This window comes from Uloborus diversus, chromosome 6 (genome assembly GCF_026930045.1).
Source record: "Uloborus diversus isolate 005 chromosome 6, Udiv.v.3.1, whole genome shotgun sequence".
Lineage (NCBI taxonomy): Eukaryota > Metazoa > Arthropoda > Arachnida > Araneae > Uloboridae > Uloborus > Uloborus diversus.
The window spans coordinates 148,156,272-148,228,360 of record NC_072736.1 but is presented as its reverse complement, the minus strand read 5'-3'; the positions used below and the strand labels follow the sequence as shown (position 1 = coordinate 148,228,360).

Here is a 72,089-nt window from a genome sequence, read left to right as displayed (position 1 = left end):
ATGGCTATAACGCGAATTTTTCGAATTTTTAGCTACCGTGAATTCTTTGTCCACAACACGAATTATTTTTGAAGGAAGTATCGGCTTCGTTACTGGCTACTAAATACGGATTTTTTGAATATTATTACATACGTTTTGCATCACTGACAGCGAAAGTTCCCACACCAAACTAGCCTACACATCGCGCTCTTTCATTTATCTTTTTTTTTCATTCTAAATATTAAAGTTAATGAAATATAATGGCATCTTTTAGTGCGCTGTTTCATCTAAAGTTTGTGAAATCGGAGGAAAAACAAAGTTTCTGACAAAAAAGGGTTAAGATTCTCGATATGCTCGAACAACTACCAAACGTCAACGGTAGCACGACAGAAATGTGAGTGAATCTACCATACATACAATTAAAAAGTCGAAACAAAAAGATATCCGTAAAAGTTCAGAACCTAGTTTTAATATTGAAGCTTGCAGAGTAATGTTTAAGCAAAGTAAATATTATGAAAATGGAAGCTGCTCTTGTATTGTGGTTTAAAAATATTAGGAAGATGGGCTGTTGCCATAAATAGAAACGTTTTAAAGAAAAGACAAAGAAACCGTATTTTAAAATGTATTAGATAACAATGTGATCATGGAGCATAAATCATCATTTTTTCATTAATATTATTACTAATCCACTGTACAGTACTGTTGTAGTGCAACATTTTATAATTATTGCACACTGTGCGTACCGTGTTGTTTTATTTAAGTCTTTGATTATTAATTTTGTGGACACTAAAGTATTTCACGTTGAATAAAATTGTTTTTTTTTTCTTTTTCAAATACTGTAAAAGTTTAGTTCTTTAAGTAAGGAACTGTAATTTACCGTTGAGGAATGCTTTAAAGCTGTTTGAGGGGTGAAAAAAACTGACTAAAGGAATTTGGTGTGCTTCTAAACAAAATTTATACCTACATATTTCCACAACGCGAACTTTCGACTTACGCGAGGAGTGTTGGAACGCATCTCTCGCGTAAGTCGGGACTCGACTGTACTTCTTTTTTTGTAAAAGGAAGTACAATAAAAAACATGGGGTTAGATTTGAGGATCTGGCCGACCAACACATTAAGGGTAAATCATCATCACCTGCACGGCCAATCCACTTTTTTCGGAACTTTTTTGGAACGTCAGTGGCGCAACGAAGGGAGGGGGGAGGGGTGTATAACCCCCCCCCCCCCAGAGGTCTTGGTTTTAACGTCGTTGCCAATTCTAATTCAGTAGTTCATGAACGTGTAAGGACTGTTGTGACCAAAAAACCCCTTCCGGAAGAAATTTCTGGCTGCGTTAGTGCGGAACCTGCTCGTTTAAGTAGTTAAGTACGTGCAAAAAAACTTTGACAGTTTATCTTTATTTTTACGTATTTTTTATATAGTAGTAAGTGTAATCTCTACATAGTATAAAATGAAGTCTCCAAAAAGCATCTGTGTGTTTGAACTCACAAAAAACTCGAGAACTACCCAGCCGATTTTGCTGAAACTTTCAGTTTGTTCCTTTAAGTCCTGAGAAGGTTTGCAGACCAGTTCGAAAGCAATTCGATGAATAGTTCTTTTTTTATTCCAATTTAGGCCCAATTTTCACATAAATTCCCCAATATGGGGGTGAAAAATTACTCGCAAATAGTAATATTATATATCGTTGGAAAGGGAAGAATTTTCCGCGTTCTACGTAATTTGTTCCAATTCTCTAACTTAATTGCGGCGGGAGTTTTTTACGTTTTTAGCTCGAATTTTTTTAGGCTTAGCTAACATTTAGGCACTACTTTCTACATTAAATCCATCAATAAAAAGTGAAGGAATTGTCCCACAGTTTTCTTTTTGACAGCATTGGAAAGAGCTGCTTTTTTTTACTCCAGATCTAGGGTCGAAAGTTTTACCCTCTATCTCCATTAGAAAAAAAAGTTACAAGCGCATTAAATGAAGTTCAAAAATCTGCTCTCTATTCAAGTTTTTAACCATTTTGTTTTGAGTTTCCACGGTAACGCTTTTTGAATCTATTGTTTATTTCCATCTTTCTCATTTTCAATTCTTAAACTTATTTTATTTTGTGTTTCCATGGTTACGCCTTTTAAATACATCTTTCTCATTTTATTTTAATTTCTTAAAAGTATTTTAATATCTGTCGTCATTGTTTGGAGAGGAAATTTTGCATTTTGGTTCTTTTTCTTTCATTTAATCCTGGTTATTGAAGATACTTCACTTGACGCAATGGTTTTTTTTTTTTTTCAAGGTAGACCGGGCAAAGCCGGGCAACGCAGCTAGTAGTTTATAAAATATAAATTTTTAAAATCAGGATAATCTTTTATGTTAATCCTGTATTACTGTACTGTATTAAGTTTAAATTCATTAAAAGTGGGACCAAGCTTAACTTTAACAAAGAAAAGTTTGTGTAAAATGCATCAAAACTATTGATTTTTTTTTTCATTAATTTATCATTATTACCATTTCCCCTTTGAACTTGAATTTATATAAAATTGGGTTAAAGTTCCACATCTTTATAAGAGTACCAAATCTAAGATGTGTGTAATGGAAACGCAGTTCGAATTCACAATGAAAAATTGTAACTAATTGTACAAAGTATTGACATTAAAGCATTGGATTTCAAAGGAAATGTTTGCACTATTTCAAGTGAAAGCTTTTCTATTGATCTTTGATGCGTTAATATGATTTGCTTTTCCCTTGATATTAATCAAATTTTACGTTTATAAGTGTAATGCGATTTCTGCTTGGGATGTCATGAAAATAGCATTTATGGTTGAACCCCAACTAATTCCCTTATTTTTTACTGCTTAAATAAATATCGTTCTATAACAATAGGAAAATTCTTCTATTTTACATATTCTGCAGGTGGAATTATATTAATGTGTGTTTGCTTCAATTCGTTCAGTTAGGACAAATAAATATTCTATTGCGACTTTAATAAAGGAATATTAGTTTTTTTTTTTTTTTTTTTTTTGCATGATACATGCTCTGAAAATGGGAAAGAAAATTTTCAATAACCTGTCCTCTGTTTATATTTACCTACTATTTTAGTAAAAACTTAATCTTCTAAGTGTTTAGTTTGAATTTATAAAAGTTCTTTTTTTTGCGAGGAAGCAAAACTTTCAATATTCTTTCAAATTAAATTTGAAGATATATATCGCGGTTAAAATATATTTTATAACAAGTTTCAACCCAATATTGACACACAAAAATGGGAAAGTAAAAGTAAAAAACAAAATAATATGGTTCAAGAATTGTTTACTTGGTGAAAAAACATATTTAAGGACGTCAAGTCAATACAGAATGAAGGAAATACTAAATTACCTCATCTTTGTTTTTAACAAGTTCTAACTGCTTCAAACTACAGCAGAATGAATGAAGTGCTGGAATACGAAATAGTTTGATTTTAAGGCTCTTCTATACCGTCCATCTTGGTTTTCGACGCTAATGCTTTCTCTACGGGAAAATCTGCTACCTATACAAAGCATAACACGAGAAATTACTGGAATATTTTCATGCGGTTTGTTTTAAACGATGGCTATGACTTAGAACTAGAAATGCTCTTTTTTATTTTTTCTGTAGTTATTTTGAAATTTTTTTAATAACATTTTAAAACTTTAAACGACTATTTTCACACGTTTGAAAAATGATATGGAAAAACGGAAAAAGGAGCGCAAGAGATTGAACATTTCTCTTTAAAAACATATTTTGAGTTTGTTTCTGAGACAATTTGTTCTATTGATATTCTCCACGGAGTAAAGCCTTATTTTCGAAAAATTGAGAAAAACTGCGAAAGACACGCCTTCCACCAGACCACACCCATTTTCCCCCCACACCCCACTTTGAGGGACCACTTTCTCTTCTCCCCCAGGGTCTTTGGCTGCTTCTCCGCTTTTCCCCTCTGCCTCGCCACAGGCCTCGCCAGGCAATAAACTGGATCCCTACTAATGACCATTCATTCTTTGTCGTTTTTTGTGTTGGTCTTGTATCTATGTGACTCGACGGTGACATCCGTTCTAAAAAGAAAACGCATTTTTTTTTTCTTTTTTCGAGTTCCTCGATAAGTTTTTGAAATTATTTAGGTGATATATTTTTCAATGCTGTTTTAATATAAGTACACCGTTTGAGTGTAGAAGTTATTTTGTTTAAAGAATCTGTGTAAATTACTGCATCTTATAATGGGAAAAAATGTGAGTCTTCTCGTTTGAAGATTCATATACATATTTCAAGAATTGTCATTGCTTGAACTTTTGTCTTAATCATTTGCGCATAACCAAGATCAAAGAGCTCTACTCAGGTCCGCGCCAAGCCTGATCAACGCCGTTGTGCAAATGTCTTTTGAGCGCCTTTATGCAGTGGCGTTCGGCGAAAATATAGTTAACAGCTGGATTGACGTTTTGTAGACCAATGTGACGTAGAAAAAAATACGTTTGTCATTTAATTGATTTTGAAAAAAATGTGTATTTAATTTTGGATTACAGTGCACGTGTGTGATTACAGTTTCACTTCATATCTCGAACTTATTTCGAGTTCAGTAGTTCCTCTGATATGCTAATGCGTTTAGGAAAAAGAAAATATTTTAAATATTAACAATTCTAAAATACGGAAGGCATTGAATATGATATCTAAAACAAGTACATTGTCCAAAGCTCTTTTTCTGACACACAAATAGTTAAAAAAACGAGCTGATGTGTGCATCACATGACTTCCTTTTACTCCAATTTAATGTCATTTCCCCATTATTCGCTATTTTAATGTGATTCAATATTTATTCTCTAAATATCACCAACAATGGCCAAATTGAAACCAAAAAAAAAAAAAAAAAAAAACTCCGCCAAATTTGTCGCCAAGTTGGCGACAAAACTTGGCGACCAAAAGACTGGCGATATATCGCCAAGTGTCCGACAAATTATAACGCCACTTGAGTTTACATCGAAATTAACAATGATTTCCCCCCAAAAAGGTGCAAAAGACCCCCTTAGGAACATCCGAAAGCAACCAAAAGGGGAGGTGCACAACTAGACCCCACTACGAGTCTATGTACCAAATTTCAACTTTCTAGGACATACCATTTTTGAGTTATGCGAGATACATACGCACATACGCACATACGCACATACACACATACGCACATACATACAGACGTCACGAGAAAAGTCGTTGTAATTACCTCGGTGATGGTCAAAATGGATATTTCGCGTGTCTATACATTCTTAGGCACTTTTCCGCATGTGGTCGAATCGAAAAAAAAACTCAACATTCATTTGGGGGTGAGCAAAATGGAAATTAAGGGCGATTTTTGAGTGAAAATTTTTTCGCGAATACAATACTTCCTTTTTTGTAAAAGGAAGTAAAAAGGAGGGGGAGAGGAATCGAGTAATTATGGTCAAGTCGTTACTTTTTGGAACTAAAAAGTTAGCCAAAATTGTAGTCTACAATATACAAATATTACGCACAAGTAAAATATATGCAAATACACTTACCATAATTTTTATGTATGATAAAATGAAATAGTCGAATTTCCGCGAGCAATAATTTAAAATCACAAAGAGATATATTGCACAAATTATAGTACAACATATTCTCCTCAAGATCCAAAATGAAGAATAGAAAATTTCTCGCGCCTCATATGTTCAGCTTCGTGTACAACCCTAAACAGCATTCACGCCTCCACATGAAGAAGAAAAATGCTGATGTATGCATTAACTAGCATCACGTGATTTCAGTGTAAAAGATTGCACTCTTGAAAAGCATGTTTAGACACACAACATGGCAATAATTTTTCATTTTAGATAGGCAGCGAGAGGATTGCTTGTTTCAGTGAGCAGTGTAATTTCTCCGCCACCATAGGATATATAATCAGGGCCTGATGAACTCACGGTCTGGTAGGTCCATGGACCTGGGCACCACAATTTTAGGAGCACCAAAATGGGGGTAAATTTCTTTATTTCTTCCCGTTTTTGAAAACTTCCACACAAAAAAATTGCAGATATTCCTGTGAGAGGGGGCACCAAATTTTGCCAGGGCCTGGGCATCACTTTGGGCTGAGCGGGCCCTGTTGGATACTGGATATAATGAAAAGTTCTTTTTTTTCCTTCTTTGGTTGGAGAGATTCCCCCCATTTGGAACATTTTTGATTGGTAGTGAAAGGCGCCGTTTTGACTCTGGCGCCGTAGTGCGCCTCACGACCTCGCACATAAGGACGGCGCGACCATGGATCTACTCTCTTAATTCACAATGGTTTTTTCGAACTCTTTAATGTTTCATTTTAGATAAAGGTTTTTCTTTTTATTATTTTTTTTATTTACAATATCAATTTATCAGTCATTATAATTGTGTGAAAAAAAAGGAAAGAAGGAGACATCGAACAAGAAAGTTCACTATGGTAATACTCTCATCAGCTAGTATCTATCTTTTTCCCAGATAATTGTTTTTTTAAATTTTCATATTATTTTGTGTTCCTCCTATACTCAAAATGGAAAGGGATCACATTTGATTAATCCAATATATATATATATGTATGTATGTATGTATGTATGTATGTATGTATGTATGTATGTATATATATATATATATATATATATATATATATATATATATATATATATATATATATATATATATATATATATACATACACAATTTCATGCATTTTTTCCTCCCCTGTGACTTTAGAGCCACAGGTGAAAGTATTTTTTCGAAGAATCATCAAAGTCAGCACCTCGTATCAAAATGCTTCTCCTTTAAAGATTGTACATATTTCAATAATTATCATTACTTTTATTTTCGTCTTGATCATTTGCGCAGGCTCACAATCAAAGAACTCTATTCACAATTTACAATGCATTTTCCGAACTCTTTTGATGTTACATAAAGTCGATTTTTGCAAAGCGAATTTGTCTATCTTCGCAACTGCGTGAAAAAGAAATAAGACTGCGAACAAGGAAAGTCGAGTGTGGTGATACAGCCATCAGCAAGTAATTTAGTACCTCACAACCTTTTTTCTACGATCAATGTTTTTGAAATTTTCATATTATTTTGTTTTCCTCCAATACTCAAGGTGGAACAGGATCATATTTGATTCAATCAATTTCATGTATAAAATGATGCTTTTCCGCCAGATAGCTATTTAAAACCTCAAGTGGAAGTATTTTTTCAAAGAATCAACAAAGCAATGACGCCTGCAGCACTTCATATCAAAATAATTCTCGCTAGTACAAGAAGTATCATCAGTTGAACTTTCGTCTTGATCATTTGCGCATGCTCACAATCAAAGAACTCTATTCACAATTTACAATGCATTTTCCAAACTCTTTTCAGGTTATATAAAGTTTATTTTTGCAATGCGAATTTGTCAATCATCGTGACTGCATGAAAAAGAAATGAGACTGCGAACATGAAAGCTCAGTACGGTGATACTGTCATCAGCAAGTATGATTTAGTACATCAACAGGGGCGGATCCAGAACTTTTTGTAAGGGGGGTCAAGTTTCAATGGATATCGTTATTATTCCTACGTAAAAAAGTAGCAGTTAATCAGGGTTGCCCATCATTCCATGCAGGAGAGTGTACCGCCTCATATGCTACGAAGCACTCCCCTCCCCCCCAAATCAAAACCCATTCAAATTACCTCCCCTCCCCCTAAATTTTCAATGCCACAGCCTGGGCCATGGATCATATTCCCTCAAACTTTCATCAAAAGTCACATTTTTTTCGGCAGATATGCTGGTCATGTCACCGTAAGCTTTGGTTATATGAGATAACATCTATAAATAGTAATAAAAAGCACCCATAACACGCACAACATGTGGTTTGAGGGGGAGGAGAACTGGGGAAAAAGTTAAGCTCATTAGAGAAATTTGCGCTTTTGAAAATGAACAAAGAAATCAAAATAGCAATGCCTCAGTAAACAAATCCAGTCAATTCTTTGAATTATGACGCGCTAAAAAGAACTACCTTACAGAACCGAGCAAAAAAAAAAAAAAAAAAAAAAAAAATTTGACATTGATTCCATGTACTATTTTTTCGGATGTAAAGAATTGAAGTTTAATAATAATCATAATGACATTCTTCTCACATGGGGTCGGCTGACCCTTTGACCCTCCCCTGAATCCGCCCTTGTACCTCACAACCTTTTTTCTCCGATCATTTTTTTTTTAAATTTTCATATTATTTTGTTTGCCTCCAACACTCAACATGGAACAGGATCATATTCGGTTCCTTCAATTTTATGAATAAATTGGTGCTTTTTTTCCCGCCCAAATGGCTCTTTAAAACCCCAGTTGAAAGTATATTTTTTCTAAGAATCAAGAAAGCAATACGAATTTTGCAGGGCGAATTTGTCAATCATCGTGACTGCATGAAAAAGAAATGAAACTACGAACAAGAAAGGTCAGTGTGGTGATACTATCACAGTAATTTAGGGCTACAGTACTCTTTCCTCGCTCTTTTTTTTTTTTTTTTTTTGAATTTTCATATTATTTTGTTTGCCTCCAATACTCAAGATGGAACAAGGTCATATTTGCTTCATTCAATTTCATGTATAAAGTGATGCTTTTTTCAGCCCAAATGGCTCTTTAAAACACTAATTGAAAGTATTTTTTTCAAAGAATCCAGAAAGCAATGACGCCAGCAGCACTTCATATCAAAAACATTCTCCATATTTCAAGAAGTATCATTAGTTGAACTTTCGTCTTGATCATTTGCGCATGCTCACAATCAAAGAACTCTATTCACAATTTACAATGCATTTTCCGAAATCTTTTCATGTTACATAAAGTTTATTTTTGCAATCCGAATTTGTCAATCATCGTGACTGCATGAAAAGAAATGAGGCTACGAACAAGAAAGTTTAGTATGGTGATACTGTCACAGTAATTTAGGGCCACAGTACTATTTTTCCTTGCTCATTTTTTTTTTTTTTTTTGAATTTTCATATTATTTTGTTTGCCTCCAATACTGAAGATGGAACGATATCAATTCATTTGATTTCATGTATAATTTTTTCTCACCTTTTGCACTTTGTTTCTCCACTTTGGATAAACAAGTCTTCTCTTTTGCGTACAGCGAATGAGACTGGGAACAAGAAAGTTCCTCATAGTGATAATTAATTCGGCACATAAATTGAGTGCCTCACTGTCTCTCCTTTCGAATAATGCTTATTTAATTTTGTGTCTTTTGCAATCTATTTTTTCCTATAATTCTCGATATTGAACATGATCATACATTTGATTCATTGAATCGATGCATTTTTTTTTCTTTTTGTCATATGACAGTTTTCAACTCTAAACGAAAATATTTTTCGAAAATATTAACAAAACCATGTTCCTTCCTTTTTTTAGGATTTTTTTTTCTCGTTTCATGATTGATGGCAATCTTTTTACAACAGCGTAGTTGTTGGTACACGTAAATATTTTTCGAGACGCTTTCATGATAGATAACGTTTTTCATTTGTATACTGTGCTACTCATATTGTTTAACGCCACTCTATTTTCATAAGGAATTTTATTTATTTCCTACTATGTGAACAAAATGTTTAAATAACAGAGAGTGTCAAACTTAAAGAAAAAAACATTCTTTGCCTCAAGATCAAGAAATCAAATTTTTATGATACGGAAATTCCTAAATACCACTTGCTGACTATTTTGAACCACTGTACGCTTTCTTACACTTCATTCATTCTTTCGAAGTATGTTTAAACCATTAGAGTTCAATTACTTACGTTTTATTATATGCATTGGTAAAATTTGTGAACATATAATTTTTATTCTTTTAACAATACGCTCAATGAATTGAAATTATCTTAAAATGTTGATGAATAGGCACATCGACGAAAGTTTGAATTGAAGTAGGCTTTTATCCAAGAAAAACAACAGTAAAATTCCCAATTTGCATTCAGAGCGTGATAAAGGGCTTTTGTACGCAGTAACATGGCTTTCCTCAGATTTAAATCAAGCGTTGATTCTGCATGCAACTGTCAAAAATACTAAGCTCTGCAATAATTTGCTTTTAGCATTAGTGAGAGGTGTCATTTCATTCTAATTATTTAGTACACGTGTATAAATAATGAAAACCTTAGTGGGTATTTATCAGTGGCGCACACTAGGGTCCAGGGGGTCAGGACCCCTCCCATATGTCTTGCTTTTTTCCCCGATCGATTACGATTCTATATTTTGTGCGTGAAATAATTTCAAACAAAGGTTACAATAACTTCTGTTTTAATAAGTGAAAAAATAAAACCCGCATGTTAAGAGATTTTTTAAAATATTGTGCACTTAGCCTATGAGAAGAAGAATGGGGATTATAAATGAATACACAGTAATAAGTATGTTTTTAGTTTTGTGATTACAAATTGAAATGAGATCCTTTGAACTTGAATTCATTTTTTTATTATGAGAAAAATAAAAGCGTAAATTATTTAATTTCTGGTTATTTCTTTACTTAATGCTAATTATTTATTCATTAGCTTATTTTTTACTGTTTTTTGTTCTCGGGAATCGATAAAATCAAGTCAATATGTTTGACGGCGTAATAATGGAATGAGACTTTCGACCTTGGACCCTCCCTTTAAAAAATTCATGTGCGCCACTGGTAATATGGTATCCTTCTGATCACTAACAAGACAACAGCATTTTTTTTTCTTTTCCTGTTTTCTATCGTGCCAACATGCAGATTCGTCAGTTTCTTTATTTCCTCTTTTGATGCGCAGAAAATTCATAGACAAAACAAAAGCATAATTTTCTAATTGAAAACTGCACAGAAAATCCTTATACAGGGCGCGATTGTTTTCGAAAGATTTACTATTTATGCCTTTTTATTAATTGTAACATTCATCAAACTAGCTATCAGCAAACCTAACTACACAACTACCAAATGTTTTTATTTTATGCTCACACCGACATCCGCAGAAATTCTTCGACATTTTTCTATGATTAATTTGCTTTTCTTTTCAAGAATAGTTTCAGAAATTTCTGTAAAAAGCAAAGCAATCTTTTATCGATAAAGTTATAAAGATCATCAGTGTTCCGCTCGCCCTCTCCCCCTCAATTATATATTGAAAAATACATAAATGAATGAACTGAACGAATAAATATAAAACAAATAAAAAAAACGAAGATTATGCCGCCCATGAATTGCAAAACAAATACAGAATTCGATTCGAAGAGTAAATGTGTAGAATTGTCCCGCGGTTCCAAAGTTTTCAAGTAAAAGTGAGAAGGGTGGTAGAATAGAATAGGAGAATTGGATTCTTTTTTCTTCATCCTCATACTACACCCTTCTACCCGATCTGTTGTCGTGGTGGGAAACAGGCCGGAGGGGATGGGGGACATGTTTTGGAACAGAATCCTTCTTAGCTCGCTCTCTGCCCTCGTCCGACCGTAAAGTACCGATGGGGACAGCTTAGATTTACGACTGTCCTTTCAACAACTCAATGATTGACGTTGTCCATCATGAAATCTGACCAATTAGCAGTGCAAAAAAATCGAGTTAGACCCTCCCAAATACACCCCCTGTGTTGCCACAGATTTCGTGTTTTCGTCGAATCTGATTTTACGGAGAGGTTTAGAAGAGCCTTAAGGGAACCCAATTCTCTCTCTCTTCCAGAATGAATGAAGCACTGAAGTAAGAAAATGTTTGCGTTCAATAACTTCTAAGGATGTCAAGTTATTTTGATATGAAGGAAGCATTGAAGAACCAATCAGTTAGACCCTTCTGACCTGGTGTCCGGTATACCGGACATACACTTTAAACAGCTGCTAATCATTCAATAATTGTTTTAATTAATTGATTTTTTTTTTGTAGTTGACTCTTTACATTCCACTTATTATAATCTGTGAAATAATTTTTCGTTTTGGGATTGACAACACTGACATATAAGGATTGAGAGATAGAGAGTGGCTCATTTTTCCAACCATGGATTTTCATCTGAAAAGTGAGGTTTTTTCCTGATTATTTTAAAAATATATAATTTTTAATTAATCGTTTCAAACGCTTATATTATGTTTTATAATTGTTTGTAGAACATTTTATAATGAAGTTTGTTCGGTATTTTATCATTTTTGTATATGAAATATTGATTTCAAAAATATAAGTCCGGAATATTGGACGTGTCATAACTCTTTTAATTTTTCTCCTACAAACTCAAAATTTTGTCTATAAGTTACCCTTTACCATAGTACACTGTGTACCAAATATCAACATTTTTGGTTCAATATTTCATAATTCCGACTGAAGGGGTTAACTATAAACAACTTCTAAGAACGTCAATGAACCACTGCTTTTCTAAGGAATAAAGTTTGCTTTTCTAAGGACGTCAAGTTAATGCAGAAGAAACGAAGCACTGAAGTGCCAAAGCATTTGCTTTTTCTAAACTGCGGAATAAAGGAAGCCCTGAAGTACCAAACAGCTTAGTTTTCCCAACTTTTAAGGACATCTAGTTATTCCAGAATGAAAGCACTGAAGTACCGAACCACTTGCATTTAACAACTTCTAAGTACATGATATGTTACTGCAGAACGAAGGAATGACGGAAGTGCATGCAGATAAGCTTTACACAATATCTGAGGGCATCAAGTTACTGCGGTGCAAAATAAGCGCTGAAATAACACCACAGTTTGCTTTTAACGGCTTCTTAGGAAGTCAAATTGCGGCAGAAGGAAGAAAGTTCGACAGTTTGCGTTTAACAACTTCTATGGACTTCGGAATTCAGGAAGTACTAAAGTACCAAATAGTTTACTTTTAACAACTTATGCGGACGTTCAGTTATTTTTCCAAAATGACTTTTAAGGATGTCAAATTGCTACAGAGCGATGGAAGCATTGGACTGCGAAAACATTTACTTTCTACAACTACTAAGGACATCAAATTACTGTGGAATGAAGGAAGCACTAAATACCTAACACTTTGATTTCAATAACTTCTAAGGACGTCCAGTTGTTCCAGATTGAAGGAACTACTGAAGTATTAAACAGTTTCTTTTAGCAAATTCCAAGAACGTGAAGTTATTGCGGAATTAAGGAAGTACTGAAGTACCACACACTTTACACATAAAAACTCTTAAGGACGTCCAGTTATCCCAGAATAAAGGAAGAACTGCATTGCAAAAACATGTTTTTAACTATTTCTATGGGTATTAACTTATACCAGAATTAAGGAAGTACTGATACACCAAAACGTTTGCTTATAATAATCAAACGAATGACTAATGAATTTTTAAAAAGTTACTTGCAAACAAAACTTATCCCCAAAAATTTCCATAAACTATAATATAAATTGCATTTTGGTTTAACGTTGTTACTTAGCTTTAAGCCTGTTAACCGATACTTTTCTCTTCAATAAATGTTATTCATAGTGAACGATTTGATGCTTGTTGGGGCTCAGTTATTAAATTCACAAATCGTCTGAAAAGTTATGTATTATTAGTTTTAGGATAAAAATTCAAAGACTCAGACTTTAATGTACGTATTTTTTAAGCACTTTTATTATACTTGGCCTGACTGTCACGGAAAAATCTGAAGCCTGCTTTTGCTCATATCTCAACAACTTACACTTAGAGACTTCGGGATTGCAATAAATGATTTGCTTAATCTTAAGGTACAACTTAACGCTAAAAAAAAATCAATTCTAAAATAAAATTATTGGTTCGGCTACTATAGAAAACAGTAAATTTAATGCAATTTCGCCATTTAATCTTTAAATATAAAACCCATTGTTACAAATTTTGTTGCCTTACAACAGCAATATTAATAGTAGCCATAATAAAAATTTTGAATCAAGGATTCTCTGGAGCAAGCGTGAAATTTATCCACCATAATTGTTTTCTTAGGATTTTTATCCTCATCTATGCCAATCATCGGAAACGGGGCTAAGTAAAGACACATATTAGGATCTTTATCACGAGTAACTTGTATGTTGTGAAATATGAATTAGTATTACAAACCTTTAATATCTAAATGATTCGAATTAAACTAGCACACTACCAAATCCTATAAGGGAACAAAGATCAATTTTTAGTGCCGAATGCTTAAAGTTTTAGACACGCATATAGCATTTTTTTTCCATTTAGTAAAAAGCATTTATATGAAAAAAAAAGAGGTGAAATTTCGCGATGGTAACATTATCATGCTTCTGAAATACATTAACACTAAAAAGAATAAAATAAGATTTTTTTTAAAAAATACCAAGCCCTTTTCATAATGCATTCAAAAGGACCAAAAACCTTTTATGAGTCAGAAAAGACAAAATTTAAGTATTCCTGTAGTTTTCAATTATTCCAAGAAAATGACTCCACAAACGAGGAAGAGTGCAGCTCAAGTCATTTCAAACCAAATTTTCCCAGAAAAATATGCATGTTTCAACACTTAAATTTAAGGCAGAAAGTTAGATAATGATAAGAAATTCTCTACATGACTTGAGTCGCACTTTTCCTCGTTTGTGGATTAATTTTCTTGGAATTATTGAAAGCTACAGGAATTTTTATACATAAATGGCTACTTCTGTATGTATGTATGTATGTCCGGAGTAATCTTCAGAACTACTGGACCGATTTCAACCATTTTTTCACCATAGATAGCTACATTATCAGGGAGCAACATAGGCTGTAATCTATTCCTAAAATACTTAGTTTAAAAACGTAATGATGGAAAAACAGTAAATGTCATGTAATTTCCCCCATTAAATGATTAAATATAAAACCCATTGTTACGAAAATTTTTTGCCTTACAACAGCAATATTAAAAGTAATCATAATGAAAATCTTGAATCAAAGGCTTCTCCGGTGCTAACATGAGTTTAAAGTTATTTAAACATTTGGAAACCCTACTTTTTGCACACTTAGGGAAACATAGAGAGCTTTTTTTTTCTTTTTGTGTGTGTGTACTATTTAATTAAATAAAGCGCACAGTTTTTTTTAGTGATGTTTGTTTTTGTTAGTTCATTTTTTGGAAATTCTTCAAATTTTTATATGCTTCAATTCGCGCTTTCGTTTCTAAATGAATACTCGTTCGTTCTTTATACTTATTGCTATTTTACTTTTGTGAGTAAGGAAGAAGCTCCGATTTTTAATCACGTCAAAGCGGTGTGTTTTAAGTTTTTTCAGTTAAAACAGAAAACGAAAGAAATTAGCGATTGTTTCTCACAATTATTACTGACCCAGGCAACGCCAGGTATTTTTGCTAGTTGCAAAATAAGACGTTATAATAATACATTTTTTTTTTTCTTCAAGATACAAAAGCGCGAAAATACGCTTGACTAAATGCTTCAGGAGTACAGTGCTGGCCAAATTATTAGACTAAAGATTTTGTTGTTTTTTTTTTTTTTTTTGTTTTTTGTATACTATTTGTACTAAAATGCTATTTATTTTACTGTTAAGTACAGTACATACTGTACACTGATTATTACGTTATTTTAGCATAATTTAATGTTTGCAGGTGGCAACACTGTCTGCTTTGTTTATGTTCTTTGTTTATCTACCTACCAGGAACATAACCTCAATCAGCTTAAACAGTTCACTAGTTCTTTTTATTAGTGTGTTCCGTTATATTTAAAGTTAGTGTTAGGTAGTTAGTGAGTATGTGTATGTGAGTATACATAATAGTGAGTTTAAACAATTTATTACATCCTTTTTTAAAAAATTAAGAAATGGTGTAAACCTTGTGAAAAGTATGCCAAAAAGACTTAAAATGCTCATCAAGAACAAGGGAATGCATACTAAATATTAGATAATTATTTCACTGTTCGTTAATGTGTATAGTTATGTAATCAATAAAGAATTTGCTTTTAAAACAGTCTTAGTCTAATAATTTGGCCAGCACTGTATTTCAGATTCAAAACCAGCTTGACTTATGAATCAAGCGGTAGTTTCAGTAGTGCTGCCATCTAGACTCTTTTGTAAAATATAGAAAGTAAATGAGATTTATTACATGCATTGTTGGAAACATAGAACATATATTTCTTCCTTTTCATCCGTTCCGGTATCGAACAATAATAAAATGTTTGAATAGTGTTGGGGAAAATATTTTGAGTAATGGTGACCAGTCCTTTAGGTTTAATACCATAATATTTCAGTGGAGAAAACCTGAAATTATGCAAAAAGAATTCAACAATCCTCCTAAAATACTTTTAAATTAAACATTGCCTCCCTCCATGGTTTAAAGTCTTATCAGGATTGTTTCCTTCGGAGTGATTTCTTTGCTTTGAAAAGTTGCTTAATTTGAGTCTCCCCCCCCCCCCCCAGGATATTTTCAAGGAGAGCAAAGTTTCTCTCTGAGAGAGAAATGAATTATTTGTAAGAATTTTTTTTTCTTTTTTTAATACCTGGGTTTCAGAGTTTTTCCTTCAATAACATTTCAATTTCTCCTCATTGCTTAAGTGTATAGCTTACCGAAGTTTAGGCCCATTAGCTTAATTGACAAGCGCGTTCTGCTAGTAACTGGTAAGTCATGAGATGGAATCTGTAATTGGACAGAAAATGTAGTTTTTCAATGACTAACCTTTGTAGTACTTGAAGAAATAATCTTTCTCATCTAAAATCTTGATCCAAAGATAAATGAATGCATGACCTTAATTCATTGGAGGCTGGATTTTTAACTACATTTATGGTTATTGCACTGAAATCAGAAGAAAAAAAAACGTATTTTAACATAATAAATCGCAGTATCGGATATTATTGCTCTAAAGTGCTTTTTTGTGGGTAGTCCATAACTTCCTTATTACTTCATAAAATTTCAAAAGTACGACGTAATTTTGAATTCCTTTTGTTGAGCGCAAATGGGTCAGCTAATGGTAGGAGAACCCGGGGCACAGTAAAACAAAAAAAATAAAATAAAATTCAAGAAATTCTTAAAGTTTGATTCTACAAGATTTTTTTGAGTAGATTTATAACACAATATAAGTATACAATAATCTGAGGCACAAAAATTTGCATTTTTATAAAATTATTTTGAAATAATTTTTAAAAAGGAAACATATACAATTTTGCCTCATTGTACCGCGTGCTTGGGGTACAGTGAGGCATCGTACGGGATACAGTGAGACAGCATTTAGGATTAAATGAGACATAAACTGAATAACATTGAACTAAAGATTCAAGTTTCATGGTACATCTAAATAAAAACTTAATCTTAAAATCACAAAGAAGATTGACTTTGCTTTGTAATCTTTCGTTTCGCAGGAACTGGAGACAAAAATTTAATATTTTATTCGAAACGAATGCAGTATCTAGTGCAGCTGGTCAAATAAAAACATTCAAAATAATTTTACTTCTAAACTAATGTACGCGTCTCCATCGCTATCAGCTGCCTTTAAAAAAATTCCGATAGAAAAATATTTCAGTTTGAAGCCAAACTCTATGAGAACACAGTCTCCATCAAGTAACTCACAATCTAACTCTTCAAACCCAGATGTTAGAGTCATGGTCTGATAAATTATCAGCTCTCTCATTTAATTTCTTCTTCCTCATCAATTGTGTCTTATTAACCTACCTTTTTTTTTTCATATTTTTGACATTTAAAAAAAATCTAGTTTTTGTGTTTTCTTCTTCCAAAATTTGTTTTCCAGGAGTATCACTAGCAATGATACTACAGTATAACTTCGATTTAACGATACCCGGTTTAACGATTTCATCAATTTAATGATACATTTCACTGGTCTGGATTAGATTGAATTGAATTTCTATGTTCCTCGATTTAACGATATCCTTGATTTAACGGTAACTTTTTCCAGTCCCTTGACAATTGTTAAACCGGGGTTAGACTGTGTAGTGGTGTCAGAGGTGGATATTGACTACATAACTCGTTAAATCACTGTTTAATACATGAAATTAAATGTTCACTCTTCCAGTGACAATCTTCCTCTGACTGCCAGTGCAGATTCTCAGTTACCATTGAGGAAGTTCAAGTGGTTGCACAATTGGGGTTTCCATAGTTGCGCCATTGGGATATCTCCCTTTACTGATGAATTTATGGGCTTCCCACAACGGTATTACCATTTTTATGCTATTTCTTTATTACGCTACATTTCTCTATCCGAGCTTTAAATATTCTCTAAAACTATAAGAAACTAAGAAAACACTCACAGCTACCGCGGAGTGAGAGGCGTCTTTTGTATTAGTCATAACTCTCATTTTACAGATTATTATGATCTATTCTGTTTGAGGCGTCACTTGGAATGTTAAGGTTCATTACAATTAAGTTTTTCATGAAATCGTCAGAAAATGTCCCTAGTTTCGTCTTCGTGGTCTATTTATCAATTTTTGAGAGTAAAGAATATCTGTGAAGTATATAAAAATCAAGTTGAAAAGTCTCAGATCATAAAATAAAGTTAGAAACTTCCCCCTCTAATTAGAATTCAGGGTGGAACACAGTGGCACAGTTTCACCCTGCCCCAACTAGGACTGTATCACTGTAACCCACCCTGCCACCCCGCCTCACTCTTCGAATTCAACGTTTTTAAAGGAATTTGTTTAAATCTTAATTTTTAATCATAAAATTAAATGTTATAAATCATGCATACGAGAGTCAAAAAATAAACATTGCTTGCCTGAAATCAAACGAGCTGATGTGTGCATCACATGACTTCCTTTTACGCCAACTTAATGATAATAGTTAGGGCCTTGGAGTAAGCAAAGAAACATTTTAAATATTGTTGCCCCAAGTTTGTTGCGAACTGAAGCACCAAAAAAGTTTATACAGATTAATTTCCCAAATATTGGACATTTTGATGTGATATAATTGTTAACTCTCAAAGTATCGCCAATAGTGGCCAAAATGACAACAAATTTAAAAAACACAGCCAAATTTGTCGCCAAGCTGGCGACCAAAAACTTGGCGATATGACAACAAGTGTTTGCCAAATTATAACAACACTTGAGTTTGCATTCATATTAACAATGATTTCCCCAAAAAAGGTGTAAAAGACCCCCATAGGAACAGCCGAATGCAACCAAAATGGGAGGTGCACAACTAGATCCCACTAGGAGTTTACATACCAAATTTCAACTTTCTAGGACATACCGTTTTTGAGTTATGCGAGATACATACGCACATACATACGTACATACAGACGTCACGAGAAAACTCGTTGTATTTAATTCGAGGATCGACAAAATGGATATTCCGGGTGTCTATACGTTCTTAGGCACATATCCACGTGTGGTCGACTTGAAAAAAAAAAAAAATCAACATTCATTTGGGGGCGAGCAAAATGGAAATTAATGTCGATTTTTGTGTGAAACTTTTTTCACGAATACAATACTTCCTTTACTTCGTAAAAAGATGTAAATATCAATGATCACTTAATGGCAAAACAGATGCAGCAACTTCATATCCCAAAATCCCCTCGGAAGATTCCTAAAGATTCATGGATACCTAGAACTAATTAGCAATTATAATTAAAAAATCCCAAAAACCGCTTTGTCTCACTGTAGCCTAAGTCTGACTGTGCCCCAGTCTCTCCTGATAATAATAATCTCATCAAAAACAAACCTGTTGTAAAAATTTCCCCGCCAAGAAAACCTTTAACTTTTCCGCACAAAAAAGAAAACCTGCATCCTAAACCCAAAAACCCTCAGCCATAAAAAGTTATGATATCTAGTTTGCCCGCCAAGTATCTGCCAAACTATCATCCTCCCTCTTCTCCTTTTTCATCACAGCTACTTCCATTAGAACCTCCTCCCAAATTCAACTCCTCAGAAATATGCATAGATCTTTTAAATTGTTTATCTTGTTTGGCGGGAAGCTTTTTGCTCACCAAGCAACCGCTTCACTTTGAAAAGCTTCCCGCCAAACAAGATAAACAATTTAAAAGATCTATGCATATATCTGAGGAGTTGAAGGTGGGAGGAGGTTCTAATGGAAGTAGCTGTGATGAAAAAGGAGAAGAGGGAGGATGATAGTTTGGCAGATACTTGGCGGGCAAACTAAATATCATAACTTTTTATGGCTGAGGGTTTTTGGGTTTAGGATGCAGGTTTTCTTTTTTGTGCGGAAAAGTTAAAGGTTTTCTTGGCGGGGAAATTTTTACAACAGGGTTGTTTTTGATGAGATATCACACCTTTTTGCATTGATATTATTACTTTGTCTGTATTTTTAGAATTGAGAACTTCAAGTCACAAAATTTTCAATTGAAACAACGCTGTTTTGTGTTTTTAAGAAACAATAATGGCTAGCCTAATTTTACGTCAAGTTATTTTCTGACTATTGAGATTCTATGTTCATTTTGCGAGAATTGGGCGGTTTAAATTTTATTGCAATTCTTGTATCCTCTCTGTTGCAAAGAAAACTTCTTGAATAATAAAATACTATATTTTAAATTATATTGTTTTCGAGTATTTTACAACTTCGCAATAAATTCTATTACAGTTTCTTTATTTGACAGATTATTCAACATTTTCATGAAGGTTTTTTTAAATGTTTTACAGCTTGAGGGCTATTTTAATCTAGCTTTTCACTTTTTGTTTAATTACATTTTTTTCTTAAATCGTGGAATATTTTACGTTTTATGGGATAATTTTAATTGTTTGGTGATTTATCTTTTTCTTGATAGAAGTCTTTGTCTTGTTTAATACCTAGTTTTTTTTAAAAGTTCATTTAAAAAACGAAATAACGCATGTTATTACCAAACAAAAAAAAAAAAAACTAAGCCATTAAATATTTTAAATTTGAATGTGTCAGAAGATCTATACAACTTTACTCGATGTCAAATCGCGGATATCCCAAATTTGCCATAGCGAATGGAATGCGCATGTTGCGCGCGGACTAAGCTCATTAAAAGTCTTGCTTAAATTAATTGCAAAAAATTTTTCAGCTAACAAATTACTGCAAAGCACGGATATCCACACACGTATTTCATATATTTTCAATTCATTATGTGTTGTTTGTGAAAAATCCATTAATTTAGAAAGTAAGCAAACCAATAAAAAAGTGCTATTTTTCGCTTTCAATTAAAAAGTTATATGTACCGTATTCATATGCGTACAGTTTCATATAATTTGTCACTTAAAATATTGTAATGGTTTAACCGCAGTTTCGCCCCGACATTTAAAATTTCTTCCCTCCATAAATATATAAAAACTGAAAAACAGGGGGAAGGAAATTTCGTATCGGCAAAACTTGGGGGGGGGGGGGGACAGCATTCTAATCTCATTCATTAATTTGTTTCTCTGCTTAAGTATAAACAAACAACATAGAATCTGAAAACAGAAAGCCCAATCAGCTAAGTCTGCGCGCATGCGCTGTCGCTGTTGCAAATTTGTGATATCCGCGATTAAACGTCTAGTTGCAACTGTTGGATATGTTTTAGTCTTGATTGAATTTCATTTCCTAAGACAATTTTGGAATAACTGTTAGATCTGTTCTAACCTTGCAATTGCAGTCCGAGATAAACAAACCCTATGAGCTGAGAGTAAGTACATAATAATTTATGGAAAATTAGTGATTTTCAAACTTCAATTACTCCGGCCCATGATGTCCCTGGGGGTTGAATTTTTGTATATGTATTCAATGACCCCCCAAGAATGTATACAAAAAATCATTACCGTAGCCCCCCGGGGGGCTGTGATAGAACCCCGGGAAGGTACAATTTGGGGGGGGGTAAAAACGAGGGGGGAAGGGGAGGGGTGTCAAATGGCACGAAAGGCACATCAGTAGGGCACAAGGAATGTGGCAGCGAAATATCAGCTTGATTCCTTTTTTCGTCTGGGCTGTAGCCCTGTCAAAGAAAGCGAAAACTTTTTTGAACAGTGATTTTATAACTTCAATACCTCCTCCCCCTGATGGTCCAGGGGATTGTATTTTGGTTTACGGTGTCAGGGGCCACTAGAGATTGAGTGTACCAAAAATCAACTCCGGGGGTCTTCATGCCGCTGAGATACAGAGGGGTGAAAAACCCAAAAAACCCCAACTTGTTCTGTCGTGTAATCTTAGTCTTGGTCGCTTTTATTTCCTTTCGTCTTTGGCGGTGGATTTGCTTCTGTTGGCTGCTGACGTTTGGTTTCCTTGGCGGGGCGGGACGCTCCCGCGTCCCGTGATAAGAATAATAATAATATTAACAAAAATTTCAAATATACTATTTATAAATTCCATTTTTTAGCAACCATAAATTTTTACATGCAATATACCATACATTTTTATTCAAAATACGAAACGTGAATATAAGCCTAAAAAAATTTTTTAAGCCGTATATCCGCTTTTTAATTTGTGAAATACTCTTGCAGAGGGGAAAAAATATCTCTGGTTGAAAATATACATTTCTTAGTCTTTAAAAGCTCTTATTTTTCTTCCTTAAGCCTAAAACTATACAATCTCCTTATTTCTAGAAAACTGTTCGTTTTTGCAAGTTCGTCATTTGGCCATTGTTTAAGATAAAACACATATAGTCATAATTTACTAATGATAAAGGAATCTGTACTTAAGAATTCCTGCGTTAAGCAATAATAGTTCCACCTTTGCGAAGTATCAGATTAAAAACAAGTACTTAGGATTGAAGTATTATTGTGATACAGTGTTAAGTGGCTTTATCGCACAAAACTCTTTGTCGAGTTATCATCTTCGGATCGTTTTTATTCTGTTAAACGCTCTGGCATTTGAAGGGTAAGCATTTCGTTCTTTTCTTCAATTATATTAAAAAATGTATTTTTTAAATTAATGTTTTATTATTCTTTTATTAATCTTAAAACAGAAAGCAAAAACACCAAACATAGAAAACAATTCAGACACTGAAAATAATAAAAAGATTTTTAATTCTAAAAAAAGAAATGTAAAGCTTTCTAAGCACTTTTATTATATTGCCCTGATTGTCACGAAAATTTCTGAGGTCTGCTTTTGCTTATGTCTCAGCAACTATAGACCACTTAAAGACTTCGGAATTTCACTAAATGATTTGATTAATCTTAAGGTACAACTTAACGCTGAAAAATTAATATTCTGATATAAAATTTATTCCGGTTAGGATGGAAAACAGCAAATTTCATGTAATTTCCTAATTAAATGTTTAAATATAAAGTCCATTGTTACTAATGTTGTTGCCTTGCAACAGTATTGTCAACAGTAATCATGATGAAAATTTTGAATCAAGGATTCTCCGAAGCAAGCGTGAAATTTATTCACTGTCAATAATCGATAACGGGGCTAAGTAAAGAGACATATTATGATCTTTATCATGGAGTAACTTGTATGTTTTGAACCATAAATTAGTTTGAAAACCTTAATATTTAAATGGATTTTATTAAGTTAACAAACAAATAAATCCTAGAGAGGAACAAAGAAAAATTTTTATAGCCAACTGCTCAAAGGTTTAGACACGTACAGTTTTTTTTTTCCCCATTTAGTACGGAGCATTTATATGAAAAAATAAGCTGAAGTTTCGTGATGGTAACATTATTCTATATCTGAAATACATTTACCCTAAAAAGAATAAAATAACAGAATTGTTTAAAAAAATACCAAGCACTTTTCATAATGCACCTAAAAGGACAAACTAACTTTTCTGGGTCAGAAAGGACAATTTATGTATTCTTGTAGTTTTCAAAAATCCTAAGAAAATGACACCACAAACGAAGAAAAGTGCAGTTCTAGTCATTTCAAACCAAAATTTCCCTATAAGAAAAACATGCATGTTTCAACACTCAAAAGTTATGATTTAACGCTAGATAATGATAAGAGAGAAATTGTCTTCATGACTTAAGCCGCCCTTTTCTTCGTTTGTGGTGTCATTTTCTTAGAATTTTTGAAAACTACAATACCTAAATTGTCCTTTCTGACCCAGAAAATTTATTTTGTCCTTTTGAGTGCATTATGAAAAGTGCTTAATATTGTTTTTAAAAATTCTGTTATCTCTTATTACTTTTAAACGACATAGCATTCTCAAAAAAAAAAAAAAAGCCTATTCTCTGATCGAGTAACGCTTCTGACGTCATCAACAATGAAACTCGCGCCATAGCATTAAAATTTGATAATAATTTTTGGTAATATTTGACATGAAGGCAAATGCTTTATCTTTACGAGGCTAAACTGGATCCGGAAAGTTATCTGTTTTACTGGTAAGACTGTAATTTTAAGAGAAGGTAGAAAGGAAAAAAAGGCCAACAATGGACACTCTCTACTGGAGTTAATCCACAGGCGCTCGGTATTCTCGTTGCTTTTGTCCTCCTTTGTTACTCCTTAAAGCTCTTCTTCCAGTGAGTTCTGAACTGTGTAAGTTTAATAACTTTACTTTTGGAAAGAGCTCTGGAACCAATCGCATAAAATGTCTCCAGTGGCTCCAAGCTCGATTATTAGCACGCCAAAATGCAGTTGATTACGCGTAACCTGCAATCTTTAGGAGCTGGGATTTTGAAAGAGGGGAGAATTTTATCTGTTTGCATTGCCGCATCCTCGTGAAACCGAAACTCATCCGCGTAAAATAAAATAAAGGTGTCAAATCTGAAACCGCGTTTGATCAAAACCGCGTAAAACGAGGATCTACTGTACGTTGAACTGACATGTATTCTAAGCACGATACATGAAACTAATTTCATTGAGAAGATATGAGCAATTAATTTCATTGTGAATCAGAATGCCATAAAACATTAGTGGAAAATGTAGCTGTCTACTTTTAACGACGGAGTAAGGCTGAATTTCCATCAAAATTGGTTTAATCGTTATTAAGAAATGTTCAATTCGTTACTACTATGAGAACTTTCTCTAAAGTTGAGAAAGAATACTTGAAAATGTAAATTCATAGTTTAATGTGAATTTAACTATTTAGTTATTGAGGAAAAAATTGAAAGATAATTCCAAAATAATAGTTTTAAATGTTTCTGATTATTAAAAAAATAGGTTTGTCACACTTATTTTGTAGTTTTAAGTGTTTTGAAAAACATTATTTTCAAACTCATTTGGAAGTAATTTGGAGGCCATCAAACAAAAAAAAATTGTACAAACAATGTATTTATTAACTACTAGTGGTACCCGCATGGCTTTGCCCATAGTTGAAAATGAAATGGTCATTTGGTTCACTTGTATATTTACAAATAATGGATGATGGATTTCTCGCCAATTTGCTATGTTTATTTGCTTGCTAATGTTACGGTTCTTCGTTATGATAATTTGGTAATTTACTCGTTCACGTTTTGATAATTTGCTCGGTAAAATTTTTTTAAAATTAGAATAGAAAAGGAACAAAACCGAATTGTCGAAAAATCGCTTCGAGGTTCACACCCCCATGCTATAAACTACCTCTATGCCAAATTTCATGAAAATCGGCCAAACAGTATAGGTGCTATGCGCGTTACAGAGATCCTGACCAGTGGCGGATGGGGCCGGCGGGCAGCCGGGCAAATGCCCGGTGGGCCGCCTCGGTTTGGGCCGCATGAAATCTTTAATTGAATAGTACAAAAAAAAAACTTTTTTTTTCATTTTTTTTCCTTAAAAAACTGAAAAAAATCTGTCGCCTAGAAGATGCGAAATCAAACAACTTTGTGACAGTGGAAAATCTAAAATTGGTTCACTCATTTTTGTAAACGGATTTCAAATCTTTGTAAAAATCTTAGGAAGACCCTTGCCTTCTTTAAAAAAGAAAAAACCGTCGACTCGTACATGACGAAAGCCTTCTTTTTCTTCCCTTGTGGACCGGCCCACCACGCACTCGACGCCAGATAAACAATCGATTAGCACCCCACCTCATTAGCCCTTTCATTGATGATAGCCGATAACCATTTCACGGCCATCTGTGTACAGGGGACAGGGACCAGTACAGGAACACTACTTCAGACGGGACGGCAAAAGCAGTTTGCGGAACGGAAACAGCTGTTTTTCATTCGAAGATACAAAGAGAGAGGTATTTTTCCGAGAGTGAAGCCGAAAGTTACAAGGGCTAGCTCAATCCTTTGATCTTTCCCTTCCACCGCCGAAAGGACAGCAAGAGTAGAAAACTCGTTTTTGACGTCATCGGGTACACTCCGCGGGACTAGGGGCCTTACGCGGGACAATCCAGTGTGTGTGTGCCCAAAGAACTGCTGTATGCCTTAGCTAAAATACAATTTAAAAATTTGTTCTCTGTACAAGGGTTGTTAAAGAAGCAGTTGAAGGGGCCCAGGCCAATCCCAGACAAGGTTAAAAATCACTTATTATGAATAAGGATATGAATATTGTTTTCAAGGTTTGATTTTAATTTGGAAATGTCTCATAACATTTGACTAGGGTTTCTTCAGAAATATGCTCCTGCGCTAGATCAGTTGCAGGTCATTTTTCCTCCACGTTATGCTAAAGTAGACATTGAAGGTCACATTTTTTAGAATCGAAAATATTTGTGTGTAATTATATTTGAAAGTATTGAAAATGCCTTCACGTGCTGATGGCCTAGTACTGAAAAAGTTCTGGAAACTTAAGCTTTCCCTCAAAATTTTCAAAGAGCTCAAAACACATCAAAAAATTGAGAATACAACCTTTTTTTCTGTTTTTAAATGCTTTTTTTTATGGAATACTAAATTTGAAGCTGCTTCAATAAATAATTGGAGGAATAATTTTAAAAAGTTAAGATAAAGAGCTAGGCAAATTTCATAAAATGTGGTGTACGAAGTTATTTTTTAATGCAGGATTTGGTTCAACCCTGTCACATTGCAAGATAATGATATTTAATAAGTTTATTAACGGCACTGTGAGACCGTAATAAGTTTCCTTCAACCGTAAAATTACAATATCTAGATGTAATGCATGAAATTTCTTTGTAAATATTATTCAATAGTATATTCAGTAAATTACCGCCCATTAGCAAGGGCTAAAGCAGAAATACGTGAAATACACCGCCAACTCAGTCATTTAAAGCCGAGGACCGCAGTTTCGTGCTTATTAGCACTCATCAGCCCGGCATAGGAAAGTGACTGAGCTGGAGATGGAAAACCTCTTAAGGAAGCCAAGAGTGCGAAACAAACAGGTAGCTAATATAGAATTAGCAGACCAGACGAGTGACCGAAGCTGCTAATAAGCACGAAACTGCAGTCCTCGGCTGGAAATGAATGAGTTGGCGGTGTATTTCACGTATTTCTGCTTTAGCCCTGGCTAATGGGCGGTAATTTACTGAATATACCATGCCTGCGTTCAATCTTCGAGTTGAACCGAACCATTGCTTCGGTCACTCGTCTGGTCTGCTAATTCTATATTAGCTACCAGTTTGTTTTGCACTCTTGGCTTCCTTAAGAGGTTTTCCATCTCCAGTTCAGTCACTTTCCTATGCCGGGCTGACGAGTGCTAATAAGCACGAAACTGCAGTCCTCGGCTGGAAATGACTGAGTTGGCGGTGTATTTCACGTATTATTCAATAGATTTAACTAAACAATTTCTTGAACACTGTATCCCCATGCTTAAAATAATTAAAAATTCGCATGTAAAATGAGCACTGTATCGTGATTATTTCAATCGTGTATCTATTTTTGTAGGAGCTTTTCTTCTCTTTTTTTTTTTTTTTTTTTTGTGATCATTTAAAGCTTTCAAATCAGATACATTAGTGTTTTTGTGATTGTACAAAAGCTTGGCCATTTACCGTATTACCCCACATTATCCGGCATGCCGCAAAATTTGGGGGTTACCAGATTTTCAATAACACTTGCCTGGTCCTTCCCGGCATGCCGGAAAAATCGAGGTTTGGAAAAAAATGATAATAATATAAAAAATATATGATCAGCTTAAAAATGAATATGAATTCTTTTCATATCTTATTGATATTAACAAACAGTTTAATTTTGTGAAAATATTTACTAACAATGCCATTTGTTATTTTAACAAGAAAAATATTGTTTGATAACAAATAATTTTATAAAAATTAAATTGAAACTATGTAAGCAAACATTTAAGCAGTAAGAGTCCGCCCCTAAACCAGTGCTAAATAATTTACCATAGCTCTTCAATAAATAAAAATTAAACTTACCTCTCTGAAAGGAACCTAAAATATTTTTATGTAAAAAAAATATGAATAAATCGCAGTAACGATGATTGTTTCTGAACTGATTACTTTATTGGCATGTAATTAAATCCATTAGTTATGTCCTATCATAAATAAATAGCAAGCACATGTTATATGAAATGCACATTTATTTTGAAAAAAGGTTACTTTCGCGATTTATTTATTTTTTTACTTACACCGGATTGGACCGGAACGGGAAAATTTACTTTTGTTTTAATGCGAAATAAACCCCGAATTATCCGGCATGCCGGACAATTCGAATTTCTCGGCGTGCTGGTCAACCTCGCTTTTTTCCGGCATGCCGAATAATGCGGGGTAGTACGGTAATTGTTCTTCTGTATTGGAAGACTAATTTCCTGACCCATATAAAAAAGCTGTTGAACTTTTTTCTCGCGTAAGAGCATTTGGAAGAATCCGATATTTGAACGAAAAACTTTCTGATTACAAAAGGTACGCCGACATTTTTTTTTTTTTTAAATGGACTTTATCACAGAAGAAAACTTCGTAGAATATTCCGAAAGATTTCAACTAATTACTGTAACGTAATGTTTTGTAGAATTCAGACATGAAGAAATTTTTCAGTCTACGAATAAGTTAGCTTTATAAATTTGGCGATAATCATTGAAACTTTAAACTTGGTTTACGTTGCTAAATTTCAATACGTTATTTATAAATTGAAGTGAATAAAATGTTGATTAATAATTTCAGTAAACACCCATTAATCTGGGAAAACCATTTAAATGTACATACGGTATAAATGAAGAACGCGTTAGTACAATAATGTATTTTTTTAAGGCTGTATTTTTATTTTTTTAATTTTCTTTAATGCAGCTTTATATTTCATTCTCTTGAATTCAAAATACAACTTTTACTGTGTTCAAGTATTTTACTTATGTACATTGATTGAATTTAAAGGTTGTTTTGTTTAAGTCGTTTTAAACAATCTAGATGACCTGGATCCTATATTAGTCCAGGTTAATGAGGTTCTACTTCAGTTTTCAAAAACAACGTTTGTTAAGATTCTTGTTCAGAGTTATAGTTACTTCGTAAAAAATAATTTTCTCTGAAACATATCGGCAGTATTTAGATTCAAATGGTATCGCGAAATTCAAATATCTTTTAATTATTTCTTATATCAATCTTATCTCTTTCATTTTATTTGAGACAAGATTGAAATAACAATGTTATTAATATTATTTAAAGTCTAAACTGACAAAATTATGTACGCACGAGAGGAAACTTGACAAGCACAGTAAATTATTTTCATTTCTTTATAAGCTCAATTTTATTGTGCGAAATTTCCGCTTTCTACCCCTTTAAAACAGGAATATTGGCTAAAGAATATCCAAAACTACACAAGAGAAACTAAAAATTTGTATTGTAGATTTTAATTAGGTTTACTGTTTTTCGTATCGCTTATTAACTTGTCGATGGGACTCAAAGCATTTACCCTTGTATTTCATTCCTTTTTGAAGCTTAACCCTCAAGAAATAACATAAAAACGGGAAAAGAGTGAGGAATTACGCACGCACGCACAACACAAATGTCCCAGATCGAGTGTACCTAGTGACGTCACTGGCACTTTCCCCCTCCGTTCCTACTTTCGAGGCGCTAAGACCTAGCCCTGAAGCCGAAGGCTGAAGGGTCGGGATTGTTTCCTAGAATTCTTTTCAGTAATTTTTGCTTTAGGGTAACTGAGGATTATACTACACTTACCACTTCCTTTTTTATGGCTTTGTGAATAAAAGGGATTCGCGCGTTGAAACTTGTAGGCACTGGCAATCTATTTATTTTTTCTCCAGTTTCGAGGCAACAGGACTGAAGAATGATGGAGTCATTTGTAACACGTTTTAGCTGTAATTAAAAATCCTTTTAAAGTTATAATGAAATTAAAATTCATTTTGATGATTCAAACAAATTATTTTGAAGAGCTAGTTTGGTTCGTAAAAAAATTACTTATTTCTAAAACTTTTACTTTAGTTATCCATTACCGCTTTTAATTTGTAAAAGTGTTTTGGAGACTTTTGTTATTTATACTATCATTTCCAGGGTCGGATTTACATTTTAGTTGAAAGCTATTGCTTATAACGAAAAGTTGTGTGAGTTGTCGTTCCTAAAAAAAAATGGAAATACTTGAAAAAATCAATTTCATTTTCAAATGCTTGAAATTTTGCAAAAATGTGGCTACAAGCCTTGAATTTTGAAATTTCTAACAAATTGGAGTTGATAAGGGGGATGAGTGCCAAAATATGTTAAATTCAGTGGGTGCTTCAATGTATGTTCGTCAAAGTATGCTTCAATTTTATTTCTTACTAAGAGTATAAATTATGAATTGTTCAAAAGGGCAGTATGTACTCTCTTGCTACCTATTTTCTAAGTGTGTACCCTATTTCTTTTAAAGCAATTTGTAGATGGGTTGCAGAGCTGATTAAAAACTAGCTGTATCGAAAGTCCATGAGCGCAAGTAACAATGCATTATCCTTTCTCCTCTCTCGCTCTATCTCTCTATCGACTGCATCATCGATGTGTCGACCCCTAAAAAGTCGCACCCGAGCGCAAAATATTACGAAAGACGGTTAGAATGCATTTCTAAGATTACAAATAAAGAAAAATTTCCTGGGATATGGACCCTCAAATCTCTCCTCACTCTAACATCATTAAAAAGATCGTCTAAAACTGCATTCTTAGAGCTACAAGTTCGAAAAACAGACAGGTGAGCGACACCGAACCTCTTCAATCCTAATATTACCAAAGATCGTCTAAAATGCGTTTTCAAAACTAAAAATTTCGAAAAATTTCCTGGGGAGAAACCCCCGGACCGCCTTTACTTCGGAGTTAATACCATGCTTAAGGTTTGTTCATATCGGCTTCCTTTTAAATCAGAAATCCTATGCAGCCGCCACAGAACAAACAGTACTTACAGAAATACCACTTTGAGGCGACGATTATGCATACATTTGTTGAGAAAAAGGCTGTAACCTTCTCAATTATTTTTACTCTTATGATAAACTTGTGTCGCCTAGTAAAAATTCCTTAAAAAATGCTCTGCTGTGAGCAATAAGATGCTTTACTGTGTCTCTGTAAATCCATCGGTCGGCCGATAAGATAACTTTGTTGCATAACTGTCCAGGACCTTCTAAGGCCCTAACAGCTCCCTGTAATAATAGTCTGTAGGGGACAATGAACACGTAAAGGCAGGGCCGCCTCCAGGGGGTAGCGTAGAACCGTGGCTGCCAATTTTAATTTAGGGATGAACAAGGTAAAAAAAAAGAATAAAACCTTCTCAATATTTAAAAAAATTAAATATAAGTAACAAAATACCAAGTGGAATTCCCGTGACAAAAATTATTTTCTCAACAAAATTTTGAAAGAAAATGCAACCCTTGAATATTAAACCTTTAAATATTATTTAGGAACATCCACGGTTCTTTATTATAATTTACCTAACTAAAGGCAGCTGAAATTTTTCGAGACATTCTGACAAATTAAAAAAAAAACAATCAACCAAAAAGCTATTCAGTACATAGTAAAAACCTATGACAAATTTTAATTTAATACAATGAATGAATAGCTAGATAATAATGGTGGTTTCATAGGGGCCGCCGAAGCATGTTTTAAATAGAAAAAAAGTTAAAATGCAGTAAGGGAGATTTAAAACATTGTAACGTAATGAATACTAAGTGTTTGAATGTATAAAACGAAAGTAAAATAAAACTTTATTAATATATTTTATCTGGAAGATATTTAAAGTAAAATAAAGTTGGAAGAAGATCTGGTGTCCCTGAAAAGTACCACATCAGTCCAAAATGTTAAAAAATATTTTAACGAATCTCAAACTCTTTATTTTCAAACAACTTCAAACATCAGGTTGGAAATTGAAAATTTCACTATGAAAAAAACCAAAGAACTAAAATGATCTCGGAAAAGATATACTGGGGGGGGAGGTTTTTCCATAACATTTGTATCAATAATTTAATAAAAAGATAGGGACTTAGCAAAGAATGCGGAAGGGAGAGACATCCTCTAGCCTTACCCTTCATTTTACACCTCCAAGGTAGATTAGAAACGTGTTTAAAACTTTTATTTTGAAAGAGTGCAGGGGAAGTTTCTAAATCGGAACCCAGTCCCATCTCATATCACCTATCGTTGTCAAAGATGGCCTACAATTCGCATTTAGGAGTTCAAATTCGAAAAGCTTCCAGGAGGGTGATCACCCAAATCCCCCCCCTGCAGAAGTGCCTCCACCCCATCTTTAAGGATCATTTAAATTTTCGTTTTTAGGACTACAATTAAGAAATTTTTCAGAGGTCATCGAATCTCTTCTCCCTCTTGTATCACCAAAGGTGGTGTGAAATTTCTTTTTTAGGGCTTCAATCCCGAAAAGATTTCTGAAAAGAGCCCCTGAACCCTTGGTAACATCAGCGAATATCATCTACGACGGCGTTTTAGAATTCAAATTTCGAAAAATTACCGAATGAAAGTCCCCGAACAGCTTTACCCACTAACCATTACCGAAAATCGACAAAAAACTGCGTTTTAAAAGCAAACTTAGAACGTTTTTTGTTCCCAACACGCTCGCCAGCATCACTAAAGGTCCTCTCAAATTTCGTTTTATGTTATTCAATTCCAAAATATGTCCCGAAAATTCCTCCCCCTCACGTCATTGAAAGTCGATGAAATAACGTTTTTTAAGCTTCAGTTTCCTAGAATTGTCGGTCCCCTTTACGCTATCAAAGACCTACAATCCCTTTCTTTAGATTTCAATTACGAAAAAATTCCTGGAGAGCACCTTCGAGCCTCTTCTCTCCCAAACATTACCTAAGATCACCTAGAATGAACTTTTAATACAACTAATTGAAAAGAGGGGGGGGAGGGACGCCGGATCTTTGCTCTCATTAACATTGTCAAAGATAGTTTAAAAACGTTCATCAAAATTATACGTTTCTCTTTTTACGCGATATCGCGTGAAAAGTTCCTCATCAATCGTTATTGCACATAAGACCTTCAGATACTGACTTTAGGAGGGGGGGGGGCAATTTATAGGTAACAAACTTTTTGAAGAACTTCAATTTCAAAAAACATAGCCCTCCCCCCAAAGATCGTCAATTGTCACCTAAATTGGCGCTTTGGGAACTTCAATTGAGAAATTTTGCACAGAAAGAATTCCTGAACGCCCTTCTCCCCTCTAGTGTTTCAAAACAATGCTTATTCATATGTTTTAGAGCTCTGATTTTGAAAAAGTTTTGGGGGAATTCTCCAAATACCCCCTCCCGCAAACATCGCCCAAGATCATTTAAAAAGTCTAACAATGCGTTTTTGAAGCTATAATTTTTGAAAATTTTCCGGGGGAGTGCCCCCGAACCCCCCCCCCCCCCTCGTCAGCAAGAATATTAATTTTCACTATGCAGGTGTTCGTATTATTGTTTCTTTTTCTCCACATTCGTAAACGCAGTTCTCCTAATTTGAATACTCAAATTCTAATGGTGACTCCCTACTAAATCTAGAGGATGTATCCGCTCTACCTTTTATATCTGAAAAAAAAAAAAAAAACTTAAGGACGGTGGGAGCGTCTCCTCTTCAAGGAGCAAGTCTTAAGGGGGCCGGCGGGCCTGTAAATGCCAGGGCCGGTTCATGTTGCCCCATCCGCCACTGATCCTGACAGACAGACAGAGAGACTGTCAGCTTTATTATTAGTAAAGATACATTCATTTATTTATTTTCAAGTTTCCCCTACCTATCCGTTTCACAGTAAGATTTTGCATTATCTTTATCGCGAAAACTGAATTTTCTACCATTCCCGTGCTTGTATGATTTGTAAAAGCTTCATTTATCATTTTAAAATTAAATTTACTTTTAATGTCTTAGCAATTTACGGTCGAAGTTTTCATTCGTCAAAAATATAACTATATTACATACATCATAGGAAGTATTGCAGTGAAACCCCTCTAATGCGGACACTAACGGGACGAATTTTTTTGCCCACAATAGAGGGGTGTCCGCAGGACAGGGGTTTAATAAAGTCATTTGCATTAGAATCGGGGAATTAAAAACTGTCCCTAAAGAGGGGTGTCCGCACTTAAGGGGTGTCCGTTAGGAGGGGTTTTACTGCAATTATAGATTGAATGTGCTAAGATGAACCAAACATATTTGGAATGTATATTTTTAGTATCTATATTTTTATCGCTATCAGAGGGTTGTGTAAAATCTATGCAATCTTTAATTACATTTGAAGCACATGCATAAAATTTCATTTTATTTTCTATGTATCCATTAATATATATACGAATACTTACGCGTTATCAATAGCAAAACATTATTTGCTGTAGACAACATTGATGTTTTATGGTCAACTATTATTATAATTTTTAAATGATCGATTTAAAAAAATAATAATAATAGCTCAATAGTTAAAATTTATGTATTTATTTATTTATTTGAGCAATCAACATTGTTTTTTTTTTCATTTCGCCGTACTTTTAAGTTTTCTCATTTACTTTTTTTTGTGATCAGATTGTAGCGAGTCACGCAATCCATTGCGTCATGACAAGTAAAATTCATGAAAGCTTAACTATTTGCTTTTTTGCAGACGATTATGCTCTATACATCTTAACTATTTTCTTCGTCTTTCTTTTCGTTATTGGTCATCCTTTATAACTTTTTTCCGGCAATAAATCATTTTACATTTTTTTTTCAGCTTCATTTTTATTTATTTTATTCATTTATTGATTTTTTTCAAAAACACTATATTCGGGTGTTTTGTAGTCATGAAGTTTAGAAAGTAATTAAAATAATGTTGGTGTATTTCAAGTAAACAAAAGCTATGAACACCTCTGTCTTTTGCAAACATTGTTTTATAATATAGCTTTTGAGAATTCCTGTCCTCATTCCAATGTTACTTTATTGAAAGCAAGGGGAAATAAAAGCTTTTCCGCTATATTTATTCATTCATTAACAGCATTTCCTTGATAAGAAGCAATTTCACAAAATAGTTCAAGTTGTCATTATACAGGTTCACAAGAAATAACTTAGACACACATTATAATTTTAATATTTATGAAAATATTACGACCAAACTTCAAAATTAATATGAATACATCATTTTGTGTAATATATTTACAAATTTTCAAAGTGGCTACCTTCAGGATTAAGACAGAGCTTTAAACGTGTTAGAAGATTTTCGGCTATGGGCTGCAACTCACTTAATGATACTTTATCCCATTCCTTAAATAAGAATTTCTTTAGGGATGCAAAATCTTTATGAGGTTTAGCACACACCCTTGTCTCCAAGATGGACCCAACTGAATAATCCATTGGGTTCAAGTCTAGGGTGTACGGTGGCCATTAGGGTGGTTCAAAAATACATGTAAAAAAAAGTTTCTCCTAGTTAACAAGACACCCCTCAATATTTTTACACTTGTGGATAGTAATATACTGGAATAATTTTAGCTGCTTATATTTCAACTAAAAGACGCTGCTCAACCCCCTCCCCCAAGCTTCAAACGTATGGGGAGGGGGATTGAAAAATACTTTGAACTGAAAAAACAATGCTGAAAGTTATCATAACACGAGTAATATGCATATACATTGCAATAAAATAATATTTTCCAAAAAAAAAAAAAAAAAAAAGCTGGTGAAATTAAATGTTTCTAAATTTGTGACATTTTCTAAGCTGCGGTTAATGTAAAATGAAGGGGTCATTAAGCACCCTCTTAATAATTTGAGCATTGAATTAAGTATTAAAGAGTATTAAATTAACCCCTTCAGTCGGAATTATGAAATATTGGACCAAAAATGTTGATATTTGGTACACAGTGTACTATGGTAAAGGGTATCTTATAGACAAAATTTTGAGTTTGTAGGAGAAAAATTAAAAGAGTTATGGCACGTCCAATATTCCGGACTTATATTTTTGAAATCAATATTTCATATACAAAAACAATAAAATACCGAACAAACTTCATTATAAAATGTTCTACAAACAATTATAAAACATAATATAAGCGTTTGAAACGATGAATTAAAGATTACATACTTTTAAAAAAATCAGGAAAAAAACCTCGCTTTTCAGATGAAAATCCATGATTGGAAAAATGAGCCCCTCTCTATCTCTCAATCCTTATATGTCAGTGTTGTCAATCCCAAAACGAAAAATTATTTCACAGATTATAATAAGTAGAATGTAAAGAGTCAACTACAAAAAAAAATCAACTAATTAAAACAATTATTAAATGATTAGCAGCTGTTTAAAGTGTATGTCCGGTATACCGGACACCAGGTCTGAAGGGGTTAATTGAGTTATTGAGTATTAAATTAAGAATAAATTGAGTACTTGAAATTTACAATACTATTAGTAAGTCTAAAAGAAATAGGGGGCGTTTTGGACTCTAGCTGAAAAAAAGTTTTTTTGAGCCACTCTAGTGGTCATTCTTGAGCTCCAATGAAGTTCGGAAAAAGTACTTTGCACCAATCTTCAGTGTCTTACCTCTGTTTGCAAGTGCGGAATCGTGTTGGACAGTCCATCTTTTGTTTCTAAAGAATTTTTGCGACCAAGTTAAGACAACATCTCCCAAAAATAGTTTGCGATACGTTTCTTGATTAGTTTTATACCCTTATCAACGAAAAAAAAAATCCCACCATAAACTATTCCAGATTGGGGTCGTTAACGCCGTTTAACAATGTAAAAAGGTCTTGGAGATAACTATTGTGTGCTAAACCTCATAAAACTTTGGAATCCCTGAAGAAATCCTTATTTAATTAATTTAATACTAGTGGCACCCGCACGGCTTCGCCCGTAATAGAAAAATTAAGGGTCTTTTGGTTCGCCTGTATATTTACAAATAATGTATGGTGAAATTTCTCGCCAATTGGCTTGTGCCCATGTTACGGTTCCACGTTATGATAATTTCGTAATTTATGATAGTTTTTTTTTCTTAAAATTGGAATAAAAAAAGAACCACATCGAATTTTCGAAAAATCGCTTCGAGGTGCACACCCCCATGCTACATACTAACTTTGTGCCAAATTTCATGAAAATCGGCCGGACGGTCTAGGCGCTATGCGCGTCACAGACATCCTACAGACATCCTCCGGACAGAGAGACTTTCAGCTTTATTATTAGTAAAGAAAATACCAGTAAGTGAGTTGCGGCCCATAGCCGAAAATTTTGTGACATATTTAAAGCTCTCTGTTAATGCTAAAGGTAACCACTTTGAAACTTCTTAACTTTCTTAGACGAAATAATGTACAGGCGTCCCTCCTAACACGGTACTTCTACAACACGGTTTCGATATTACACAACCAAATTTGCGATTATTGTAACACGGTTTCGATATTACACGGTACGAAACTTGAATTAACTACTTCATGGTTTTGATATAACTCGACTTTGTTTGTTATGTACTTTGTTTTTATGAAACTTGATTTCGCTGTAACACCGTACACTTCCCTTGATTTACATTATTTCTAAGTCTCGTATAACACGGTTTCGATATAACTCGATACATCTTATAACCTGATTTTTCTCATGCACATACATAATTAGTATTAAAAATAAGTAAAAATGTTATTTTTAAAAAAGTGTTGTATCACACGGTTTCGATACTACACGGAACGAATTAACCGTGTCATACGAGGGACACCTGCATTAAAATTTATTTTGAAGTTTGGTAGCAATAATTTTATTAGCATTAAAATTATAATTTACTAGTGGCACCCGCACGGCTTTGCCCGTAGCAGAAAATTAAAAGGTATTTTGGTTCGCCTGTATATTTACAAATAATGTATGGTGAATTTCTCGCCAATTGGCTTATACCCATGTTACGATTCCACGTCATGATAATTTCGTAATTTACTCATCCATCTTATGATAATTTTGCTCCGCAAAATGTTCATAAAATTGGAATAGAAAAAGAACAAAATAGAATTTTCGAAAAACCGCTTCGAAGTGCACACCCCATGCTACAAGCTAATTCTGTGCCTAATTTCATGAAAATCGGCCGAACGGTCTAGGCACTATGCGCGTCACAGAGATCCTTACAGCCCGAGATCCGGACCGATTCAGCTTTATTATTAGTAAAGATTATGTGTCTCCAAGTTATTTCTTGTCAGAATGTATTTATGACAATCTATGTACACAGGGTTCCTCAGTTATCGTTTCATAACTTCTAAGAGGGGTTAGGTGCATCCTGACGACTCGAGATCATCTAGCAATGCTTGGTTGGAAATACTTTCCTGAGGCAAGATATAAAAAGAAGTACCGTAAATAAAGATATCGTAACTAAAAAATCTTTTAGCATGTAAAAAAGCAAAAGGAACATGAGTCCACACAAAATGTTCGAAGTTTTTCCAACCGTCCACAATGCACACCTCACATCTTCGGCTTATGGAACTCCGAGCTGTCTGGAATACTCCTTGCATACCTCAAATTTTTCTCAAACGGGAAAGCATTTCCGACTCCACATTACTACAGGCGTCCCTCGTATAACACGGTACTTCTACAACACGGTTTCGATATTACACGGTACCAAATTTGTTATTACCATAACACGGTTTCGATATAACACGGTACGAAACTTACTTCATGGTAGTATTTATACTTCATTTTAATACCTCATGGTTTTTATATAACACGAATGTTATCTTTGAAAAAGATGGAATTTCATTTTTGTTTAATACATTCTGCTAATGGTTGATAACTCTAATAAGTTTTTACTTTGCTTCTATGAAAGTTGGTTTCGATGTAACACGGTACATATCTCTTGATTTACATTATTTCTCGTACATTAAGTCTCGTATAACACGGTTTCGATATAACACGGTACATATTTCTTGATTTACATTATTTCTCGTACATTAAGTCTCGTATAACACGGTTTCGATATAACACGGTACATATTTCCTGATTTACATTATTTCTCGTACATTAAGTCTCGTATAACACGGTTTCGATATAACACGGAACACGGTTTCAAAACAACACAATACATAATGACATGTTTTTTACAATGCACATGATTAATTAGTGTAAAAAAAGAGTTAAAAAGTTATTTTTAAAAATGTCAGACCTCATTTGGAGTATGCTGTGCAATTCTGGTCGCCTTATCTGAAGAAAGATATTTTTGTATTGGAAAGGGTTCAAAGAAGGGTAACTAAATTAGTAAGGGGACTCTCAGATTTAGATTATGATACCAGACTTAATAGGCTTAACATGTATAGCCTAGAGCAAAGGAGAGTCAGAGGGGACATGATTCAGTTATTTAAATTTATCAAAATGAAAGATGTAAATGGATTAAATTTTTGCGGGGAAAGCAGGACAAGGGGTCATTGTTTTAAGCTATTTAAATCTCAGGCTAACTTGGAAATCAGGAAAAACTACTACTTTAGCAGGGTCGTGGGCACTTGGAATAGCTTACCGGAAGAGGCGGTAATGAGCAAGGGAGTGGATAGCTTTAAGAGGGCCATTGATCTTCATTGGGGACTAATTAATTGACTAGGACCAGCCTAGCTGGGCCCAGAGCCTGTTGCTGGTCGTCACATTTGTATTTGTATTTGTATATTTGTATAATACGATTTCGGTAGTACACGGAACGAATTAACCGTGTTATACGTGTGACGCCTGTATATCGTTTCGAGTTGTCAGGATGTATCCTACCCAAATTAGGAGTTCTGAAACATTCAACTGAGACACCCTGTATAATGATGGCTGCATGTGGGTGTGCTTCTTATACAAATCCACAGTTTACGCGTCGGATCTTACTGAAATATTTCACTACAGTTCCTTTGATGTTCATGAATACACATAGGGGATTTTTCTTAAACCTAAAAACAAGTACAGTTTACATCGAATCCTTGCCAAACTTGGCACAGAAGTCCTTTGATGCTCACATAATAAGGAACTCAAATAGTAAGCCATTTCTCAACCCTCCCCTTTCCTTCTATGGGGAGAAGTCCGTGAAACAGAAAGTTTACACCTTTAAGAAGAATGACTGAATTTAAAAAAAAAAGTCAAAAGATGTGTAAATTGAAATTTTTAGTCATAAAATGACTTTTCTGCTGTTGACGGAAAATTTTGTACTTATCTTTATCTTTACTAATAATAAAGCTGAAAGTATCTCTGTCTGTCAGGATCTCTGTGACGCGCATAGCGCCTAGACCGTTCGGCCGATTTTCATGAAATTTGACACAGAATTAGTCTGTAGCAAGGGGGTGTGCACCTCGAAGCGATTTTTCGAAAATTCGATTTTGTTCTTTTTCTATTCCAATTTTAAGAACATTTTCTCGAGAAAAATTATCATATTATGGACGAGTAAATTACCAATTATCATAACGTGGAACCGTAACATGAGCAAACCAATTGGTGAGAAATTCGTCATACATTATTTGTAAATGTACAGGCGAACCAAAAGACCTTTTAATTTTCTACTATGGGCAAAGCCGTGCGGGTGCCACTAGTTCTTGTTTTAAAACAGCAAATTTTGAAAAAAATAAAAAGAAAAATAATCTGATATTTATTTAAATTCGCATGTAGGGGAATGTGGGGCAAAGTGAAATGATTACGATGACTGAGTTTTTTCAAATTGAAAAAATTGGAAATTTGTTTTGAAAATTACAGTACATAAATAAAGAACATTGTGTTTTTTATAAAACTGGCATTGAAACAGTATTTTTTATTTTTGGCAGTAAACTTCAGTCTTCAAAAAAAAAAAAAAAGGAAAAATTTCCCTTTTTTTATGGAGCAAAATGAAAAATAAAATATTTTTCTAATGAAATATTGTGTTTTTGATTATGAAACATATTTTTGATCAAAAGAATCAGTAAATAAAAGGTCGAATGGATAAATGAAAAGAAAATGAAACAGTAAACAAATAATTAAATGAATAAATAAATTAATATATGAAGAAAAGAAATGAGTGAGTAGAAGAAGGAATGAATAAGAAAATCAGTGAATGAATTAATAAATAAGTGAATTACTAAATGGAGAAATGTAAATGAATTAATTAATAAATGAAAACCTAAAGTAATTTATATTAAACTAGTGGTACCTGCACGGCTTCGCCCGTAATAGAAAAATTAAAGGTCTTTTGGTTCGCTTGTATATTTACAAATAATGTATGGTGAATTTTCTCGCCAATTGGCTTGTACCGACGTTACAGTTCCACGTTATGATAATTTCGTATCTCGCCAATTGGCTTGTGCCCATGTTACGGTTCCACGTTATGAAAATTTCGTAATTTATGATAGTTTTTTTTTCTTAAAATTTGAATAAAAAAAGAACCACATCGAATTTTCGAAAAATCGCTTCGAGGTGCACACCCCCATGCTACATACTAACTTTGTGCCAAATTTCATGAAAATCGGCCGAACGGTTTAGGCGCTATGCGCGTCACAGACATCCTACAGATATCCTACAGACATCCTACAGACATCCAGACATCTAGACATCCTCCGGACAGAGAGACTTTCTGCTTTATTATTAGTAATAAAGATGATTGAGGTAGTAAATGAAACAAACCAGTTTACTTTGCCCCATCCACATTGCCCCGTATGTACAACAAAGTATTACAATACAAGTATCATTTTTCAAAAATTGCTTGCATAACCAAATGCTTAATAGTACGGTGCAAATAGACCAAAAAAAGGCCTAACCTCAACATCCAAAGTAAAAGTTTCCCTCCAACTCCAAATTGTTCTATACAGTCCACATATTGTTTGGTAAAAAGTTACACAGTTTTCAGCGTCGGGTTTTGGGGGGAGGGGGGAAAGAAGTTGGTAAATTAGTAATTTTTATCAGTTTTTCGGAAATACTTAGAAAACTATGGCGTCTAGCGCGAAAAGTGCAATTAACAAAATAATCTACACTAAATTATGAACAAAATGGTCCTAAGCATTATTTTGTTACGTGAATGGTTCCAGTGTAACGGAGGGTGTAAAAATAGAAGTTTTTTGTATTTTTTTACATTTTTCGGAAAAAATATTCATTATCACTAAGGAAACTAATTTTTTTGTATGAATTGTGTTTTGTAAAACTAAGTTAAGATTTTAGGGGCCGGTGGTATGTTTGTGATAAGCACTTGAAGGAACGACAACCTCACAAGGGACTTTACTTTTAAGTGAAACGAGGCTTTCAAGAGCCGTGTCTATATAAATCTGCGGCACGGAGAAACCCGAACCTTCTCTAGACTATGCCGCAATAAGAATGAATATATTTTCAACATAGATGATTTTAAAATGTAAAAATGCGTAACAATTATGAATTAAATTATATTATTTTTAATGATAACATTTTTATAAGTGTAGCTTTTGAAGTTTTTTGTTCAGAAAATAGGCATATTTACCTGTATATTGCAACCATACTTTATCAAACTTTTTGAAGTTCTTAAACTGAGGGCAATACTAATATTTAATAAAAATGTAGAGCGACACATGCGACATACTGTGTGATGAAAGATATTCACCAGTATTCAGTCCTCTTCAAGCATAGCACCGTCCTCTTCCAGGACTACAGATATTTACAGTCAGATAGAACTACAGATAGTCAGTATTATAGGGTCTTGGTCCCCTTCTAGATCTTCTTCTATCAGTTTAGACCACTATTTCTGCACTCGCAGTTACGAACGCATTCGTCTTTGCAAATGTACACAATGAAGGAAAGCAATTCCTGGTGGTAGGTTCTATATGAATGCTGCCTGGAAGCTGATGAAAAAGGGGGGTAGTGCAGCCAACTTGAACAATGAATATATGGGCTGCTTTGCGATAACCTGCAAGTAACACTGGTAGCGAAAGCTATCTAGATCTTCAGTATTATTGGTTCCAAACATCGCAAGAAGGAAATGCTTTTCTGCGTCAGCACTTAGAGCAGTAAATTTAAATGGAGGGAGCAAGTCCAATCATTGGCATATTAAAAGCTGACCCAAAAGACCCCAAGTCTCGTGACTCAACAACGACGAATGGTTGGCACGTTTTGCGTGAAACAAGCGAAAGAAACCTGATTTTTTCCAATACTTTGCTTTGAAATCTATCAAGTGATTTGGGGTTTTGGTTTCATGATTTAAGTCTTCACTCCCTCCATTTTATCTCTTCTCAATCCGTCAGCCACTGCACTTGGGTCAGCTTTGGGATCGTTAAAGACTAGAAGCTTCGTACAAAGAGCGTTGTTGGTTTGTACTTTTCTATGCGGTGAAATTTTTCCTTTCTTGTAGATAGATGATACAGTGTCACATCCTGTGAAGGCGTATAATGCTAAGAGTACACCTTTCATATCTCCAATGCCTCGCTGAATGTCAGAAATAGTGTGCACCTTTTCCTGCTAATATCCTTTCTTTGGTACCATCATTTTCAATTTGTTTTCTGATGGTGTGTGAACAGTCAACAAGACTAGTAAGTCCGTGGCATCACCAATCACACACGCTTCAACTCCATTCTTAGCTTTACCAATCACTGGTACAACTATTAATAAGTCAGCGTCACCCGACGCTTGATGAACTGTGCAACCGCCTCTTTGCAAGTGCATTGTAAGGAGAGAAATAAGGCTAATTTTGATCTTAGCGTTAGCTAGAAATTCACTTTGGTAGATAGTTACATCGATTGAGTCAATTGTTTGATTGAGTCGAAATTTCAATATTGAAACTTTGAATAGCGGCAACTCTATGATTAGAACACTTTTGCTTAGGCAACCCTATACCATCGGTTTTGTAATATTTTTACTTACATTTTTTATATAACTTATATGAAAACTCGATGAGGGTAAATTACCCATTTTTATGCACCTTTTAGCCCCTGGCAACCCTGATTAGTTTACACCCAACAGGTAGGCAACCTTACTTCAAAGTTTTCTTTACAGCTTTTACTCTTCATTTATGTGACAACCATTTTTGGAAACTTGATGATTGTAAACTACTCATTTTTGGGCACTTTTTAACCTCTGGCAACCCTGCTTAGGGACCGAAAAAGGTAGGCAACCTTACTTTAGCGTTTTATTTACAACTTTTACTCTTCATTTATGACAACATTTTCCGGAAACTCAATGAGGGGTGAACTATCTCCCTTATTTAAAACCTTTTATCCCCTGACAACCTTGATTAGGTAGCCGAAAAAGATAGGCAACCTCAGTTTAGCGTTTTATTTCCATTTCCTCTTCATTTATGGTAACGATTTTCAGAAACTCGATGAGGATAAATTACTCATTTTTAGGCATCTTTCAACCCCTGGCAACCCTGATTAGTTCACGTGAAAGAGGTAGAAATTCGTATTTTCACGTTTTATTTACAGCATTTACGCTTCATATATGTTAACAATTTTAGAAAACTCGATGAGGGTAGGTCAAGCCTAGTGGGATCCCATGTGGTGCCTCTTAGCTTCTTTTAGACTTCTATACGACCGTACAATATTACTTTGATAAAATTGTTTAGTTATTTCTGTTTACGAAGTAGTTAGAATTTCATTTTTCCAAAAAATCATAAAAATTGAAAAATGTTCTACTTTTACACCCACCGTAACTATGGAACCGTTCACGTAAAAAATAATGCATGGGACCATTTTGTTCGTAATTTAGTGTAGATTATTTTGTACATAGCACTTTTTGCGCTAAACGCCATAGTTTACTAAAAATTCCCGAAAAACTGATAAAAGCTACTAATTTACCAACTCCCCCCCCCCCCTCCCCAAAAACCCGACGCTGAAAACGGTGTAACTTTTTACCAAACAATATGTGGACAGTAACAATTTAAAATTGTCAGGAAACTTCTACTTTGGATGTTGAGGTTTATGTCTAATTGCACTGTACTATAAATCTTCGGCGAAATTTTTTTTCTTGACATGAATAGACTACATATGGTACTATATAGTTAAAATAATACCCGATAGGTGGAGCTAAAAGCAGAGAAAATATTTCCCCACTTCACTTCGCCACACTATTTCACTTTGCCCCATGTTCTCCTACATTTTAAAGCTCCTAATTTCCTACGCTTTTTTTTCCTTACAGGTATGGGAAAACAGCGTGGAAGTTGGTTTGCGCATGGACTAAGTAAGAAACGGCCATTCCATCGAGACGAGAGGAAAATTGTCAACCTCATACTGTTCATGATATTTATAGCAGGATTTGTGTTCCTTATTTCTGCGCTACTTTTGCTGGGATTTGGACCTAATCACGCTTTCTACTGCTTCATGGGAATATTTCTAATTTTTGAAAGCATTTTTATGTCCATGAGGTAAATATTATTCTACTAGCTGCGTTGGCCGGCTTTGCACGGTCTACTTCGAAAATAAAAGTTATGTCTAGTGACGCGTGTTCAGCAATCAGGCTTGAACAAAAAAAAATAGTAAAATTTTGCGGCAGATTGTGGAAAAATAACCAAAAAGTAAACATTTTAAATCCTCCGATTACAGGAAAAGCCTTTAAAAGGAAAGCATAAATTTTACTTGTTCATATTCGAGAAAAAAAATGGCAACACATCTTTCTTCTCAATGATTTTCTTCACGCTTCAAATTTCAATAAAAGCATTGCCACAGAAAGTTGAGATAAAGCACTGAATAATAATTTAAATGGAGGAAAGCCTTCGAAAAATAGGGATTTTATGTCGAAATCTTAGTGGCATATTTTTTTAAAGTAGTTTTTAATTGATATCTGCGCAAATTATCATCGGAGGATTATGCTAAATAGTCAAACATAAAGACGGGAAAACTAGGAATCCATCTATACCTTGCTCGATCGTCAGTTTATTGGCGTTCGAGAGAAGTAACTTGTTAGAAGTAACTATACATAGTTACATAGGATTATATACGCTCAGTTTTTAAATATATAAGATTATGACTTCCATTTGTTTAATACAAGGGCTGTTTTTAAAGTAAGTATCGTTTTGAAATAAAAAAAAAAAAAAAAAAAAAACAAGTACAGATAGAGCAAAGAGATTTATTACACAGAAGTCCACCACCCTTACGCTACGTTGTTCCCGTGACTTTTTCCTAGCATTTGTCATAGCGCGGTACAAGTTTTTGTATACCTAATCGTAGAAGCATGCTGCCAGTGTAGTCAATAGGGCGGTTCAAAAAAATTGATTTTTTTTTTTTAATTTCGCAATCGCGATACCTTTCAAAAGTTTGTTGCGTAAAAATCTACCAGCCTTACGCCATTTTTCGACACTGATCCCGCGATTTACCAAGCATTTGTCTTAGCAAGGTACTGGGTTTTGTATACCTATTTGTAGAAAAGAACCACCTGTGTAGTCAACAATGAGGTAACATGTTCTCTGAGCTCTTCATTGATGATCCGCCATCGACCGCCGAGGAAAGACTTCAGATTCCAAAACAAATAAAAGCTGCTGCGAGCAAGGTCGGGGCAGTCCGGAAAATGTTCAAAAACATCTCAGCCAAAGCCCTGTAAGAGTCCTCATGGTCGACTACTAGAGTGGTTCGAAAAAATTGATTTCTTTATTTCGCAATCGCGATACCTCTCAAAAGTTGTAGCTCGGTGTCCTCAGTTGGGAAAAAATAATAAAAAAAATCTAAGTTGATATTTTCAGTTCACGCATGAGGCTGAAAATTTGAAAAAATATGCTAAAAATTGAATTTTTCAAAAATATAATTGTTTTTTTTTTTTTTTTTGCAACGCAACAGCCATAAATTGTCAGTATAAAGCGCAGTTTGAACCTAAAAAAAATATTTTACAGCTTTTACATAAGATATTTCGTTTGCGTATACGCCTTAAACTGGGCTAAAATCTCCTGCCTAATCTAAGGCGCATTCGCAAACTAAAGATCTTACGTAAAAGCTATAAAATATTTCATGTTCAAACTACGCTATATACTGACAATTTATGGCTGTTGTATTATGAAAAAGCACCAAAAAAACTAATTTCATTATTAAAAAAATAGTTTTCCAACTCCCCACAAGAGAGTTTGGAAGTACATAACTTTGCTGATTTTTTTCTGTTCGTTTAGGAATTAAAAAAAAAAATCGTCAGAAATAAGTAATATAGATTTATCTTTATGCAGAAAAGTAACAGAAAAAATAACATTCAATAGAACAAATTTGCACACTTGCAACACTGCATACTCTTATTACTGGCTGTCAAGGAACCCCTTTTTAAATGGAAAAAAAATAAGCTTATGGACGTAAAGACATTCAATGAAAGCCATTTTGCTGAATGTCTTTACATCCAAAAGCTCACTGGTCTAAACTTCTTCAAAATTGGCAGAAAATCTGGGACACTGCAGAAACTGGTCGGAGAGATCATGATTTAATGCCAAAAGTAAAACTAAAACAACGCTGCCAACATTCAATGGAAGTACAATTTCTCAGTGTACATGGACCATTTCCATCGTATCTACAAGATTTAAGTTAATTATCTCACCATTACGTGTATGCAGTCAACCTGGAACTCCTGAACACTACATATTCAACTGTCCTACTAACCAGCTCTTTCCATTGCACTTACAATTCCAACTTTTCTTTCTCTAAAAATATTACACATATTCTATCTCATCCAGTTACGCGCAAGAATATCCAGAAAATAATGTCGCTTCTCATATCTCAAGAAGATGACTTTAAATATCCAGCCTAAAACTTTCAAAATTGCCGTTTACATTGTATTTACCAAATCCCAGTCTTATTTAGCTTTTTCACTTGTATACTTTGTTCTTTTTATTAAGATTTTATATTGGTTTCTGTAAATATCGAAATTGTTCCAGCGAGTGTCGCTCGTGAACTGTTCTGTTCCCCCCAGTCACCACATCCAGTTAAACCCTCACCGGGGTTGGTACGGTGATGATTGGTGGGGTTTAAATAAAATAAAACACAATCAATAAAATCCAAAAGCTCAGTTTGTTTGCATTGAAAAAGGAGACCTTGAAAGGCATGTATACAGTTCTCTGTAAATTTGCGATTGAACGTTATTTTTTCTGTATCATAACTACTTCAAATTACTAATGTATTGTTCTAATGTAGTTGTTCGAGCATTTTACATAGCGCACTAATAAACATTTACTTTTTATTTCAGTTGCTACTTACGTTACTCTGACCGTTCTTCTGCTTCACATTCTAACGCAGAGGAACCAATCATTGAAGCAGGCAAAAATGAGCAATCTAAGTTATCTACAGACAGTTATGGCTCCACAAGTTTTCTTAAAGGGAGCATCACTCATGTAAAAGCAGATATTGAAGAGGGTTGAAGTAGTTATGAAAGGACCTTTCCAATTATTTCTGATGGCTGCTTAACATATCAAAAGCACTGGCGAAAAAAACCTGCCCATGATGATGTTTGTGAAGAAAGGAAGCAACGAGTAAAAAAGCATAGCGTGCTCATTTAAGAAAATACTGTCATCCTATTGCTATTTGTAGCTTAATGTACGTATGTTTGCCGAGAAGCCTGCGGGACGGTGTCCCCAAAACTAATATGTATGTAGCTGTTACTTCTCAAAATTATTTTATAAATTAGCTTATAGTATGCATTAGCAGACCAAAATATTTTCGCTGCTATCAATACAAAAAAAATTTCAAAATTTCAAAAATAATTAAAGCAATTTGGGAAAATAATCTTTTGGTTCAGTGTTCTTTATCCATCTCCACTTTTATTGATTTAAGTTTTAATGCAAAAAGTTACTGAATGATGATGATAATCGAAAATATTTAAAGATGATATTACTGATATGCATCTTTTTGAAACGCAATCAAAGAGAGACGCACTATAAAATATTATTGTGTAAAGAGAAAAGTAAACTGTAAATATTACACGTATGAACTTCATTACATACCTCAATAACTTGAGCACTTGTCTTAATTCATTTGCAATGTGAAAAACACGCATTTGTAATTTATATCATGCTCTATTTTAATTTGATAGTCAGTAATTATTTCTAAATGTATCAAGTAGAAGAAGACGTACAACGCTTCACGTCTTGCTTTATCAACAAAAAAACTTAAATAGAAATAGTTTGAAAACCTGTGTAATCAATTAGATTATTAAAAACTTATTGCTCTCTTTTTCGTTTCTTTTTCAGTAAGGATCATTATTGCTTTGAGGTTTTAAATTTAAAAAATTTTCAATTCAAATAAAACAACAACAATTATTAGACTGATGTGGCACAGCAACTTATGAATAAATTAAAATAGTTTTTTGGAAATTGCAATAAATAATGTGTTTTTTAACAAAATAACTAAAAGCAGGACCAAGATTTTACACAAATGGGCGCTACTCAAGTTCAGATTTGTAATTTTTTTCTTTTTTTAAATTTTAGTCTTTAAATATTTTTATCTTTAGAATTAAGGCTTTTAGAATCCAAACCCGCTCAATCCCCGAATTTTCAGAATTATGTTATTTTGTTAATAGGAACTTATTGTTCGTATCAAGCTCGAATACGTTTTAAGATGAATCTCAACTGACCTAAGATGGCGTCACGCCAAAAGGTGATCGTTTCTTCTCGCGGCGCGTTTTATGGCCATTATAATGCTCAATAAGTAATTAAATAATTTTTAGTGCTGAAAAATAATTGGATTTTCGGTTTCAGGACATTATTTTTGAAACGTTAGCATAAAAATTCAGAAAATTTAGTCAATGCTGTTATTTTCCATTATTATTGCTACTTGTGCGTTTATGTGGTTTTAAACGTGTAATATGCATTGCAAAAAATTAACAGCTCTCTTTCAATAATAGGGGAGGGGGGCCCAAAGTGGGTAGGTCACATAAAGCGGGTAGACCTTCGTATCCCCCTCCCCCGTGATGTGTAAGCGGCGATGCATATGTATGTCATGCTTACATGAATGCCCCGGGTTTTTATCAGTCCCAGCGAAGCAGCAGTGAAGCGGCATGGCGCGACCCAGGCTTAAAGTAAAAAAAAAAAAAATACATTTCTATAAAACAAAAATAAGTTTTGTAACTTGTGATTAGTCGAAGACCAGCTTATTTTTTTTGCTTGTCAATAATATTGTCTTATTCTGACACCATTCACCTTCAAACTACGATAGTCATTTCGTTTGTTTCTTTTTTTAATTTCGGGTTATAATTATTGAAATAAACGAGCTGATGTGTGTATCACATGACTTCCTTTTACCCCAATTTAATGATAATATTGCGTTGGAGTAAACAAAGAAAATTTAAATATTTTTACCCCAAGTTTGTTGCGAACTGAAGCAAAAAGACGTTATATACAGATTAAATTTCCCAATATTGCAATATTGGCCATTTTAATGTGATTCAATGGTAAACTCTCTAAACATCGCCGATACTGGCCAAAATAAAACCAGATTTGAAAAAAAAACGCCAAATTTGTCGCCAAGTTGGCGAAAAAATTGGGGACCAAAATCTTGGCGATATATCGCCAAGTGTTTGCCAAATTATATCACCACTTGAGTTTACATTGAAATTAACAATGATTTCCCCCAAAAAAGGTATAAAAGATCCCCTTTGGAACATCCGAATGCAACCAAAACAGGAGGTGCACAACTAGACCAAACCAGGAGGCTACGTACCAAATTTCAGCTTTCTAGGACATACCGTTTTTGAGTTATGCGAGATACTTACGCACATACATACGTACATACAGAAGTCACGAGAAAACTGGTTGTAATTAATTCGGGAATCATGAAAATTGATATTTTGGCTGTTTATACGTTCTTAGGCATATATCCCTGTGTGGTTGGGTTGAAAAAAAATCAATATTCATTCGGGGGCAAGCAAAATGGAAATTAAGGCCGATTTTTGGGTGAAAATTATTTCGCGAATACAATACTTCCTTTACTTTGTAAAAGGAAGTAAAAAAACGTGCCTTTGGGCAAAGCGGATGTAGGATTTAATCATATATTTATTTTTAATTTCTTTACTCGTGTGCTGACTTAGGTTTTATATTTCAATAGGATAAGTATAACTATAAATAGTTATTTTTTATGATGGCAATTAATTAGTCTATTAATATTGTCAGTTATTTCCTTATGTTTTATAAACAAATGTGCTGACTTTAAATTCGATAAGTACAACTATTTTACACTTTTTTATATAATGGCAGGTAGCTAGTCATCTATTTAATCATTTATAAATTCATATTTGATTGGCAAATGTACCAAACCACAATTAGTTAAGCTTACCCGCTTTGAACCCCGTGGTAGGGCAAAGCGGGTTTTTCAAATGTTTAAAAAATGATAATAAATGAATATTAGGTTTGAAATAATACAAAAATCACTTTTTATTTTGAAGTTCAAAAACCCTGCTAGGAAATAAAACCGAAATTGTTGCGATAAAAATCCAAATTTTTTGAAATTATCTTTATTTTAATTCTGATGCAATAGTCTCCTAACAATATTATTTCGGGAATTTGTCCCTCAGGTTAAGTCCCTATCCTGTTTGGCGGGAAGCTTTTTGCTCACTTCACTTTGAAAAGCTTTTCGCCAAACAGGATAAACAATTTAAAGGATCTATCCATATTTCTGAAGAGTTGAAGGTGGGAGGAGGTTCTAACGGAAGTAGATGTAATGAAAGAGGAGAGCAGGGAGGATGATAGTTTGGCAGATACTTGGCGGTGCGGAAAAGTTAAAGGATTTCTTGGCGGGGAAGTTTTTACAACAGGGTTGTTTTTAATCAGAGAGATTCAACTAATGTAAATTTGAGTTATTGGTGAATATAACAAAAATTCTTTTTAAAAAAAACTTCACTTATTATAATTTTTTTAATTCTACAATACTTTTCAATAAGTGTTTGCTAAACTTTAGAACAACATTTTTAATACTCCTCCTTTCCACGAAATTATCAGCAAGAAAGAAACCAGTTTTTGACTCTTCACTTTTGCCCGCAATTTGATTTGACTTTGACGGCCTAGCCCCACCTTTCGAAGGTGAAAAACTTTTCTAGTTCCTTTATTCAAGAGTTGTGTGTCCCTTTTCAATATAATGAGGAGCTCTTATCTCTTTTTCTCTCATGGCAGAAGCTTATAGTGACCGCCTAACAGTTTAGCTTAAAGTAGCTATGTTCTTTCTTTTCTCCTGCTATTTCCCTCGTCCAGTATTACAAATCCACTCGCTTTGAATTCATTTCCTTTGTCCCTCTTGTCAAAGTTTGAAACCTGTACCTTCCAGAACTTATCTACTCGTCCCCCACCATTTTTGAGCTGTCATGCCTGGTCAAATCACTTCTCTGAGTACGAAGTTTCTACAATAAACCATTTAAAGAAGTTTTCATTGTTTTACGGAAAATTTTTCAATTGCAAAGAAATATTTGATCCAATCTGCGCAGCTCAAAGTGACGTCCTAACCGGAGTTGCTCCAAAAAAACTGTCGTAAAACCCGGAGCCACTTAACATTAAAACAGTATGGCATAAGTTCGGGACTTTGAAAAAGTGACGTGATATGCGGAGTGTCGCGATAACGAGGTTTGACTATGTATAGGGTGTTCCGTTTCAACCTGCAAGACCTTTATTTGTTCAACCGTTAGTCCTAGATGTATACTTCCAATTGCAAAAATGTTCAAAATCAGATGCAGAGTTAAAATATTGAAAGTTTGAAGTAGTTTTTTATATGAGCCCCATGTCCCTTAACTTATATTTAGGGAAATAATCTCCATTGAAAAACAATTCCAACACAAGAAGTTTGAAGTTAGTGCGGCCAATATTCACCGAGAAATGAAACGCAGCGTTTTGTGAGTTACACCACTTTTTACTTGCCGTCAATAACGCTTTTTGAGGGGAAATGTAGCAGTAACATATGTTTAAAATTATACGTGTGCATAGAGTTATGGTTTCTCAAATTATTCGAGGTTTTGTCGTGTGTTTTAGCGTATCACGGCATAACATTTTTTTTTGAATAGCAATGAAAAATATAAATACCTTGTTTTTCTTACTTTGACGAAATGTCATTCTTCTGATAGGGCGTATGGAAATGTCCAACAGGTTCGATAGTCCAATTTCTGGTTCAGTGGATAATGTTTGATAGTCGATAACAGCACAATTAGAATTTTATTAACGGACACAAACATTACACAACATAAAATATCATTTGAGTGTAGATGCACAAATCTTACTTCGATCTTCCTCTTTCGAGGTCAACTGTTCGAATGACAATAAAAACTTACTCCAGCGCCCTCTTCAGGCAAACTTAGAAAGATTTTCCACATCCTCCCCACCTGAACTTCATGAAGTTCACTTGCTGTAGGAATACAAAATACAACAATATCTTAAATGAAATATTAATACATATTAAAGTTTAAAAAAAAATGACAATTTTTAAATGTTGAAGTCAACCATGAGGCTCATTTACTGCTTCGAGAGGATAAACTAAGTCTATTGGTCTGCGAAACAGTCCATTTTCAGTTTTAACAGTATATGCACGAACATGTCCGTCACGACCTTCAAACAGTTCCTTTACAGTACCTAGTGTCCATAAAAGTTTGTTCTTTGTGGTTCCTTATAACAATACCACATCATCTACTTTCAGTCCTGTACCCGTGCGAGAGTTCTTAAAATTGTGAGCAGTTCTTAAGTTCATCAGGTATTGTGATTTCCATCTTGTCCTCAGGTTTCTTAGCAATTTCGCTTGGTATAATTTACGCTTCTTTAAATTTGTACTAGAAGACGATTTAGTGACAAGATCCAAGAAATGTATCGGATATGTATTAGCTTTTCAAAATGTAGAAAATGCGATGGAGTGAGAGGCTGAGGTTCCTCAAAGTCGTTGTAGGTGTATGTCAAGGGTCGAGAGTTCATCACAAGCTCGATTTCTGCAAGAAGAATCAGCAATTCTTCAAATTTCAGAAGGGCCTTTCCCAACGTTTTCCGGAGGGAGTCCTTAACTGTCTTGATAAGCCGTTCATAAAGCCCTCCCCACCATGCCGCTCTCTCCACTATGTATTTCCAAGTGATTCCTTTGGAAGCTACGAAATTGTGAAAAGTTTTACCTCGCAGAAAGTTTCTGAAAACATTGAAATTCCTTATCTGTTGACTTGAACGTTTTCGTGTTGTCAGAGTGTACTATGTTACAACTTTCACGACGCGCCAAAAATCTTCTAAAAGCCAAAATGAAGGATTCAGTTGATTGATTCGACACCAGTTAAAAATGTACAGCTCTCGTGACTGCACACGTGAACAAAGTTATGTAAGATTTTACAGTATCTGAACCCTCCTTCACATATATGGGTCCGGCGAAGTCGATTCCACATACACAGATTCAACAACTCTGTCCTTTGGCAACGGAGCCGTGATTTGATTCGCTGCTGTATCTGAATATCTGTTGCAAATAAGACATTTTCCATTTATTCCTTTTAAGAGCTGGCGCCCCTTCGGAATCCGAAACCTCTTCCTGATGTTGATCAAAGTGATATCTACTCCACAATGCAGAACCCATTCGTACTCTCTTCGGACAATTAATTCGGTGAATTTGGAACTGTGTGGCAACAATATAGGATGCTTCTCATCAAAGGTGAATTTTGAATGATCTAATCGGGCCGTGGTAGCCTGATCGGTAAGGCATTGGACTCGGGGCCGGAGGGACTCGGGTTCGATCCTCGCTGGTCGAAGACCCACCGTCGTCATTAAAGGGGACTGGGCGACGTTAAATATGCTCGTGGTCTCAATGTCCTCCAAGTGAAACGATACCTCTGGGGGTGCTAGTACCAGGTAGCTATTAGCTCTTGGACTAGCTCTAAATTCTCATTAACTGTTCGATCCGGTGATGGTGCTGCCATCTATCGGTATATAAAATAATGGAGGCAAGGCACTTAGTATGCAGTCCTCGACATAAATACAGTTGAAGTCAGTTGTGACTCTTGAAGAGAATAGAGATAGAGAATGATCTAATCTTCTTTTGATTCTCAGGATCCCTATTTCATCCAGGAAGGGAACAAGACTAGATATTTTTGATTCTTTATCAATCAACGCACTCTTGCTAAGAGACTTATCTTTAGAACGATATGCATAACCTTGAGTGTTGTTTATCGAAAAATTTTCTGCCTCGGCCAATTCTACTCCAGTGAGTGGTCCACTTTTTTTATGGCGAGTTTCTCGTGTTCCAAACAAACCGTTTGATCCAGACAGTAATCCTCAGGGATTTGGTAAGCTTACTATGTTTAGAGAGATCTAAAAGCTCCTCTGTTTGGGCTCTGACTTCAAACTGCTGCGTGTGATTGTGTCGCAAGCGATATTCCAATTTTTCATCTTCAACGTTCAGTTCTTCAGATTTGGGCCAACATTGTTTTGGCTCTTGCAACCACTTGGGGCCGTACCACCAGAAATCACTGTGATTCAACTGAGAAATGGAAACTCCTCTGCTGGGCATGTCTGCTGGATTTTCTTTACCAGGGCAATGTGCCCAGCGTGAAGGTTCTGTGAGTTTCTGTATCTCCTCAACTCTGTTTTTCACAAAAGGTTTAAAGTCCCTCGGTGACTTTCTTATCCAAATGTAAGTAATGGTAGAATCAGTCCACCAATGCTTCTTTAAGGGAATCTTCAGACTTGAAGACACTCGACTACTCAACCTAGAGGCTAACAGAGCACCCAGTAGCTCCAATCTTGGCAATGAGAGTGTTTTGAGCGGGGAAACACGACTTTTAGCTGTCACTAGGTTCGTATGAACGGATCCATCATTATATACAATTCGTAAATAGACGACCGTGGCATAGGCTCGCAAATTTGCGTCTGAAAACGAGTGCAATTCAATAGTTTCAATAACTCTTTTTGGACCTTTCAAAAAATAATACCTTGGCATTTTGATTTTCGAAATATCTTTTTATCGTTGCATCATTTAATCCATCTCGCGTTTAAGTTTCCAGATATCTGATCATAGCAATCCAAACCGGAATTCCACAGTTCCCGTATTAGACATTTAATGATTATTGTAAAGGGGGCGAGAAAACCTAAGGATCGAAAATGCGACTGGCTACCTGCCGCAAAAAACGGTATTTGTTTGTTTCTCCAAAAAAGTTTCCAGATGTTTGGAATCAAAATAAAAGCTGTCGGTGTCTGTGTTCCAAAATATTCCTAGCACCTTCAAGGAATCATTTTACAAATACAAATACAAAAGTGACGACCTGCAACAGGCTCTGCGCCCAGCTAGACTGGTCCTAGTCAATTTACAATCCCCAGTGATCTACTCCCTTGCTCATTACCACCCCTTCCGGTAAGCTGTTCCAAGGTTCCACTACCCTGCTAAAATAATAATTTTTCCTAATATCCATGTTAGCCTGAGATTTAAATAGCTTAAAACAATGACCCCTTGTCCTGTTTTCAGTGCTAAACTTCAGCCCCGTAACATCTTTCATTTTAATAAATTTAAACAACTGAATCATGTCCCCTCGGTCTCTTCTTTGCTCAAGACTACATTTTTAGCCTTCTAAGCCTGGAATCATTATCTAAGTGAAAGTCCATTTATTAGCCTTGTAGCCCGCCTTTGAACCCTTTTCAATACATTAATGTCTTTCTTAAGATAAGGAGACCAAAACTGAACAGCATACTCCAAATGAGGTCTCACCAAACTTCTATATAAGGGCAGAAGAACTTCTTTAGAATTTCTAAAACAATGTCACTTGATTCTTCCACGGACAGTCCCGATTCCCTCCAAAGATCTCTAAGCTCTTTGGTGCTCGTTTGAAACTTTCGGAGATCCATTCCAATTTCTAAGAAAATATCCCTGCATTCCATATTGACTTGAAGCGCTCCTTCAACGTCTTCGTGACCTCCTAAGAGATCATCTACATATAGGCATTCATTCAATAATTTGTAAGCTTTAGGGTGTGTCTGCTCGTATTTAGAAATGTGATATTTAATCGTTCCGGCCAAAAGGAACGGGCTTGAATGTAAACCGAAAAGAACTCTTGTAAATTTCAGAGTCTTCAAAATATTTTCGTCGTCAAACCAAAAGAACCGACTAACATCTCTGTCTTCCTCACAGATTTGAATTTGCAAAAATGACTTTCATATCACTGATAAATCCAACGGGAAAATTCCGGAAGCAAATCAAAAGTTCGAAAATATCCGGATTCAAATTTGGTCCGGACTCTAGGCAATCGTTAAGAGAAATCTCTCTTGGGGCATGCGACGATGCGTCGAAAACTATTCTTAATCTACTGGTTGTTTTATCTTCTCGCACAACACATCTATGTGGTAAATAAAATATTGGATTATCAGTTATAATATCCTGCCCATCTACAAATTCGATAATATTTTCAGTCAAATAATTCTTCAATATTAATTCATAATCATGATGTAAGGAATTATTCCTCAGCAATTTATTTTTCAAATGTAAAAATCGTCTGCTTAGCAACTTCTTTATTATCATCTAAATTTTGCTTCATCCCTTGTTTCTATGGTAATTTGACTGTATAACGGTTATTTTCATACTTGATAGTGGAATTAAAAGATTCCATAATATCAGATTTGGTGCTATCTACAATAGTTTCTGATTCAATCCCTAAACTTTCTAACTGCCAAAACTGGGCAGTTTGATCACTAAAAGTATCTTCATTGACAAGAACATTCATTGTCAAAAGATCATTGTTTGACGAATCAGTTTGTCCCTGCAAGCTCCATCCAAAAATTGTTTCTACAGCAACGATCCTTTTATCGGGACGTTGAATTCGACCGGTAACTACATCGTAATAATAAACCGCGCCAATTAAAATCTCCATTTCCTTCGAATCAAATTCATAGGAGTCCGCGAGTTGCAATTTTTTCAAGTGTTGATATTTACTGATGATATTTTTATCAGGTGTTGACAAATGTGTTGCAGAAATTTTATCGATCTCAATTGCTTCGATTTCAATATTTAAATTTGGATCATCTCTATTTTTTAATTTTATGTTAACAACGTTAAAAGTTTTGGGTTGTGTTTCTTTAGAGCTAAAAGTACTAAGTGAAAGTTTCTCTTTCCGAATTGTAGGCAATTTCAGTTTCCTAGTAAGGTTTTGGGACAAAAATGTTAGGGCTCGACCGATGGCATTTTTGGGCAGATGGGCCAATGCCGATTGTTGGCCGATGGCCGATTGTTTCCCTCCAAATGGCCGATTGCCGATGGTCGATGCCGTTGGCCGATGGCAAAAAAAAGAGTAAAAAAAAAATAATTTGAATTCCGATATTTTTCATTCAAATTATGTTTTTCGCAATCACGAGTTGCGACAGGACCCTACTCATTGGAGTTATTGTTTCTAGAAACTGCTCCTCTCTCCCCAAACCTGCTCCTTCTCCTGTGCGGTTACGTGTGTATAGTTGTGTGTGTGTGTGTGTGTGTGTGTGTACGCGCGCATGCATGTGAAGGCTTGTGTGTGAGTGGACCTGTGCATACACGTAAGCGTGTGTGTCTCTCTGTGTGTGTAGGTGCTTGTGCATGTGTAGGCTTGTATTTGCATAGACTTGTGTATGCACATAGGCGTGTGTGTGTGTGTATGAGCGTGTGTAGGAGGTGGACGCCACCGACCAAGAGAAGCGAATTTCGGGCGACTTTGCTCAGGACCGGAGGAGCCGCGCCTGCAGAGGACAGTGGGCGGGAGTGCTGCAGAGGGAGGCGGGGGGGGGAATAAAATAAATCAGCGTAATGTCAAGGACAGTCAAATGAGAACAATATGCAATCGTGATTGCTCAAAAGAATCCAACAGAAATAAATTGATAAGATTGTCAGGGATTTAAAGGATCATTGATTCAATTCTCTTTACTTCCTTTCTACGAATAAGGAATTGTAATCATAAAAAAAAAAAAAAATCAGATTTCGACCTAAATTTCTATTTTACGATCACCCAATTTAAACTTCTCAAGTTTTTTCGGCACATCTGTACATGCATATGTACCTAAGAACATATAGATGACCAAAATATCCATTTTGAGCGCCTCCTTAGTAAATCATCGCAAATTCTCTTGTAATGTCTTCATGCGCGTAAACTTGCGTAACTCAAAAACGTTATGAAATGGTAAGTTGAAAACTCATACGTACGTAGTATGATCTAAAATTTCGAGGACAAGATGTATAAAACCTTACCCTGAATAGTTCACATTACCGAAGTACATCTATCTACAAAATAGTCACCTTGAACGGCTATACACTTCTGCCAACGCTCGTGTAGCTTTTAGAAGGACTCCTGGAAGACATTTATCGCAACCTCCTGTAAGGCCTCTTGCACTGCTCCTTTAACTTCATCGTGGGGAAGAAGGCGACTTTTATGTTGAGGTTGCACGGTTCGATTGGTCAATACTCTGATACGACAAATAAATTACATAACTTTTCGTCGGACTTAGCTCCGTGTGACTTTTACCTGTTCCCAGCAAAAAAAAAAAAAAAAAAAAACATTTGCATGGACGCCGCTTTTTTCCGTCAGGAGAAGATAAAACTGCATCACAGAAGGTAGCGAAAAATGGCTTCCAGGAGTGTTTCCAAAAGTTATACAAACACTGGCAGAAGTATATATTCACTCAAGGTGACCTTTTGAAGGTGGATATGCTTGGGTAATGTGAAATATTCTGGGTAAGGTTTTATACAGCTTGTCCCCCGAACTTTTGGATCGTACTACGTACAATCTGTATAGGGTGTAGTTATGCTTCTCCTTTTTTGACTGCTGTATGATGGAAGACAAAGAACAAGAGCCAAAAAAAGAAAAGAAAGAAAAAAAAGAAAGAAAGGAAAAAAGGGAAGAAAAAGAGACTGTTTCATAACCAATTGATTTTTTTTCTTTAATTGAACATATAACTAAGATTTCAGTAATATTGTAATAATGTATGGATTTAGGTACACTAAAAATAGTCAAAAAAACATTAAATTATGTTGTAAAAAAAATTAAGAATAAAACTATGAAACCATCAACAAATTACGCAATTAAAGTGGAAAGATTGCACGTAGACATTTTTTAGTCATCAAATGAAACAAAAAAGGTAACAGAAAAATTACAATATCAAGTCATAATAGGAATATTTTTATACTTATTTAAAATTTATGAATAGAAAAGTTTGCATTTTTTATAAAAGATATAACAGTGACATAAACTTTGCGGAAAAAAGAAATAGCCATGAAAAGAGCGAGGTTCTTAAAACGCAGCTACAATAAACAAACTCAATATTTACACCAAGTTAATAAAGTTAATAACTGAATACATATACTACTTGATCTGATATTTGCACAGGTAAAATTGAACAATTTGATTGTTTAATCATTTATGAAGCACTACAAACATGTTCAAATTAAATTTTTCAATTTAACAATAATTTTCTGAAATTTAAAAAATTGCATAATAGAAAATCCTTGAAACTTTTCTATAACATATTATTAAAAATACGAAACTAACTTATGAAACCGAAAATAACTTATTCATTGATTTTATATAAATAGATAAAAATAGTTACTTACAACAGAAAAAAAATCGATCGCTATTAATGATGCAAAAAAGATGGCGCATTAACGAAATATTGGTGAAACAAGTATAAGAAATAAGCAAAATGACATTTCTTGACCAAAATAAATAATCGCTAAATATTTGAGAAATGCTTGAAACGAAAAGGGTGAGTTGGGGGGGGGGGTCACCCTCTGATTTTGGAGTAACTCCCAACATTAAACTTTGGCCTCATTATTTTAGTACAGAAACCGTTACCACCAACGCCTCGGAAGAGTTTCTGAATCTACTTCAGCACTTCCGAAGAAAAAATTCAAAAGTTCCTTTGATTTCCGAATTATATCACCATTCAAAACGTCTTTAATCAATTTCTTACATTAATGCTCTAAATTCTTCCTAAACAATAGATAAAGCTTGAAAAAAAAATCTCTAATTTTATGAATGATGTTAGTTTTAAACAACTAAGAAGTACAACTAGAATTTAATTTCAGAAATTGAGGGAAGGGGAGGAGGGGCACGCAAGTGTTCTTGAAAGTACAAAAAATAGTCGTAAAAAATAGAGTTCAAAATAATCATAGACATTAAGCAGAAAAACCCTTTTAAAACTTGCACCCGAGTTTGTTTTGACGTGCAGTGGCGGATTTAAAATATTGCAAATGTTGCAATTGCGCGAGAGGCCCCATAACCATAGGGGCACCGTAGGAGTTACAAAAATGCTTATGATAAACGTTTTACAACTTCTGTGATAGAGAAATAGGGACACAAAATGTATTTCGACGGGCCCCAAACTTGTAGCTCCGCCGAAGCGATACAGAAAAAACTGCATTACTGTGATTCATATTACAAGTATCGAAAAATTAAAAATTACCATCGGTTCAACGGGAATCTAACAAAATGAAACAAAACCGGTTTCGCCATCTCATTTGTTTCCATGGTCTCCAATTCGGCAATATATCACAAAATGATCGTCAGTCTGAGACGCTATATTAGTTTTCCATTGAAATAAATAATTAATAGCCTCAAAAAATGAGTGATCAGACTTTTTAGAACATCCGATCGAAAACAAAAAGGGAAGTGCACAACTGGAACGTACGCACACCCTGCATGCGAAAATTTAGCCTTCTACAGCTTACCATTTTTCAGCTATGACTTATGAGAGATACATACGTATATCCAGCCGCAAGAAACAACGCAATAATTAACTTGTTTGGTACCTGAATGGAGCATTAAAAACTCTTTCAGGGGTGACTGTTGTTGCACAAGCAACCTTAATAAAATTATCGACGGACCATTTGAAAACTTTTATTCACATCTTTAGAACAACAGAAAAAAGCCAAAATTAAATATGGTAACTATGGCAACTAACAGCCACCGCCATCTCACAAGCGAAGAGGCACTCACAAATGGAGAGGTCTCCCAAGTGGAGAGATACTCAACATTTCCTCCTGCCTTGACACATTTTGACAAGAAATTGTCAACCCTCTGACTATAAAGTAACTAATGCACTCCCTTTTCCATCAATATTAAAATTTGCAACATAAAATGAAATTGCACAAAGTTATATACTCAAAATAGTTCAAGTAACAGTAACACACACAAAATAATATAAAACAGAAGAATTGTCGAACCATCGGCGCCTATGCATCGGCCTGGCCGATGCATCGGTCGAGTCCTACAATACAGTTGGCTCTCTGTTTAACGACCCTCTATTTAACTACTTTCTCTGTTTAAAGACGGCTTTTCACGGTCCCAGATGGTTCGCTATAGTTTTAAAATCATTCTATTTAAGGACGATTTCTGCTTAAGGGCGATTTTTTGTGGTCCTTTGAAAATCGTTAAACAGAGAGCCAACTGTACTTCCTTTTTTGTAATAGGAAGTAAAAATCTATAATTCTAAGTACAATCTTCTGTGTGAAATATTATATTTTGCATTTGCGAACAAGCAGAATAAAAGACGTTTTATTTGAAATATGCTTAAGGATCGAAAAAGGGTACTTACACTGTCGTTCTGTTAGAACGAGTTATCATTATTTTTTAAATTTTCAAGTGCTATTTTAGTGAACTAATTATATTAATTTGTAAATGTTAAGACAAAATTTATAAATCACAGTCAAGAATGTCGAATAAATTTCTGAAAATTTGAAAAATAGCAGTTCAATGAAAATTGTATTGTCTCTTGTATTATTATAATTAACATTAAAAATCATACAGCGACGTCTAAAGCAAGTGAATCAAAAACAGATTGATAAAATCTCCTCTAAATTGTTTGTTGTGTTTCCTTGTGTGTTGTGTAACAAAAACAAATATGTCAGAAAAGCTATTAAAAGTAAAATGCACTTGAAAAATCAATAAACCCTCTATTTAATACGTATTGTTTGCTAAAAAAATCAATTTCAATTCATCTAATATATTTAGAGAACATTATACTTCTTTCGTGAATTAAATGCGTTACTATAGATACAACCTTCAAAACTGTTAGTGAAATGTATGATTGGTATGTTTGATACTAAAACTAATCCCTTCTTTTCACATCAGCAGCAGAAGCTGAAAAAGAATAATCCAAACTAGGAAAAAAGTGCAAAGAAACTTACGACTATACAGTACATTTTGTTTCGACATCTTCAAAATATCCACATAAGATGGCAAGAAGGTCTCTTTTCAAAGTATTTTAATTTTATTTTGAAAATAAATCCATTGCTGTTTATGAAAAAAATTGATTAAGAAATAAAATTGCTTATGTCAGTAATAAAATCATGTTGGTTTGTATAATTATGACGCACAAAACTATATTCATAATTTGTAAGTATTAGCAAGCGAAATCTATACTATCTATGTGCTTAATAACAGCAACTGGAAAATATTTTATGCGTCTCATTGTTTCATATAGTTTCTAAACAAGATAAAGATTTTCGATCCCATTTTCTTGTTTTTCATGTTTTGATACTGATGTTACATATGTCTCCAAAAAGTATATTTTGGAATTTCTTCTTTGAAACTAATATAATTGTAAGAACTTTAAAATTATTGAAAATTCCGGGATTTGAACTTTTAGTGACCAAAAGCTCTAGAATTGTGTACTTAGTAACTGCGAGTATCCAGTATTTCATTCCAGTATTAATGATTATTTACACGGCTTCTGACTTACAAAAATGCAGTTCGTTATCCTGCTATAAGAGATATGCGTTAATCCTTCCTTACATTGTTTGCGTTTTTGTCAGTTGTTCTATAGTGAGAGTTAATCAGAGTCATTTCACAGAAGTGCTACAGTATCATTATTATTTTGAAGCTCAACACTATACACTGAGAAAGCCTCGATTTGTTGTTAACATATCATGTGCAATTATTTTCATCCTGTTTTTTACATTTTTACTCTTTTCTGTTGTTGTATGCTTTACTAATGATCATATGATTCAACAGTGGTTTGAAACCTTAACGTTTGGTGTTTATGAAGAGTTACACATTGTAATTAAACGAACGTATGTGTTTTTGCACATATTGCTTACGAGAACGACAATGTTTTTTTTCCCTATTTTATTAACCTTGTTTTGTTCATATATTTTCTTGGCGTTAGGTGAAATACTAAATCAATTTCAGAAGAAATCAGAAAAAAGTTTTAGAAATCAAAATCGTGATATAGTCAATTTTATACAAGAATATAATAAGATTTCCTACTTGTTTGATGCTACGGAAGTCTGCGTGTCGGTACTGATTCTTGTTTTATGTATATATTATTTTATTGTTATGTATCTGTTTCTTACTAAAATTATTGCCGGAGGACACAATGACGTAATAACAACACTGGAAAACATCCCAGGTAGACTTACGCAGACTTGCTCGTTTTACTTCATGATATTTTCTGCTGCAAGAGTGCATAACCAAGATGAAAGTTTAAAGAAGTTTGTAAAAAGAACTTGCTTCTCTTTATATCGCAATCCTATAACAAGAAGTGACGCTTACATGATAAAGCATTTTTACGAATCAACAGAAGATATAGTTTTGAGCGCATACAAAGTAATTTATCTCACAAAAAACTTTCCATTATCTTTTACGAGCGTTTTTATAACTTATAATTTACTCCTACTCCAATTGCAAGGTTTAAATTAAAAGAGTTTTCGAATGGAAATGTGGGGCAAGATAAATAGGTAATTAGGGTGAAAAAAAGGTTTTAAAAATGAACAAATTGTAAATTTTTTTTGAAAATCACAGTACATGAATAAAGATAATGTATTTTATGATAAACTGGGATTGAAACATCATTTTTATTTTTTCATTTTGGCAGGATATTTGCAACTTTCAAAAAAAAAAAGAACTTAATTTTTTTTTCTAATGACATATTTCCTATTTTTCTGTTAAAATTTTTATTAACATAATAATGCTACTACCACTAATAATAACGATAATAATATTTTTTTTTGTTATTAAGTTCAGCTTTCCATAAATCTTTCATAATGGTGACTGACAAACTATACAGACCTTCACATTCTATGAAAACTACTTCTTCTACTACTACTTCTTATTTCTGTACCTCGAGGGGATACACCACTATGTTCATTTTCATAACTTTACGGGAGAGTAGTTTTAACCACATGGTGTTCTATCCCTCTAAGTGAAAATGGACTTTGTGTTCTTTTAAAATATGCTATATCTATTAGCTAATAACGGGTTTTGGGCACAGTGCTCTATGCCTCTAGGAAATATGAGAAAAGCTGATTTTAACTCTAATGTCATTTTGGAAAAATATGGACATAGTGTTGTATCCCTCCGATGTACAGATATTTGGCTTCACCTTTTTAACATGTGTGACAATTTCACGTATAAACTTGCACTTTATTCCCTGAATTTTAAACTTTTACTTTTAACTTTGAACATATTTGAATATTATCAACCATTATCGATTGAAAGAGTGAAAGCTTGTGTCAAAGGGCACTTCAAATGAAACTATCGACTTGTAAGGACGCTATTGGGACTAGGACGACTTTTTAGAGGTATACGAACAATTGTTGAACTTTTTAAAGGGACGTACAGTAGGTCTCAGAGAAGCAGGTTGGTTGTGCGCGCGTATTTGCCACCACCTCGGTCGGAGCGATATGGTAGTAGCTTAGCGTAAGTAAAAATAAAATGAATAACTCAATTGCGGTCGGTTAAGGCATTCTAGAAACAGAAATGAGGGCGAAGTTTGCACATAATAAGAGCGACCACTACCGTATCAACAAAGTCGCTAACATTAGATCCAGGCCATTTAACACCTTCCAAGAAACTGACGGTAACAAGAAAAACAATCCTGAGTAGACTGAAAGACGCTGGTATCTCGAACCGGCAAATCTATTGCGATGGATTGTATTTTCATCGATTGGATTTTCGCCACAATGAACCACAAAAAAGGTTTACTATATCCGGAGTGGGGGGTCAGAGTCGAACACAACGCCTTTCCAAATAGAGAGAAAATATAAATAAACAAGGTATTTCAATCTTTTTGTTGAAAAATCAGGTGAGATGTGAAATTCTTCAGTTCAGTGATACATTGAACATCTGAACCAAATTTATAAAAAAAAAATCATTGCTTCTTCCCCTCTATGGTATATGTCCTAAGTTTTTGTTTTAAAAATGTAGCCATTATGAAGTTGCACTCTTTTCAACATTTTTGAACCCCTCCACTTTTGTCATAAAATGTCACACTTCACCGAACCCTCTCACCTCCATTTTTCCTTTCACACTATTTTTTATAAACATATTATAAGATACGTGTGATATCACATTTCTTGTTACCCCCCCCCCCTCCTCTCCCCCGCACAAACTCAAAATTTCAAGAACCCTCCTTTAAAGCATGGCATTATTTGTAAGCGGCCTATAACAGAAACAGACGCACACATATGAAGCAGTTAGAAGCAAAGGGATGTAAGTGCCAAAATTTAAAATTTTGAAGTAAGCATACAAATGGTAGGCGAGTATCTCCTCTGTCTTGGGGTAAGGTTTAGTACTAGTATCCCTGGTAGGTGCTGCTATACAGCATGATTTAGAAAAAAATCAATGAAAACGCACCTAGGACCGCAACTTTAAACGCATTTTATTCAATACTTAAAAATGTCCACTTGCATCCCTTTGCTTCTCACTGCCTCATATGTATGCCGTTTTGCCTATTTAAATAAAACATTTGTTACAAAAAGTTAGCACACAATAAAGGGTAGAGGAGAATAATTGAAGTTATTAAGTTATAGTCATTAACAAAATATAAAGGGCACAATTGTTAGGGATGCCTCAAACTTATTATTTTGGGGGGGGGGGGGGATTTTCATTTGGCGAATGAAAAAATATAAACGTACACATATTCTCTTAGGAATCCTCACCTGTATCTAATGAGAATCTAATGTCATTAAAAAAAAATATCAAGTTTTTACTTTTGTAATGCTGTCTGCAAATTTGCAGAAGAAGGTGTTTTTTTTTTTCTTTTTTTTTCTGGATTTTCTTGTTAAGGTTTTGGCATCAGTTTGATTTTTTTTTTTAACTTGATAAACTAGCAAAGGCTGCGTTTCCCCTTGAAATTATTTTCAGTGTCTTCCTGGGGAAGTATGCTCACACATTGGAAACCACTGCATTAAGCACCGAGTATAGACACTGGTACTCGAAACAAAATATTTCTATAGCTTAAACTTTAAAACTGACAGAAAGAAAAGCATAAAATTACCTTTTCTCGTTCTCAGTGGCTGGAGCTGAAATTGGTGTCATCAGGTACCACCAAAGTGGATAACTAAGGCCACCTAACACATGGTACTTGTTTAGGACTTCAGTTTCCAGATGTGCACGCAAATATGAGTGATCAAATATAGTACTGTCGTGTGCACTGCCAGGCCATCGCACTAATATATTTCTTGTTAATAAGTCTGCATCGCTTACAGTTTGCACATTTAGGGAAAATTTGCCTCTTCTACATCTGGAAGTTTCAGCGCGTTCTCCTTCTGGACTTTTAATTTTGATCAGTGTGCAGTCTAGTGCACCAATCACTGATGGAAACCTGAATATTTCAAAACATTTTTGGCTCACCTGAAAGAAAATGACAGGAAGTAAATTCGCACATTACATGAAATATGTAATTTCAAAACAATCACACAGAAGTAATTCAAGGACCAAAATATCCAGCTTTTAAATTGAACACTTCTTAAAATAATTTTAAAAATCTAAACCCTCTCAACTAAACATAAAGGGAAAAAAATATATTTTTGTACTATCTGATTATTAAGAATAATTCGAGGAGAGGCATCCCTCGTATAACACAGTAATTGTACAACACAGTACGAAATTTGTGAATATTGTAACACAGATTCAAAATTACACGGTACAAAACTTGAATTTAATACCAGATGGTTTTGATGTAAAACAAATCTCAAAACATTGAATTTTATTTTTGTTTCATACACTGTTAAAAATAGATGACAATAACTCTAAGAAAGATTTTCACTTTGTTTTTATGAGACTGATACGAAAAATTGTGCCTGTCTTCAGTTCGAAAATCTGGTTTGTCTGTATGACACTTACTTTTAAAAAATTTATTTTTCTCATCAGTGTTCTTAAAAATTATTTTGTTTCTAATGCATGTAAAAAAATTAAATTAAGGATTAAACACAAGCAAAATTTAGCAAAAAATAAATTTAAAAATGTAGCCTAAAAATGAGTTAAAATAAATTGAGTAATTCTGTTTATTTTGTTTTGTTTTATTTCGCTGTATTGCTACAAAAAAGATCCGATTTTCCTTCTGATATTACGAGTTTCGTTCTTAGTAAAGAAAGTTTTCTTGTTACGCAGTAGTTGTAATTTAAGGGACGTAAACTAAGTCAGTTGTATCGTTTACAGCAAATCTAATTTCGGATCAGTGAGACCGTTGTATGCTTTGGTTCTCAGATTTATTTGTATGTTTTGATGAACCGCAATTTGTTACATGAGTAAGCAACCGTTTAAATAGCAATAATTTGTAGGGGAAAAAAGATATATTTAAAAGAAAAGTATCAAACCTGTTTTACACTGAGGTAACCAGCCTAAACAGAATTTAGTGCTTACAGAGTTTATAAAGCATGTATATATATATTTAGGGCATAGGTTATAGTAAAAAGGATGGAGAATTTATTCAACATAGTACACGATTGAAATTTATACTCCTGGTTTAAGATATAGCGTCACTACTGATCTTTTACATTGGTAAAATTTATGTTGTAAAAAGTTAAGCATTTTAGATATATAGTTTTTCCTTTTTTTTTTTCAATCATTAACTACTATTTATTACAACATATTTTAAAAGTTGTCTAAAAGCAAGGAATAACACAAATTATTTACCTGTAATCTCACTTTTTCTGTCTGGTGGCAAGTAAATGTACTGCCCAGAAAGGGAAGCAAGACTTTTCGAAACTTCAATTATAGCATTGCGTGCTGAAGGTTGACTGATTTTGTTCAAATCACCAATTGTATCGTCCCCGTCGCGTAAAATCGTAAAGCAGCAAAAATTTTCTCCGCAGCAGAAAGTGCTTCAGTTCATGTTTGTTTCCGCTTCCAGTTTTAGATGAAGAGTTGATATGAAATGGTGCACAGCTTCTTTGCTGAATTTATATCTGCTCCTAAAAATAACATCACCTATATCATACAAATCGTTCCTTTGCCTGTCTGGTTTTTTTCGAGGCCTGCGTTCAATCAATCCCAGTAATTCCAAATCTTCCAAAGTAAACAAATCGTAGTTCTCCTCCATTTTTATTTACCGAAGTAGCTCGCTGTCGCGAGTTAACTCGCCGAAACCGATTGGTTGGATTTGGAGCTGAAAAACCGGCTCAAAACACGGTGTTAATTCCGATCAGCGTTGGTTAATAACGTCAACCCTTCGAAGTACAGGTAACCCTTCGAAGTACAGGTAACCCTAAGATGCCAGAGCTACTTGTGTCAAGCTGTCACTCAGACCTCTGAAATAAGGAAGAAAGTTTCGTTGCGTACAGTTTTAGGAGCATCCATGGCTAGGTGGCAGAAAATACTTGCTCTGACAGCTACCTTAGAGCAGTAAAGGAGGCAATGGCTTCGATTCCCATCGGTGCTTGGGGTGCTGTATCCTTCTATTTTTGTGACACTAATATTAACAGTGTATTTGTTTGGAGGCATGGCACTTTTTTAGGAGTCCTCGTAGGCAAATAAGTAATGCATTTAATCATCGAGCTTAGCGCCTTGTATCTGTTAGCAACATTGGAATAGAAGTAAAACAACTCTTTTGTGCTGAAAACTCTAAAAAAAGAAAAAAACACACACACAACTTATGAATGAAAAGACATCTGGCCAAAGCCAAAATCATTGAAAAAGAGGCTACTTGTTACCCCAAAACTATGTCTGCAGTTTCTTGAAAATGTGTGAGTTGACGTTGTGTAACGGTGCTTAATATGAGAAACAGTTACATCACAAAAGGAAAGATATAAGATCTGGATCGAAAACGAAAGCCGAGTCCACTGCTCCCATGCAGTACCCTGGCAGTTACCGGAGTGGGTGCTTTTGACCTCTTAGCCAATAAGACGATGCTAATGTTCTACTAATATCCTAGAAACTAATCGAGAATTTCTTTCGTAAATTTTATTCCAACTCAAACCTCACCTTAAATTAATTCCCTACCTTATGGTTTTCTCTACTTCAATAGGATTAGCACTAACGAAATATGCATATATTATAGTCGTACCTTGTTATTTCGAAATTCACGGGATCATGAAAATTATTTCATTTCAACTGGATTTCAACTTAACCGATAAATTTTTAAGTTGTTGTTAACCCACGGGGCCAAACAAGGATGTCAAGCAAAGCGTTATTTCACGTTGAGCGATTTCGCGTTAACCAGGTTCGATTGCATAATTTTTATAAGAGTGTCAATAATTAAACACCAAGCTTTGAAGGCAGCTGACGTTATGTCAAAATATTAACGTTTGGCCCTTAATTTCAATTGGAACACTTGCGTGCTCTAATTATTTTTTCGATTATGTTGTTACTTTAGTAGTTAGAAGAAATTTCAGGTGCTTCAGTGGCCGGGTGGTCTAAGCGGTTGCTTCATACATTTGAGGCGGTGGGTTCGACTTCCACCCTAGCTCCGGATGTACTTTCTCCTCTTTGTGACATAATTCTTTCATCTGTTGTTTATATGTATTCTCCACTGTAATAAAAAAAATATATATATTATGCGTAAGGGAGGCAAGACACTCAGATTGTAGTCCTCATCAAAAAATAAATTTGTGCAATAAGCACCAAAAAGAAAGAAATGAAATTTCACACTTAATGCGTCACACGTTTCAAATAAATGAAATGAAATGATGAGCCTAACGGTAAAACTGTTGTACTTTTACGAAATTACGAGTTTTTGACTGCACGTGTTCGGGTTGCCGTCAACATAATAATTTTGTGTAAGAAAATTTTAATTATTTCTCTAAATTGTGTTCTTTTAAATGATAACTGTATTTTCTCGTTGTGGTTGAATTGTTATTAAGGCATACATTTGAGAAATTTTGCATTACACACGTTCCTCAAGTTAATAACAAACGCTAATAAACTTGTGATAGTGAAAAAAAGTATGCTGCATGTAGAATAACAATTTAACAGCGTTGTTATAAAGGGAATTACTAAATAATATATATAGTTAAAATGAGCAGCCACTGCCTTATATTATACCTCACAGACATATAGGCTAATTTAACCCTTAGTTTCGACGGTATAAGGGAAACTAGGGAGGTTTGACCCATAGGGAGACTTGACCTATGCGATTTCTTTTCTGTGAAAATTATATTTAGACGAACTTTTAGTCGCATTATTGGGTGACCAGTCACGCAGCAGTATTTTGCAGGGACATGCCACTTCAAAATTATCAGTGATTATCAAGAAATTTTGTGATTAATGATACTGCACTGTAAAAGTAAAGTTTAAAGATTTTGGAAGTTTTTAGATTTTGATCTTAAGTTTTGAGGGAAATGAATATTAAAAGCGTTCATGTTTTAGTCACTTTTATAGCTATCTATTGATATGTAGTAGTTTTATCTAAACTTAATCTAAGGTGCTAAAAATTTAAAGTAAATAAAAGAAAGCTACTTAGGGAGTTTTGACCTCAAGCAAACTAGGGAGACTTGACCCAAAGATTAATTTGATGTTTTTGTTTAATTTGATGTTTCTTCAATGAACTTTTATTTTTGAATAGATAAAATATTGTGATTTAGGCCTAAAGATTTTATTTTATGTAAACAATAACTCTAATATTGTGAACATGAAGACCTGATTTTTTTTGATGAATCACTAATATATAACAATTCTTGGTCCATAAGTTGTTTTTATTTGACAAATAACTAAAATACTAATAATTTTTGAGCCCAATGAATTGTTACTTAGTAAAACAACTAAAATATTGCTTAGATCTGATCTAATTAAGTTTTGAATTTGACTTCTGCTTTCCTGCTGATATTGATTTTAAAAAAAAGTAGCGCTTCATTTAAAAAAAGAACATTTAGTATGTTCATTTAAAGTATCACTTATTAAAACAAAAAACACCATCACCTGCGTTTTGTATTTCAATATCTATGAATCTTCCTGCTGATACAAAGTAAGATTAATAGCAAAAAAAAAAGTAACTTCCCCTAACGAGTGAACATTTTGTACATTTACTTCGAGTTTCCCTTATTAAACAAAAAACACTATCAGACCTGCGTTTTTTTTATTTTATTATCTAATAAGTTTTCTTACAATCAGGAGGAAGGTCAAGTCTCTCTAGCTCTAAGGACGCTTGACCCATATGCAAACTTGAGGACTTTTTTTGTACCATTTCTTTTTGGAATTATGCTATCATTTTTAGTCATAAGAATGTGCACAATGGCAACCTATTTATGTTAATTTTC

General features: G+C 34.3%; 1 long non-coding RNA gene across 1 annotated transcript; it reads left to right on the top strand.

Annotated features, from left to right (window-relative positions):
• Positions 1–22,502: 22,502 nt before the first annotated feature.
• Positions 22,503–48,847, top strand: LOC129224567 (uncharacterized). The gene is made up of 3 exons (XR_008580698.1): positions 22,503–22,591; positions 44,917–45,142; positions 47,929–48,847. It is a non-coding gene; the product is annotated as an uncharacterized LOC129224567 (long non-coding RNA).
• Positions 48,848–72,089: the final 23,242 nt, after the last annotated feature.